Source organism: Sander vitreus, chromosome 9 (genome assembly GCF_031162955.1).
Source record: "Sander vitreus isolate 19-12246 chromosome 9, sanVit1, whole genome shotgun sequence".
NCBI lineage: Eukaryota > Metazoa > Chordata > Actinopteri > Perciformes > Percidae > Sander > Sander vitreus.
Window position 1 is genome coordinate 21,705,397 of NC_135863.1, and position 72,089 is coordinate 21,777,485.

At 43.4% G+C, this 72,089-nt stretch overlaps 2 protein-coding genes across 2 annotated transcripts in view; both read left to right on the forward strand.

Annotated features, from left to right (window-relative positions):
* atp5f1d (ATP synthase F1 subunit delta) overlaps window positions 1-652 on the forward strand; it is a 6,281-nt gene extending 5,629 nt beyond the window's left edge. The window contains exons 4-5 of the mRNA XM_078259274.1: window positions 189-318; window positions 519-652. Of these exons, the coding sequence (XP_078115400.1) occupies window positions 189-311 (123 nt within the window). The 3' untranslated portion in view covers window positions 312-318; window positions 519-652. The remainder of the gene's footprint in view (window positions 1-188; window positions 319-518) is intronic.
* A 19,198-nt stretch (window positions 653-19,850) lies between these two features.
* Window positions 19,851-42,722, forward strand: midn (midnolin). Its single transcript, XM_078259275.1, has 8 exons — window positions 19,851-20,225; window positions 22,337-22,565; window positions 24,255-24,342; window positions 24,495-24,557; window positions 33,288-33,836; window positions 35,106-35,229; window positions 35,511-35,831; window positions 42,059-42,722. Exons 1-8 carry the CDS (start codon window positions 20,150-20,152, stop codon window positions 42,319-42,321), a joined length of 1,713 nt encoding a protein of 570 aa, XP_078115401.1. The 5' UTR covers window positions 19,851-20,149; the 3' UTR covers window positions 42,322-42,722.
* The last annotated feature ends 29,367 nt before the right edge of the window (window positions 42,723-72,089 follow it).

The window sequence follows — 72,089 nt, forward strand, 5'->3', positions numbered from 1 at the left end:
CTGTTTTCCTGCCTATGATATTTGCTGAGTAACTGTATAATCGGCCTGGTTGAGGCTTCTCTAGTAGGTAACATGACGAGGATGTGGGTAATGTTGCAACAAAACTAACCTGAATTGTGGGCTTTTAGCATTTACTTTCCTGTTTTGCTTCTCATTGTTGCACGTTCTATTTTTCCGTCTATTTTTAGGCCGCCAAGGCCAACCTGGAGAAGGCTTATTCTGACTTGGCCGGCACATCTGACGAGGCGGCGAGAGCAGAAGTTCAGATCAGCATAGAGGCCAACGAGGCCATCGTCAAGGCTCTGGAGTAGACCTGTGGTACGACATCTCAGCTGCCACACCGTGATCTGATTGTTAGAGAGATGTCATTTAGATTAATCCAACAGGATAATGTATGCATGTATTCACAGTTAATAGAATTAGAAAATCTTAAGTATTGACAAGAAATAAGAAGCAATTTTCATTATGTATCACATTCCTGAAACTTGAGTTGCTGTGTTTCTTTCCTCTCCTCCTAGGTACTCTTTTGTGTTTCTTTGATGGAAATGAATGGTCAATCTGTGTTTCCAGCTCCGTCACGTCAGTGTCCAGAAGATTCCATGCTTGCTTTGTACAGTGGATAAAATTACAAAATAAATTTATTAGGAAATAAGCTGCTGGTGGAGGTTGTGGAGTTTTCTTTAAATCTTGCCCTCTCTCGCTCTCTCTCGCTCTCTCTCTCTGCTCTTCAATGATGACCATATGTGCAAAAAGACAACAAAGTCTAAACTCCCAGAGAGTTTTATAATCCACCTACTGTAAACGGAGGGAAAAAAGTGTGTTGCACAAAAGTAAAGCTAACTAGCATGACTTAAGAGCAGTCACACACTTTCTTGAGGAGGCTTTTCTCATTGAGCAGACTTGCCATGTCGGGTGGAAAAGACAACCCAAATGAGCCAGTTAGTTTCCTATGTAGTGGATGTTTCTGCCACATGGTGGCAGCAGATATCTGCAATGGTTTGTACAAGAGCGTTTTAGATATCAGATTTCTATTCTACTTCTTGTCAAACCCCAGTTTCAGTGAAACATATTTGTCATATAACCACTGATGAATGGGATTTCCTAAGGATCTTCTTAAAAGATCCTTTTTTTTTTTATATTACTATTACATTGCCGTGTATCAGCTTTTGTATCTGGTGGAATCTTAGTCACCCTTTACTGTTGCAAGCCTGAATTTGAGTTATTTGGAACCCTGAGTCACTGCCTTGATTTAAATGTGTTGGTTAGCAGTGCTGGTTTGTTATGATCTCAGGCTTCGGTGACAAAGCCAGGAAAAGTCCTTCGCTGCCCATCCTGTGGAAAGCGGGGCCGTTCTCTTGTTTCATAACCACAGGTTTTTAGCTGAGACGCACTCCAGGAGGCGCTGACCTCATTCACGTGCCGACTCGAGGCTTTCAGAGCAGAAACCGCAACCGGTTTATTTTGAATGTCAAAACTCTGGAGGGCCTTTTAAACAAATGTGAGTACAGCGGAGGTATCAGGGTTTACAAGGCAATGCTGTCACGACTGCTACTTGTTTTTTTAAAGCAGTATTGTCTGCATTAAGATGTGACTTCTCACTTCAAAACAGGACAATTCATAGAGTACAATTCCCAGTACAGAAAGCAAATGTTATCACTGAAGACTAATAACAGCGTGTTTTATAACTGTGTTGAAATCTCTTTCCACTGATTAAGGCACGTGCTGTGTAGACTTGCAGACTGTGACTTCTTAGGTCAGCATCCATTAATAAAAAAAAAACTACTCAACACCTCTCACACATCCTGCTCTCTGTTCTTCTTTTCAATCTGTCTCTTTCATCAAACCCTTCTTGTCCCGGCTGCACACACACACACACACAAGCAACACACAACACACACTCACTCATCAGTCAGCCCTCGAGGGGCCTGAAGACCTGTGAGTAACGCTTCAGACAGACGAGATGAAACGGTCATGTCAAAACCACCACTTCTTTAATCCAGATTTATGATAGGGGTTGTTGAAACCTAGCTCTATCCCATTCTCTTTTTCTGCACCCGCACTTTTAACGCAAGGCAATGAACCTGCTTTTCACGCTTGCACTCCGTTCTCCCAGCCGTTATCCCAGTCATGTAGCTAAAACAAGAGAATGCAAGGTCAGGATGCTCCAAACTTTCTGGAAAAGAAGATACTGTGAATAAGGAACAAGTCTGTTAGGCCTGTGGCACATCCACATTTAGTTTTTGGCAGACTTAAACTGTCATAGCAGGCATTTTTTGTGACAAGAAATGAGTCAGAGATGAATCACTAAATTCATTGGGATTTTGCATTTCCTCCCAGCTGTTTCCACCAGGAACTATCAAGCTGCCTAATGAAGTAAATGTCTCCAACGAACTGTCTGACCCGAGTGCTGAAGTGCTGTACAGTGATATAGAAGCGATGGAGTGCTGTACATTGATAAAGGACGGTGAGTATCCAGTGAGAGCCCTTACTCAAGAGCCACTCGTGGGTGTATCAGGGTAGATGAGGCCTGCGATAATAAGTCACCTGTCTATCTCCCATGGATGGCCATGTACTGTAATTAAAAGATTGCACCTGGGAGTGAATAACATGATGCACGCTATGACAATCCATGGTGTCATCTTTGAGTGGTACTCTAACACAAAGCGCCTCCCAGCTTTGTGAGAGCTTCATTGGGCTATATTTACGGAGTTGACCGTAGCAGCAATAAAGACCAGCCCATGTGAATCATCATTTAAGATGATGTCAGTTCTGAAATGATAGTGGGGCAATGTATTCTTCTGTCTTTAAAAGAGGCCACAACAATAAATGTATTTGGTGTCACCAGCAGCTGAACAATTTTATGTTTAAAACGTAGTGGTTTCGGTTGGAAACGGTTCATCGATCAACATCAAAGAGAATCTTCAACAATTACAATATTTGATTCACTATTCATGCCATTCATCAAGCTGCTTTTCACTGTTTCATCTCTGACTCTGTAAACTAATATCTGTGGGTTTTTGATCGTTGGTCACACAAAACTAGTGCTAGCAATACGATTGATGTCAATTCATCTCTCAACTATTTTAAAGATTGTGTTTTATGAGCAATTGCATGCAAAAAATAATGACGTTCCCAACAGCCTCAGCTGTACTTTATTTGTAGTGCTCATTAGCAAATGTTAGCAGGCACCCATGCTGCAGATGGTTATCGTGGTAAACCATGCCTGCTGTACATCGGCACGATAACATTGCCATTGTGAGCATGTTAGCATTTAGCACCGCTGTGCCAAAGTACAGCCTCGTATAGTTGCATCTAAGTTTCTTGATAAATGACTTCATCCACGACATTTGACTAATTGATTAATGGGCTTATCGTTTCAGCACTGGTCAAATAAGCTATAAGCTAGAGTATTGGTAATAGATTTGAGCTTGTTCCTTCATAAAGTCAGCAGGGGATAGTTAGGCTTGTGTCCAGGCATCTGTCGCTGTAACGGTAAGAGCTCACAGTCGAGCGGTGGGCAATAAAATGAATCATAAAGCCAATGGAAAGAATCCAGGCACAACATTTTCTTTATGTATTGGCAGAGGCTCCAACATGACACTGGCTGTGAGACAGCGTGATATTTTCCTGTATGCACGTCCTGCCTTCAGAGCGTCTCGATACAGGCTTAGTCACCGGCTGTATGGATCGGGATATGGAGTGACTTTAACCTCATCAGACTTGAAACACCCTGTGAGAGTCTCTCAGTAGATACTCAAACCAAAATCCTCTTCATCTCTTTTATATCAACGCGCTTGTTAGCCTCATGAAATCCTGGGACACTTCACGTGGACCCCCGTTGACATTTCACTCCTCATGTTAATGATAATTCATGCAGCTGACAGCATTGAGAGACCTGTTCATTTATCAGGCATGATTAACAGTGTAATAGGTGAATAATAAGGGAGTTATGCATGAAACGGGGACGTGACAGTTGACGCTCACATTTTTTAACGGGCGCCTGACTCGTCAAAAAACATCAAGATACTTTCGATTGAAACAAAAGGTTATCAGACCACACATTGGCTTACTCATTTACAGGAAGTAATGCCATGTTATGATTCAATCAGACAGCAGGAAAAACAACTCTTGCAGTGGTTTGAACATGTTATTTGTCCTGCTTTTTTAATTGTCTGTGCTGCTGTATTGACGCCTGCCTAGTCTTGTCATTTTAAATAATATTTCCCTGTGGCAGGTGATACTGTAGTGACTGATGAAGTGTGAAGGCAAATTAGAGACCTAAGACGGAACTAAGATGAAATTAAAGATCTGGAAAAATGTAAATGCGTAGAGCAATGAGCCAGCTATGACTTTGGGGGATGGCAATTTTCCACACACCAAAGTGCAGCAAAATTACATATATTATCCAGCGCGCATCATCATCTGCCTTGCAACTTTAATGTACTGTAGATGTCACATAGTACAAACATCATTTTGGGGCTGCTTTGTGTGTGAAAACTACATTTCCACCTGCGCGCTATGGTCAAGCACGGCTAAGTGTGCATCAAGGGGGCCGAATTGAGGCTCTGCAGCGGTAAGGGAAAAACAGAGGCATCCAGAGAATGGAGCTGATTGAAGTGCTGACCTTTTGGTGGGTTTGTGTAAAGAGGGGGCCTGCAGACTCTCAGTCAGCTGTCAGATACTGCATCCAGCCTGGTAGTAGGAGTAGGGCCCTGACACCAGCCTCCCACCACTCTGCCCTGTTTGTGTCATCCATTGCTCTATCCTTATAGCCTTCCATTCCACACAAACACCCACCCACCCGCCACAACACACACACACACACACACACACACACACACACACACACACACACACACACACACACACACACACACACACACACACAGAGCCAGGCACCGCCGCAAATACTCGCCCAGACACAAACATCCACACAAACACAAACATATTTCAGCTTGTGCAAGCTAGGTAACATTTCTACAAATAGCAGTGTGGGCATTTGGGAGAAAATCGCAAAGCCGCAAACACAGCCTGCTGTAGAGGTGAGATAATCTGCTTTGTGGTAACAGCAAATGGCCCCTGAGTGGCAAGGCAGGTAATCATTGCACCGAGTGTTTTTGTGGGAGAGGAGAAGAGTGCTTTTCCGTCCTCGTGTGTGTGCCTATGCATATTCACACAGAAATGAGCAGTTCATTTAAAAACATGCTGGTATAAAAAAACTACCACTATACTCAAAGGCTTAATTACCATGTGTATACATATGGATGGTGCGATTACTGCGTATCTACCACCTAAATTGTTTCTACACCAAAATAACAAACCAAAAAACAACTCAATATAAATATACATGTATGCAGCCATAAAACATGAAGCTGTTCTTGTTTGTGTCATTGACAGATATTGAAGACACATTCTTCTTCCATGTCCTAGATTTACATAAACAGTAAAAAATAAATTTAAAAAAATGCAGATTTGCTTAAATTATGCTTTGAGTTATTCTATATCCCCGGTCTGTTTCTAGTTTTGCAATGCTTTGATGATCTTTATTTAATTATACATCACCAAAGAAAAACATCAACTCCTCCTTTTTATTGTCAATTCAATCTCTAATTAGCAGATTTGATCAATGAAAACTAAACGAAGCGATAGCTGTCAACAAAAAGCACTGCTAGCAGAATGAAATCTTCCCTTAAAGAAAGATTGAATAAAGAGTGAAGGTGTCACATACTAGAGGGTTGGGAGGATTGCATTAGCAGGGTGGTGGTTTGTGTGAGGGTGCAAGCAATGTTTTTGAGACAAAGATGGTGCAGACAGAAACTGGAGATATTAAAGGAGTGTCATGGTCAAACCACACACACGCATAGTAGTGCTTTTCAAGGAAATGTGATGAGAGCAGCTTGGCCTTTCATGCCCCTGCTGACAGTGTGCATAGATCTATGTTTAGTCATGAGGCAGATGAAGAGGCTCACTTCAGTCTGGCTTTACATTTCTCAGAAGAAGTACTCTCAAAAAACATATCGGAAAATAGCACACGATGCTAAACTGCATGCTTTAAAGCAACATTGCATAATTATTTACCTTAAAATTACAGCTTCAAAATCATTTTGATGCTACACTGACTTGTAATAGGGAGAATGATGCCTCTGTCATTCTCACTCTGTGAGTTACAGCTTATGGACAGAAAGCTTTACTTGTTGCTAAAGTAAGGCTGACCGCTAACTGTAGCTGCCGTTAGCTAGTTAGCTCAGTTAGCCGTGCTGTCAGGACTAGGAGCTTGCAGCACCTGGGAAATGTTGGTGCTTACACTGCTATCACAGCAGCTTTGGACTGCTGGGAGGAGAAGGTTTTCAAGCCCGGGGCATATGGGATTACTGTTTGGGAGGGCCGGTGTTGTGCCAGAACCAGAGCCAGCCAAGCTGACAACGGAACTGGATTAGGCAGCTGCTACGGTCATCATGACAGAGACGAAGGACGTAAAATGATTGATCTTGCTGTTGGACTAGTAAGTAGTAGAAGTAAATAGCTGGCTTGTTATGTCTTGTGACTGCAACTTGCAACTGAAACAGTTGAAATTGTGGGCCACAGATATGTCACGCATCTAACAAAAAACCCATTGACTTTGAGACAAGGGAAAAGGAGGTTAAAAAATGTTAACTCATTTTGCGGGATTTAGTCATTCCTATAGCACTCTATAAAAGGGTAGAAGTTGACAGGGCTGCAAGGGTACATCTGACAAAAAAGGTTGTGAAACACTGCTGTACATAAAGGTCAACCTAATGATGATTGATCACCACCATGACAGACAGGTGGTACACTTGCCACCTGTGTTACAATTCATGTTAGAGTCGTGATACAGCCCTTGCAAGGCGGGGAGCTAACAGTAGCACCAAGTGAATGCCGCTAATCCTGGCGCAGACACTTGACTCTTCCCAAACATGGGACCAAACGCTGATCCCTCATTGCAGATGACGTCTGATTGCTCAGAGATGCTCACAAGTCTCTGAGCTAGAGTCCCCATCTCTGGCTCCGATGTCCTTTTGCGGGGTTAGTCATTTCCTGGATGATCGCAATTTTCCTGTCCTAGAGATCGCTAACTCTTTCCTCTCTCCTCCTCTGTTCAGATCACTCTGTGATATGTTCATCAGGCCCATGGTTTACTTTTCTGCCAGCTGGGACTCTTTCACACACATTTTCCTGTAGATTGCCTTTAGCTGGGTTAAGCTGCTCTGCCCTGTTTCCAAAACATCTCCTGGATCTGCCTGGGCATGTACGGACACATTCCCACATGAACACACACACACACACTCCTATCATGAAAGTTCAGTCAGTTATTTGTTGACCTTTTAATTGCATGGTTAGCACAGGTGAGGGCCCTGTCATACTGTGTGTGTGGATGAAGACCTTTTGTTTTCTTACAGCTCACACATGAGTGATGCCAGAGGGGGCATGAGGTAGGTAGTTGGGAGTGACTATGTGTGTGTGTGTGTGTGTGTGTGTGTATACATGCTTTACCATGTCAAACAACATGGTAAACATGTCAAAAGTGGAATTGAGACGGTGTAAAGGAGGAGCACTTCCGAGTTGCCTTTTCATTCTCTGAGCTGTGTTGCAACATTTGTGTCATCGTATCTGTTCTGCTACCTGTGCTGTTTTTGAAACTTCCCAACTGACAGAATTTCTTGAAATCCCAGTGATGTCACATTTCCAGAAAGCAGATGTAATGTAAACATAATTGTGTCCATTAGGATGTCACTACAGCAAAAGTGATAAAACTGTCTGATGGTAACTGGCTAGTGGCATTATGTAAAGAAAAAGCTCTGTTGAGTCATACACAAATTAGACTATAAAGGAGACACGGAATGGGTATACCTTGGTTTTTATAAGTTTGTTCTACTTGTCTTTGTGCCTATACAAATTTGTCTGGTGGCACACAGTGAGCGTAGTTGAATATTTACATCATGGATTGTTCAATGAGAAATTCACCATCACTCATTTCCACACAGCATATAAAACAACTTCCTCAGAAATATCCATTCTTGGTAATCCATCACAGTAAACGCAAAACCCACAACTTTTTTTCAAATCATATGTGACCAAAGTGCTTTGTTATCATTGTATATATTATACTTACTGTCACTCAAAAGAAGACATTTGGAAAGCAAAATATAACACCTTCGAAAACCATGTTGTCATGCTATATACTGTCTTATATGTATTTTTATTCATGTCAGGACATCGCAAACAGATCATGTCAAGGTTTGACACCGTAAACTTTACGATGGAAACAACAGGAAACAAAAACACAGAAATTAAATTACATGTGCCACACTTTGCAACATGACTGGTATTAATGTGCTCCTCTTTAACCTTCACCAGTCTAGCTAATCCTTCTGTGCTGGGTGACGCTCGCTTCTGTCCCCAGAGTGACTGACACCTAATCGTGGTTTCATAGTCACAAGCCTCTTTGCTGAGGCACTATAGGAAAATATGCCAACAAGCTAGTTTCCAACAAGGACACCCAAAGCAGACAGAAATAACTCCCTTAGCACGCACGGACCATCTCTGACAGACAGGGCCTGGATTCCAGCACCCATGGGTGGGGTAGGGTTCAACAAAAGAGCTTACAATGGTCATCGAGTCAATTTGGAGTACAAAAAATATATAGCTTTGCACGGCTCCTCTTATGAACTTTAATGATGAGGTCGTCACAGTGTCATATGTCATAATCATCCAATTTTCAACCAAGGACTTATTTTATCTTATAAAAGCACTATAATTTCCCTAAGAGCAACAGGACACATATGTCATTTTTGACAGATAATGCGCTGCATGCTGTTGCTGTCTTCTCTATCAAATGTGGAAATGCCCACGTAGATTCCCACTGGCCCCCTTCTGGATTCCTGTTTCTGCTCCATCTTCCTCACTCCGTCTCCCCCGTTGATCCCTCTATCTCTTCCACTTTGGATTTTCCAGTCTCACAGCATCTGCAACATTGACCACAAATCAAATGTCCACATTATAGCATTACACACTGGGTCCTTTACACTGCAGAAGTTCAACCCACGCAACCCTGCTTTTGACTGCTGCGTTGTAAAATGCAGTCCATGTAGCAAATAGCTCTTACTGCATGTGTATGTGTTTTGTGTGAGTTCAGCCCAGGTCAGACATCCTCTGAATGCAGCTCCTGACTGTTTCCACACGTGGAGGCTTGGGAGGTGGGGTTGTTCCATGACTCCAAATAGAAAGCCAAAGTACTTTTTGAATGGCTCTGAAAAGGTCAGATAGATGGATTCCAGTGTAGAACTAACACTATGTACAGTTGTACATGTACAACTATATGTACTGTATGTATGTATGTTTAATCAGAACGCAGCTTTCAAAGATCCAGCAAATTCTCTAAAATGACTTGCCTGAGGAAAAGTGCAATAAATGAGAAGATTCTATTTGATACCACAAATTTCGGGAAATATGCTATTTTGCTTTCTTGCTGAGAGGTAGATGAGAAGATTGATTCCACTCTAATGTTTGTACAATAAATACCTAGGTAGCGCCAGTAGCATAGTTTAGCATAAAAGATTGGAAACAGGGAAACGGCTAGGCTCTGTCCAAAGAAAAGAAATGTAAGTCCACCCACTGTTACAGATGTAATCCGTACGAACACTGAAGTGGGACATATCAAGTTGTGGTTCCACACAAAGAAACACAAATTCCCATAAAACCACAGAGTGTCGTTTTATTTACACTTCATTTTTTGTACAGATTAAACAAATTAGACAACTGGTGAGCTTTAGATGTGCTATTAGGTTAAATAACCATCAGGTTAGCTGTTTCCCTCTGTGTCCAGGCTTTATGCTAAACTAAGCTAACTCATTTATATTTACTCGACACACATACACATGGGATCAATCTTCTCATCTAACTCGGCAAGAATTAGTGGTACACATAGTTTACTATGCATTTTAAAGCTTTAACAAAACTATGCTACATGAACTCACAAACACCACGAAACTGCATTATTTTAATAAAGAAAAAAACACTGCTAACTGAGCAAATCTAGGCAGAATTGTCATAAAAATACACATTTTACTGCAACCAAATGCCCAGGAATTTAAACAACAAACATAACTGAATGTGTCATTCAGTATGTTGATATACACTAACCATCTAGTCAATTATTAGTATGCTGTCTGCTACCAATTCAGGGGTCGAGAATCACATAGATTTGTGTTGACATCATGGTAAACGTTAACAATAAAAGTGTAAGGGAGTTGGAAGGAAGCACTCAATGTGTTCGTATTGTTAGTGGCAAAGAGTCAAACTGTTGGGTAACGTGAATGCTCTTAGTCATGATTTAATCAAACAAAGGATCATAAAGGTCCTTTTCAAAGAGCCCATGATAATACTGAATACCTTTATCATCTGGATTGAAACAGACGGGATTTATAATTATTACCACCTTGATTAGCACACTGAACGGCTTAAGTGGAAAAATCTTGCAATACTGTATATGAGCTGTAACACATGACAGACATTTCCCATCAACAAAGGTCAAAGAATAAATTAACCTGATCTGCTGATGACATTGCCTGACAAAACATTTTATTTTATGATGGCACATTGAATTACTGCCTCCACCCCTATTTCTAGTCTCAAAATACCATTTAAAGCTTTAGTGCGTAACTTTTTTATATTAATGAACATCTGTTACATTCAAGCCATTGCCAAATCAGTTGCTACAAAGCTAATTAAGACTATCAGCTTCACACTCTCTCTGTATTTCTCAGTATGGCTATGTTCACAAGATTGTGGCGTCCGGCGACGACTTTCGAAAATCGAGTGAAGTGATGATTACCTCTTCTGAAGAGTCCGTCATGTTTTTTTAATCCTCCGTGTCCTCCTTGGCTACTAGCAACTGGTGAGGGTGGTTCGCGATCACGGAAGGCTTGCATCATGTGGATGCGCCGACAGTTTTGTTGTCATTACTTAGAATTCCTCATGGGGGAGACAGAAACTACGCACTATAGCTTTAAACTGCCGCAGACCTTGGCACATCACAGCCAACCCACCGAGAAACGTGTCTGATTATGTAACATTTTTATCCCCATTCTTGCTTTTGTGCGACAAACGCTAGTGAGTTCTCGATAAACACATCTTTATCAAGCAGTCAACACCTGACACGTCAGCTGGTACAGTGTAAATAGACACGACTGACTAATTAAGCGTGACCTCATAGTTGGCCAACTACCTGTATCAAGTAACATTAAACAGAAAGAATATATATGACTAAGGCCAAAGCCTGGTGGAGTGAGCAACAAATTGAAGTTAGTTATCATCTGGGTTATACTTCAGAGCTTCAGGCATGTTGAGGAAGGTTGAGGCCAGCTTGATAATGATAGACAGGAAGGGTATGGATGGATTATTACTCTGGGGGACTATGCATGTCTGTACAGCATGTCATGGCAATCCATTCAATAGTTATGGAGATATTGTCATCTGAGCCAAAGTGGTGGGCTTACTGGCCAACATCATATATAATTTATAAGCCACGCTGCAAATTTAAGAACAGTATAGGAAGCAGCAAAGTTAAAATACATGGTATGTGTGTTTGCAATATGTGTGTTCAAATACCAAAGATTTCACTGCTTGTTTACCATGTGTTTTGTACTGGCTTGCGTTAGCATCAAAAATATCTAATCATGTGGTTAAAAGGCATTGTTTATAATGCTGAAACATGGAATGTAGATGTCTGAATGAAACAGCCATGGGTTGTCACAGCTTTTAGAATCACTTACTGGTTTTATGCATTTATGAAAATGACTTCATAAAGTGATTCGTGGAGCAAACGATGCTTTGCTTGTGGACAGGGTTAATACTGAAGCTTCGCCTCAGATCGTTAGTCATATAGATACACAGGATCTGTGTGTGACTCACTTTGCTTCACAATATTAGTGAGTCAGTCCATACACAGTAAATATTTTTACTACATGTATTTGGTGTTTTTGGTATTTTGGTATTCAAATGCACCTCTTCTCCGAAATGGCGGTGGCATTTCAATGGTAATATTTTGTGCTGGGCAAATGGCAGGCCAGGGAAGGCCGCATACATTTGCATGTTTTTGTTATCATTATTCAGAAGAAAAACCCTGAATAATGGTGTCCTTTACCTATTATGGAACATGTTTTAAATTGCAGCCCTACGGTTAGAGATAGCCTACTGCTAGAGAGCAGTCAGCATTAAGTACAATGGACTCTCTCTTTTATGGAATTACTGCTGTTATGAAAAACAAACAGTGAGATGGCAAAGAGGAAAGGGAGCGGCTGAGCCAGAGGGAGCCAGGAATGGAGGATGTCATCAGTGGGGACGGAGGGCTATTTTCAGAATGTGATGAGGGGAAGGCCGCTGCGCACTCCTCTGGGGCCGACGTCACAGATGAGATCAACTCTCTGCACGTACATGTGACCCGTAATGACCTCCGCTATCAGTGATTATATTACTGCATATCTACTTCAGAGCAAAGACACATACACTGCTGCAGGAGGAAGGAGAAAGTAAAAGAAAGCAAAAATAGAAAGAGAACGAATCAACAAAGTGGAGAAGGATCTCTTAAGAAAAGAAGTGTGTGTGTGTGTGTGTGTGTGTGTTGTATGTGTGTGTGTGGGGGGGGGGCAGATTGAGAGATAGAAAAAAACTAATTAAGCAAGAGTGTGTGTGCAAAGACCAAGGGTGGAGGGCAGGAGGACAACAGGAGAGATTTAAAACAGAGGAGCACCAGCCAAGATTGAATTGGCCTGCAGCTTCGGCTACCCCTAAACCTTGGATGGAGGAGGATTAGTGGGCAGGGATTCTGGAGTGGGTGTGTGTGGATCTATTCAACCGTGTGGGAGGAGAGCAAGGCGACTTGGCAAGTTCTGAACTTGCTTGCACCAACAAAGGAAATGCCTGCATCTGGTATTCATCACTGTGTACTGTACACACACACACACACACACACACACACACACACACACACACACACACACACACACACACACATACACACATACACACACTAACTGCTATGATCTCCTATCTAATCTTTCAGTGTAAAAGTGCTGGGAATACTGGTGCACATCACAACACATTGCTAAACTGATTTGGTTTCCCCTCTACACACGCTGACCTTTTTTTTTTACAACTGATACTACTCGTTGAATGGGTAGAGCCATTGCAAAAAGCCATATCGTTGTTTTACCAGAAGTAATACGCAAGAAGTCCATTCTACATTGCCAAATCCACCTACCCAGCCACCCACACTTCCTGCCCTGAGTCTCTCTCTCCTCCACTCTCTCACTCCTATTTTCTCCAGCCTCTCTCTCTCTCCCTCATTCTGTTCTATTTTATACACTCCACGCTGACACCTAACCTTTGTCGGACCACCAGTCCCTCTGGCGCTACGCCGTGGGCTGTCAAACAGACAAATAAACAAACAGATAGAGCTTACACTCTCCCAGCTTGGCTGAGTTTCACAGCTATAAAGGTTCTTATCGTGCCCGGCTTGTGTCCTGTGGGTGGATTTCATTAGCTTATTTAGCACATTCAGCCAAGTTCCAGGCTGAGTCCTATTGTAGGCATTTTAGTGTGAGCAGACCGGCTCAGTAAAAGGCAGCAATTATCAGGTCCACTTTGTGGGGGTGTTGAATTTACACCATTTGGATTAAGTGCTTGACAGGCCTGGATCTGGGGTTTGGGAGTACAGTGCACCACCACTATGAGTCGTGCAGCGTCATGACACACGGGAGACTGTGAACAAGACAAATGGTTCGCCGCACATGGACTGAATATGGAGTGGAGTGTGAAGTATCCTGTTACAAACGTGATAGGCTAAGCCATAACAGTACATCGCATTCTCACAGGATCCATGTGGAGGCTCAGTTCACAGTGCTGATTCACATTGCGATGCTACTACAAGCCAAGGGTTGTGATTATAAATATTGCATTAAAATAACAGTTTGACATTCTGGGGAATACACTTATTTGCTTCTTGCCAAGGGTTAGATGAGAGGATTAATATCAATCTCATGCCGTTAAATATGAAGTAACAGCTACAGCTGTTTGATTAGTGTAGCGTACAGACTGGAAACAGGGAGAAACAGCTAACCTGGCTCTGTCCAAAACGTAAAAAAACTACTGCCAGCAAATCAAGCCGCCTACACATGATCAGAGGTAAAACCGCGAGTTGGGAGCAGAGCATATTGCAGGCACAGAGGCAAAGCGCAGCGCAGGTATATGTCATCACTGCATCATCGCAGCACTGCCTTTGGTTACACCTTGAATGGTCAGTGGCAACAAGGTCAAAGTTGAAATAATTAGAACTTTGAATGCAACCCTCGGCGACAATTTTGAGCGGTTCGCCACGGCAAGGGTAGCACTTGCTGCTCTTCCAATTGGAACAATGGCACAGCCAGCGCAAAGCGATTTTACTGCGGATCATGTGTAGGCGGCTTTAGGCTTCTTAACACAACTGCACCCGGCCAAGAAATAGTCCATACAATCACAACTTGTTGTTTTTACACTTTTTTTTAATATTTTTTAAACAAGCTATAATGTATTCATTAGTGAGCTTTAGAGGTGCTGGTAGGCATATTTTTGAACTATGGACAGAGCCAGGCTAGCTGTTTCCCTTTGCTTCCACTCTTTATGCTAAGCTAAGCTAGCCGTCTCCTGGCAATAGCTTCATATTTAATGGACATGAGTAAAAAGACTGACAAATATTACATAACTTAGTCCCTGTCTATGACCGGTGATAAAGTCACTGATCAACACACTACTAATATCAAAACATTCACAAGCCAAATATGAGAAATGGTATTCTGATTACACACTTACTTGGTACACAAAGTACAGTACATCTCATCAACTGTACTTGCAACTTTGGAATGTGTTGACTAGGGATAGAGTGACTAACTAACTAATGACTAATTGTCACTATGCGCACACACACACACACACACACACACACACATACAAACAAACTCAGCCATATGATGAATGTGTCAACTGTAGAGAATGAATACAGCGAACTTGATGAGTGAAATGTTTGGACAGTATCCAGTGCGCCTCTGGGTGCGGTTTAATCTACAGAGGTTGTTGTGTATCGTCATTACTCACTCGGCAGCAGCTGAAAATGTATAAACTTCACAGAACGTACCCTAGCTGATGTTGTGATTCATTTATCAGTCAGTGACCACTACATGTGGAAATCGTAAGATTCGCTTCCCGTAAAGTTTCCATAAAAAAGTTTTTTAGGAAAAAAGTCAGGGCGAATGTTGTGACTCGCTATACTGGATAGGGTGTCTGGTTGAAATGTCCCTGACTTGGACATTCAGAAGTTACTGTAAGCTGTGACTGTGACTAAATCATAGTCCGATGTGACACTTTCTTTTCTTGTCTTCTGTCATTGCACGTTTTGCACATTTTCTCTCTCTTTCTCTCTCAGGACGGGGATCTGACACTCTCTCTGGCACGATGTCTGCTTTGGTGTGTAAAGCCGCAGAGCTCGAGATGTGTCATCAATCATCTGTGCTGTGAGCCGGGAGGGCGAGCGAGCAAAACTTCAAACAGGGCTCCGTCTGCAGGTGTGGGATCAGAGGCCCTGTCCACATGGAAGCTCTTCCCACTCCCCCTCAACTCCTCACCCCTCTGCTCTCTGATGACTTTTTTTTCTCACCCTACGCTGAATCTTTGGTTCTTTTGAAGTCTATCCTAAAATGTAACAGTGATCCCACTCTACATTCGCCACTACCGTGAAAAGGTTTCTTCAAGCTATGGAGGTCAACGCTAAATTGTATCTGTAGCCAAATGTAAGCACAAACAGTACAATTCTGGCCCAGTTTAATATGTAACTTAATTTTATACAATATATGTAGTAGGGGGTCCCTGCTCCATCTCTCTTTCAGTTAAGGGGTCCCCTGATATAAGAGGTTCTGTGTCATTCAGGCCAAAGCAACAACCAATCACATAACTGTCTCTGCCCTGTTGATTTGCTGATTGGATGACTGGATTATGATCACAATTTCATAGTTATTTCTTTAATATTGAATATCTCCAGATGTAAATTCCACTGTACATGTGCAGAATTTTGCTAAAAAGAAGAAGTGAAGAAAAGTGTTGAAATTCTGTGAACTTTCTTAGCTGTATATTGACTAATACGTCCTCCCTAACACACACACACACACACACACACACACACACACACCTGTCAAATCTCTTTCCACTAAGGGTGCTCTGATCAGGATTTTTGGGGCCGATCCCCGATTGCTGGAAGCCATATCGGTCGATACCGATCACCGATTACCGGGTCTATTTGAAGCCTTCTATTTATCATGTCATATATTTTTCATATATTCATTTTAATATTCTTAACAACAATGTATAAGCATTAAAATTAACAGAAGATAATGTATTGTGAATTGTCAACTGTTTACTTTTATTGACAGGAAACATTCAACATTCCACTTCCTCTGTTAGAAATGCACCTTAAACAGCTTAGAGCTTAACATATAAAGCCTTATTTCGGAAAAAATTACAAAAAAATAGAGAAAATAGTACAACATTTTCTCACATCTGATCGGCCTTTATGGAGACCACCGATCAAACTATTTCAAGCCTCAGATCAATCGGAGCACCCTTACTTTCCACCTAACCTTTTATCCCCTTGTCGCTCACTACCAGTAACATGTTCCCTAAATTCTAGTTTAATGTATCTTAGTTTGAAATAGACTCTACAATCACAGTTCAATCTCATTCACCAGTCTGCCCGCACAGACCATTCAAATGTCGGAACATCGACATAATTCAGAAACTTTATCCACTAACAGTAACAGGCAATTAGGCTGTAGTCAATACCATCTCAAAGATAACATGTTAATCAAATTAGAGACACATAAAGATCGGGCCTTATTTAGTCAAAACCAGGAGTAAAGGCCGGGAAAGGAGCGGGCTAGTCCAAAATAAGACATGAAATGATGATGTACCTTACATCAGACAGGCGGTGCATTGACTAAACCTGTGCCTGTGTGTTTGGGTTATGTGTCCAATTCTCGCATCTCTCATGAAGAGAGACACTCCTTTTTTGATCAGATTTACAAATAGTATGAATTAACGCTGTTTGTATCAGCATGCCAGGTATGCAGGCCTATGTGTCAGCTTCCTGTGGTGGTGTTGTGAACGTAGCGTGGCGATGGCTCGATGAGGTGTGTCTGTCCCACTCACAGCCACTCAGGGTGAATCAGGGAGGAAATGGTGGCAGGAGAACAACAGCAGCAGGCTGAGTGTGTCGGGCATGGTACATTTTTCTCCCTAGACAGAGGGCGGCCCACTGGTGACTTTGATGGATAGGAATGCTGCTCACCCACACACACACACACGCCCACACATGTCCCACACACTCAGTCTCTCACACAACAACTTGCACACTGTTGCTCGCACATGGAAACACACAGACACACACGCAAACTCGGGTACGCACACAATCACACGCAGGCTGCTCTGTCCCACCAGATCTGATATCCAATGTGCAATGTTTACGACCCGCCCACACAGCCTTCCTCCCTTGTCAATAAACTCTTCCCAAAAGTATGTGTGATGCATTATCATGTAGCTGCATATGGAGGTTGCTCTTGCACCCTCCATCACGGGCTTACCCATGTGCATCTTATTGCACCATGCGGCGCACAGTGAGAAACATTTGGCTTTTATGCTTCCTGATGACAAATCTGTGCATTAACGCCATTCTTTTCCTTAATCACATTGTGATTCGTCACATTAGCACAGATAGAATGAGGGGACATACTGTACTAGCTACGCTGGATTAAGACAAATGACATACAGAAAGAAGGTCTCCACCCAAAATACTTAAAACATTATCTGGAGAATGAGAAGCTGCTAATTTACAAGAAAAGTCTCATGATCAATATTACACGTAGTGAGAATTGCACCTTTGTCGTAACACAAACCAGATTGTCAGCACAACTGCAAGGTCAAGTTCAGGCAAACAAGGTCAGAGTGTTTTACATGACCTGAGCTGTGTTGACAGCCAGCTGCTGACGAGCGCAGCCAAGCCGTCCCACGGCTGAAAGAAGAACTTGACTCTCAAGCGGTCAGATTGACAAATGTGTGCCAATGCACATTAGCCCATAATGTGCCATTAGAACCCTGCCAGCACAACGGCAAGCGTCAAAACAAGCTACGAAGCAAGCTAATTCAAAAGTTTGACTCAAAGGGTTGTGTTTCAAGTACAAGAGGGTGTTTAACCGACTCCTTTCACTTTGTTCCACTGAGTCAGCATCTCCCAGAGGGAAAGAAAGAGATGGAGATAGATAAAGCTGCTGGTGCTGGGCAAAGACAGGGACCTTTGTCCCGCTGTGGAGTCTCTGGGAGATGTTTCTTTTGAACACACTCTGCTTTCTCTATCTCACACGCATTTACACACAAACACACACACACACACACACACACACACACACACACACACACACACACACACACACACACACACACACACACAGGGATGATTCAGTTCTCATACGGTGTGATAATATGCTGGTGGGGCACAGCGTCCCCTGCACAATGGGGAGGAGAGTGTGTCTCTGTAATCAGACAGACAGTCTGTGCAGCCTGGTGCTGAGGCCGGAAGCAAGAACAGTTCTTTGCCTTCTGCATGTTAGCATGTTCTGAGGCAAAGTCAGGTGTTTTTTTTCTTCTCTTTAACACATTGCACAACATCTCTCTTGTCCTTGAGGTGAACCGTATTGTGATGATTATCATATATAGATGTAATCGCTGCACAAGCATTTTACAATAGCTTTTCCTATGACCTACAGTATGTGGAAAGTGCATTCACTCAAGTACTGTACATAAGTATACATTATTCAGGATACTATATGTTGTACTTTTACTCCACTAAATTTTAGAGGGAACTTTTGTAGCCTACTTTTAACGCCAAGCTACATTTATTTGACAGCTATTCAGTAGGTAGTCTACTTGATACTTTGTGGATTAAAATGACACAATATGATGATCTTCATTAAAATCAATATGATGCATAAACTCTGGGAAGGTGTAAAAAATGGGTTAGAATTAGCTCCTTGACCAGCTGCAACATTTAATTGCTGCTTACATGTTATGAGTATCAGTATTGAATAAACAATGATATTATATAGGCTACGGGGAAGTTCATACGTTAATTTACTTTTAAGTAGCCTGCATTTAAATGACAGTAGCCTACTTATTAAAACTTAGAATGCATACTTTGATTTGTAATAAAGTAGGCCTATACTTCTTCATGCTGTATAAAAAGTGGCAGTTGTGTGTGAAAATATAAGTTGCAAGACTGGCTTTGCTCCGCAAAATAATAGTGATTTTACTTATCTCATTGACAAATGTGCATACAATTACCAAACAACTTGTGTATTTCCTCAAACACAAAAACAAATCGTGCCAGAAAATATTTTGTTTATCGGTGTACGTGCCGTCGTATCCATGGAGCCTGTTTACCTGCTCTGTTGCCCGGTGACATTCTCTCTATGTCGTCATAGACTGGCAACACCCCTCATATCGCCTAAGCAATTAATTCATGAACTGACTATTAAGGTAGTAGACAACAGACTGGTGGTGTTTTGTTACTTTTTAAGTAATCTAGCACCAAAAGAGTGCTAGATTGTTAAAAGCCTTCGCTGCTACTTGGAGAGATCCGCGGCACTGATACTGTTGGGTATTTTTATCTGTTGCGGCTTTTGCGTAGGCACATTCTTTCCCACCGACGGAACACGTCGGACATTAGAGGCGGTTACAGCGAAGCGAGGCCACCTTAAATCACATGCTGACATAACAAGAACACTACTCTCCACCCATATCCGAGAAGAGTCTGTTAAGAGGTTCTCACCTTCCCGGCTGTGCTCTCATTACCAATAAAAGACGCCGGTGTACTAACAGCACGCCGAGGCATCTTAGGACACAACTGCAGCTCCTCCTTATTGGTCAGGAGTATCGAGGTCTAGTGCGTATAACGTCGCGCGCTGGACACACACGAGCCTGCCGAAGAATTCACTGAGGAAAACCTTGTGGATATTTCAGGTGTTTGGAGATTTATCACTGTTTGGGTTTATTTTACATGCCAAAGCTGGGGGAACAGACAGGAACACAACACACTTTTGAGCGAAGCTTGAAAGTTTTCGCCACAATAATTGGTAAGTAGTTTAATATCGAGTCCAGGTCTGTCATTTGAACATTTGAGCATGTTATCTGTGATGTTGCCGCCTTAGACGCGTTTGGCGTGGGCCGTATTGTGTTGGTGGGTTAAGAAATTGATTGGAGACAAGCAGTCAATCACGGATCGATAAAAGCATGCTGTCAAGTGATTGGATGAGCCACCTTCTGTTTAAATACTGTGGACATGATTAACTTAATAAGGCCGGTATCGACGACAGGAGAATGTCACTGATGCTCTAAATTATAATTAGTGTCTGACAGTAAGTCGTTGCTGTATTGTGTGTTTAGAAGCACAATAAGAACTTATTAAATACTGTAGTAGTGACAACCATGCTAAGAGTATTATAAGCGTAGGCTATTGCATGATCGAGCCTGAAGCTAAATCAAGTGAATTCATATTTCTGACAAGTAAATGCCTGCTGTAAAGTCCGAACTATCTACCATTGTTAGAGACACAAGTAAACTTATGAATCCCTTGGAAGTTTTAATTGTCAAAGTTCCTTCCTTGGCCACTGGGAGGCAACGGAGTATCTTCTTTATTATGTTAAAGCCCCTACTTGTGTTGGAATAATCTGTAGAGGTGAACTCACTCTATTTAGATAGGCCTACCTGTATGGTTAAATTCCCAGTCTGTCCCTATTGTGTGTAAGTTTCTCTGCTTAGTGTTGCCATCTGACCAGGCATCAATTGAAAAACATTAACTTGTTTCAGCGCCACTATGTCTACTGCGTAGGAAAATATCAAGTAATGTTACATAAAGCCTATTTGCTTTTACGCGCTGGCTTTATCTGTTACTGGCATGTGTACTGCGAGATAACCGGCATCCTTCTTCCTGAAGAGAATACCCTGTCCATGTTTAATTTGCATAGTAGCCTATACGCGATCCCTTTATTAGTTTCTGCATGTTGCTGTGGGTAGGGGAATGAGTATAGCGTCAGCACAATTCATGTTACAGCCCATCTGATAACTTGGATGTACCAGTGTCAGGTCTTTCAATACGCCTACACTACTGTCGATTACTTCTGTGTGCTGTTGTGTAGATGTTAAAGGATAAATGCATAGCTCCCACGCAAAGGACCCTCAAATTTGAAAAGCTGTGACCTAGCACAAATTAAAACGTTTGAGTGGAGAGATTCCAATCTTGGCTAAAATGGAAGAAATAGGCCATCTGGGTAGTTCGTTCTTATCGATATACTACGTAAAAAAAAAGTAGGCCTCATTAAGTTAGTGATAGCAAAAAAAAAGTATAATCAAACTCTCCAGTGGCTTCTAAAGCTCCACAGACCTCAGTTTAGGCACAGCCGCTGTATGCTACTGTGATATGGGCACATAAGTTTTTTTTTTTTCTATGCTGGAATTTATAATGAATGGCCTAAACTCGCCTGCCCTCCACGTGGGTGTGGATCTCTTCTTGCTATTGGCTGATATCAGAATGAGCTCTCCTGTGATTGGCTGGGCTGGCTATGGGCGTATTTTTATCGATGGTGGAAGTGCGATACTTTTGTGGCAATGTTCATTGTCGATATTTCACTAGAGGTGCTGTGGGTTTGAATGCGCAGAGCCTCTCACTGCTAACTGTATGAGGCTTTGCAGTTTACGGACCGTGTGCTTTCTCATCTAAAGCTTACAAAACACAGAGTGGAATTTGTATTCTTTCTTTTTTTAATTAAACCCCCCAGTTTTTGTTTTAAAGGTAACCGCCTGCGTAAATGAGCGTCCATGGTATGTTTCGCTGAAAACATAGCCTACTTGCGTTTCAGCCTGGCATTTACCCATCTATGTAGCACATAGGAAGACTTTTGCTGCACGCTGGAAAGGGTAACAAAGAAAAAGATCAAACAAAGAGAAAAGCGAGCCATATGTAGTTGACTTTCCTCTGGGAATATTCTCATGATATCGACTGGAGAGAAGACGGACTGGCTGGTTTTATTCTGACTCTCGGAGAGCGAGTAAAAAGAGAGAAAGCTCTCTGAATGCTGCCTTTGATCTGCAAGCAGCGGTAGCCGAAGCGACGGACCTGCTTCACCATCCTCCTCACCCGCTTCATCCCCGGCTCTGCTCGTCTTGTCTCCCCCTTCTCTGACCACAGGTTATCGGATGGACCAGCACCCCAGCGCCCGGAGCTGCACCAGTCGCGGGGCTTCGTCCTGCGAGGCCGTCCCGACTGAGCCCTCCATGAATCTGTACATCCACTCCACCACCGGCACACGCTTCGAGCTCTCCCTGCCCCAGGAGGAGACCGTGGACGGACTGAAGAGGAGGCTGTCGCAAAGACTCAAAGTACCAAGAGAGAGACTCGCTCTGCTGCACAAAGAAACGTGAGTAAACCCTGATATAAACATGATTGGAATTTGTTTAGCAGAAGTGTTGTAGCCTTTCTACGTGTGGTGAAGAATTGTATAAACAGTCATTTACCATTTGGTCCTAAACGGTCAGCCTGTATATCTGTACTAAACGCTGGCATCATGAGCCGTAATGGCTAGGCCTAAACCGAGTTTAGGTGCGTTCACTCTCCGGGGCTGATGTAATACGATTGAATCTATACTTTGGATTTATATGTGGTCGAGCTTTTGGGAGCTCCAGAGACAACCTTGGCTGCTTCGGTCATCAATACATTCAAGGAAACCACTGGCCATAAGGACGCACGGTATTGGATTTACGCATAGGGGACGCACCGGTCACTGGAACAGTATTGACGAGGCGATCTGCAGACTTGCATTGATTCATGCCTCCTTCGTTATAAATACTAAACTGACTGACTGAATTACTAATGCTGGGGGAATTAAACATTAATGGAAGTCACACAGACTGCTGCACAGGCCATCTGTATAATGGAAGGTGGGGGTATTTGTGTCCCTGGGTGTAAATGTAAGCATTACATGGTAATAACCAGTAGCTTTTGGAAGGAGGAATAAGGAATAACTCCTTAATGGTTTCAGTGAATTTTTTTTTTTGGTGAGCGATATGGACTGGCCAGCACTCAGATAATGGCACATCAGGGCAGCACTGCATGAGCAAGGGAGTTAAAAACCTTTTTGTTATTTAAAACTAACCCCAAAAACCTACAGTATTAGGCGGTTCCGAAAAGGAATCAGGTTAATTGAGCTAAACATAGTGCAGGTGGTGTTATGCAAAAAAAGAGAAGGGAGGCTTTAGTACATGCAAACAGTCAGCATTGTTTTTTAGGCCCCATCCCCTCCCACCCATTGTAATCACCCAATAAATCACATCATCCTTTAAAACCTGAAACCCCCTTTTTAATCCCTTCCTGCTCCTCCAACTGTAGCCCTACAGCAAGTCAGTTCTGAGGGCCTTTGTTCAGCTGCATGAGGTGATATTTGGGTCATGCCTGTACAGCAGGCTGTCCTAAAACATCCTTCACTAAACTAAAGGAGGCACAGAGTTAGAGTGGTTTTAGTGCGTCGTGACCTGCAAGAAAAGAGCATTTCCTCATCGTGGAGCAGACACTCCTGCTCTGCACCAAACATTAAATAGTAAAGCCCTGGGAATGTATTATGTATCAACTTTCTTCAGAATCACAGATGTAGCCATCTTAGTACAGTTCAACAATAGATTAAGAATAATACAAAACAATAGATTTTTAGGTGGGATGTCTTCTTCTAGATGTGCAATGTCATTAATAGCTGCGTGTCATGCTGTTTATCTTTTCTCATAACTATTAAAAGGATTGCGGTTTTGGTTTCGGAGTTTCAGCTCCTCATTTGTGCAACTCAAAATGGCAAAAGGAAATACTTACCTCCACTTAGTCAAGTGGCAGTAGTGCCAGAAATCCACTGCGAGCGGTTGTCAAGCTCCACTATACTCGAAATTGAAATATGACAGCCCAATCAATACTTCTCTTTCATGGAGCGTTTCACCCACAGCTCTTTTTCAAACTAGTTTTGGATTCTGTCTGCCCCCCCCTTTGGCTGAAGGCGGTTTGTGTGTCTGAAGAGAGAAGATATTGTCAGCACAGTCTAATTATCTTGTTCTCTCTAACCCTGCAGGCGACTAAGTTCAGGCAAACTCCAGGATCTAGGCATCTCTGATGGGAGCAAGTTAACACTTGTACCAACAGTTGAAGCAGGATTAATGGTAAGCCTCACTTGGCTGTTATTTATTTAGTTTGTTGTCCCAGTATCAATAACAAATGCAGCACATGAGCATTTCTTTCATATACTTTACATCATTAAAGCTCCTTTTTTAGCCCATTATTATTATTTGTAACACTCTTTTCCTCTTTGCAGTCTCAAGCATCAAGACCCGAACAGTCAGTAATGCAAGCCTTGGAGAGTCTAACTGAAACTCAGGTAAGAGACTGCTGTGTTGACACTGCACTAATGTAACAAATGGGGATATTGGAGGTTGTAGCTTTGGTTAAGTGCAGAGCAATACCCAGATATAGACAGAGACGGAGAGAAAGAGATGAGCAGGCTGCACAAGCCTCTTTGCTTGTCTAATCTCAGCCAAGCCAAGCTAGACATCCAGTGTGTGCTGCTAGGATATAATAAGCAGCAACACCCCTTGTATCCTAGTAACATCTGTGATAATATATATATATATATATATATATATATATATATATATATATATATATATATATATATATATATATATATATATATATATATATATATATATATATTAAAAAAAAATGTGTGTGTCTGTGCGTGCATGCCTCTGCAGGAAGCCATGGCGAACACCACACAAGAAAGGCTTATTTGTGAGCTGCTTAGAGGACCAGCACATAACACCCCCTTCCACCTTTCTGTTTAAAGCTGTATCTGTGAAATGTCTCTACTTCTCCTGTATTTCATGCTCTTAACACACACACTCACGCACAGGCAAGTTTCCAGGAAGTGGGGTGTAGCTGCATGGAGGTGAAGTCTACTCTCACTCACACATACACATAGTGCTGGGTCATCAGATGACAACTTTTTCACTCCGTATTAGCACAGGGTTCCTGGAAGCATAGCGTGCACGCATAGCCCGAGTGGGGCCTACTCCCTGTACTTACAGTGAAACGGCTCTGTAGGCCTGCTGAAATACAGTGTGCATTTGAGTCAATGTGGCATGACCCCTAAATGATCAATAGTGAGAGTAAAGCGAAAAAAGACAAGTTCTCAGTGCTGGCCGCAGAGAGAGAAGAGAGGCGATAAGGCTGAATGCACACAGGCAACAGTGTGACGTATGAAACACTCTGCAGCTGACTGACTGACTCAGACCTACTTCCTTTTGTAGCGTTGGGTAACACTGAGATGTACGTAAGCGCATCAGTGATGCGCTGCTGACTGATGTCAAAACAGTACAACATGGTGAAATGAATCATGCATTTGTCCAAAGAATAATAATGTACGTTAAGTCAAATTTTTATCAGAGGATGTGGGCAGATCGGAGCATTCGGAGTGTGGTTCAGTAATGGCTTCATTCCCTGCTGATAATTTTCTGGTGGGAATCCTGGCCTTGTGGTGTGTGTGAACTCAGCATGCGTCTCGTAGCACCGACAGCAGACGACTGCATGTGTGTAGGTGTGTGTAAGTAAACGTGTGTGTGTGTGTGTGTCAAAGTGTTAGTGGGCTACATCATGTGTTACGCCTTTGCTGGGCAGCCATGAGTAACCGTCATTTTCACCAGAGGCAGATATGATTTTTCAACAGCCGACCCAGAAGAGCAGATTTCTCAATTTGCCTTTCTTCCTGTGTCTTACTCTATTGTTTCATTATGAGTCTGATTTTTTTTTTTTTACATATTTTTTTTTCTTAAGAATTGTTTGCTTACGGTACATTACTGTTGCATTCTTATTTATGTGATATTCATTGTAATCCTGCAGTGGGGATAGAGAGAATAAAGGGCACAGTAGGGCAGGTAGCAGGGTAAAAGGTTATGAAAAAGGCATAAAGCTGCTTTTTTTTTTTTTATCCAGAGAAATTGATTCCTCTTTATAATTCATGAAGCGGAATGGAATGATATAGATTGCAGAGAGATTAAGGATCTGAGTAAGATTAGAAAACAGGAACACAGAAGCTTTCCCTCATTTCCTCCCCCCCCCCCCCCCCTAACTATGGGGCTATCAAAAATCAATCAATGCACTTAGCTCTTAAAAGTGTCTGACATGATAGCTGATATGCTCATACACCCAAAAATAGCTCAGAGGAGATGTGGGGTGGTTGTTAGCTGTGGTAACCGCTGGACCTCCTTATAACCCCTCCACCTATCTGCATTTTGATCATGTGAGGTCTCATTTCCAGATCGGGTGTTTTACCAGGAAGTAGCATGTATTCATGGAAGATGGGCCGAGCGGATCACCTTATGTCTTCTCCTTTATCCGGATTCTGGGGGAGTTCACAGCTAGCAGCTAGCTAACCAACCAAGCAGAACATGACAGCTTCCAGGGCTGTTTCAGACTTTTGTGGAGCGAGTCAGATAGATAGAAAATGTTTTATGGAAATGGAGCCCCGGCAATTATCAAAGTGGGATTTTTTTATTTCTCCTTCACTCCGTCTCCCCCTTTTCCTCCTTCACCCTCTCTTGTTTCTGCTTAACAGCTCTCCCAGGGCCCTATAATTTAAATGTGCTGTGGTTTGCAAGTCCGGCTAGCTGCCTTGGTTTGACCGTGATGGCTGACTTCTTTGGCAAGGACAATCCTGGGCTTCCTTAATTCCTCCTCTGGCATCTCACTATACTTTTTGCATGACATCTAAGCTGTATTAAGCCACTGCCTCCTGACAGCCCATCAAAATACAGTTGCCTGCACTACTCTCTTCTCATTCTGTCTGCTAAATAGAGGTTGTGTGTTCAGCTTATATATGCAGTGATGTACACACACACACACACACACACACACACACACCAGAATTGAAAGGATATATTTAAGAGGATTGAGATCAGAGAATGTGAAAATGTCTGATCCTAGTTGTAAAAATGAATGTATACTTGTAGGACAAGCAGTGAAAGGGAAATTAAAGCAATATTCACGATTTCTGGGCATATGTAGACGGTGGCATCAGCTCTTCATCTATTGATCTTGGTATTTGACATAAAGGGAAGGGTTATGTGTCCCTCTCAGCACACAGGGACTATTTGCTCATTGATGTTGGAATAAAAGCCAACCAGGCAGGCAGGCATCACCCTTACCATCCCCCCCATTTGCCCTTCCCCCATGCAGCCACCTCTTTGTTCCTGTCTTAAAGCATGAGCACCAAACCTGCCCAGCTGACAAACCCTCAAACACACAACAATGATTGAGGGTCACTCTTTAAGTTTGGCTCTCCCCCTCGATCCCCTTTCATCCTCCATACATCCATAGACGTCAGCTATATCCAACCATAGCCAACTGAGTGCAGCTACAGTGCTGCATACTGGTTTTCAAAATCAATCTCCAGCTGGAATGAGGCTCAGCGGGCTGCAGATTGACAAATTTTGCCTTGAACACTAACACAGATTGCTTTGGGAGGAGGCTGTGTGTTGCCATTCCAAATGTCCCCACGGAATACGCTGTTACATATCTGCTCTACTTTTCTTGCTCCCGCCGACAAGCACCTCCTGTCCTCCTCCACTCCCCTCCTCGTCTTCCTCGAGCAACGATATGGCACCGTTTTGTCATTGTGTCTAGAAGCGGGCAGATGCAAACTAGTAGGATCTAACAATGTGTGGGGAGTCACCCCTTTGGTCACCCTCACCTCATTTCCTCCACTGTGCCTCCCTGAGGGGGTGCCACGGTGGACCAGACAGGTGGTTAGGGATAGGTTTTGTGTGTGTCTTTGTGCCCACACCAGCCTGTGTGTAAAACAGCTCAATGCAGATGGTCAATATGTTTCTTTTTCCAGTCCTGCACCCTGTAGACCATCTTATCTAGATGCTAGTTTATCAGCAGGATTAACACTACTGGAAATCATTGGAGAATAATTGTATTGAAAATTTTGGAGTGCAAGGGATTGAAAAATGACTTGAGTGGACCCTCCCCTTTTTATAGCAGGCAGCTTTCGCTGTCCTACCTGCTGCCATTGAAATACAGGCTTTTTATATGCATGCAGTATAACAGAGGGAGACTTTGCTCTTTAGAATTGTAATTTGTTTTTTTTGTTACCTAAATGAAAGCTACAGAAAATAATTTGTTGCTGGATGTGTAAATCAAATAGTGTATAGAATACAAGACAATGCTGATCTGAAGGCCTTTTCAGTCCATGCTCATGTAAATCCTGGCCTTGAAAATTGCATTAATAAGCTGATCACGCAGTATTTTTGCACCTGTGTAATCCCCTTTGTGGTGCTTAAACGCTGAGTGGGAGGGGGGTGGAGGGAATCAAGGTGTGTTGTGTGGGGCAATCGCGGGATAGATGGATTTCGCAGGGGATTTCATTGTCCTATTGTGCATATGCATCTGCTCGCATATGTCTATGTGGCAACATCCATTTTTAATGTCCTTGTCTTTGTGTGTTCCCTCGTTCAGCAGCCAGGGGAGTCTTAATATCTCCATATTTGAGTCGTGACCATCGGTTCTTTTTATTCTCTGGCGACACTGAGCTTTTGTGATTCAAGTAGCAGGCATCGTGACTAGTGGGGCTACTGTGGGGGAGGATGAAGGCCAGGAATGTCACGTCTGATAGCCACCACCAAGTCAATTAGGCATTTGCTGCTGGGGAAACGGAGAGGTCATACAAAAACATACTGAAGAAAAGGGAAGTGTTCCGAAGAAAGACAGCATTCCATACACCTTCACAGTAGCCATGTTTTACTGCCACTGTGCTTGTCATCTTTCCTCCCTCACTTCTCTCCTGCCTCTCTTCCATGTGCCTGTACTCACTCACTTCATCTCAAATGCCATTTCCTTCCTCTTTTGTTGGCGTTGATGATGCTGTTTTTACAAGTATCCACAAATTTGTCTCGCTCGGTACAGAAAGTGCTCATCTTTGAGCAATCCTCTTCTCCAGCAACACAGGATCCCCATAAAATTGTATTAATCTGCAGGTATAAAAGGCATTCAGTGGAGTGAGAGGAGTGTGAGCAGCAGGCAAACTGGTCAAAATGAGGATTTCTTTGCGGTCACTTGCCTTGGCTTGTATGTGCATGTGAATCGGCTCAGTGTAGCTGATCAGTTGTTGGCACAGGTGGAGTGTGAGGAGCTTGGAACCTGATCATCCTGATCTTTGCCGTTCTGATCTCTTTTTCTATTTTTTATTTTTTTACAATCGGCTGATCAAATTTAGTGATGGCCAGCTGGTCCTCGCTTGCTCCTTCCAGTACCCTGTGACGGGTAGAAAGACGGCTATCTTTCTAATAGGGCCTTTGAAGGGCCCCTCGGCTGCTTTTAGGATTTTGGGGCATGATGCAAGTGATTTTTTTTTTTTTTTTTTTTTTTTTTTACTTTCTCTCTTTTGAGAGGCTGTTATTGCATCTTAAGCCGGTGTGCGTCTGCACAGAGACTACCAATAGTGTCCTGGTGCGATCAAAACATCTTGGTTGATGGGCGGGGTAGTGAGCAAGTTTTTGACCAGTACCCTTCACCTGGCGGTTTTGACAGGTGAGCTGCTGTGTTGGAACCAGACAGGCTTCATCCTCTCAAGGCTTCCCTACTCTCCACCTTCCTGTCCCGCCCTCCAATCCTCTATCCTCTTTTCTTTGGCGCAAAGCTGCTCAGTTGTTCATGAATGTCAGCTCAGTGCTGCGAGCACTCTCTATCTTTCCCTCCCTCTCCCTCTCACCCTCCCTCAGCCTCTCTCTTCCTCCCTCATGCCTTATCTCCCTCCCTTAGTTCGCTTGGTGTGCAAAGGAAGAACGACTGCAAATGAGTTCCTTGAACCACAGGGACCCCAATAAATAAAACTGTCAGCCAGAGATGTCGAAAGAGAGAGGGAAGGAGCCAGAGGCACACTCTCACTGAATATTTCATCACCCACCACAACTCTGACACCCTACCCCCATTGCCCGCATCCCCCCCCCCCCCCCCTCACCATCCGTTCTCCCTTCCTCTGTCATGCCACCCCCCACCCCCACCACCATCACCACCCTTTTCCTCCATCTTTTCGCCACCCCTCCTCCCCCTTATCATATTCTCCCCCATTACTGCATAGCAACCAATGTCTCCTGCTAAACAAAATACCACCTCCTGGACCCCGACTACTAAAACAAAATGGTTGATGGCGCGCTGGCTCTGGGGTCATTTGTTAAAGAGAAGCAATTAAGTTGAACAGCTCTATTATCCACACCTGTATGTCAGTGAGTAGACTGTCATGGCACCACCCATCACATTTCTGTTGAGTATGATCACCCTATGCGTGTTGTTTTCAGCAAACACACGCACACCTTGTTTTTCAGGCATGAGCTCCTCTTCTCTTTGCATACCACTGCTGCTGCATCAGGAAGGGAACAATGAATGGCTGGTTTCTCTCTGCCTGCCTTAACACAACAAAAGTGGGGCCCCTCCACTCTCCCTGTCTCTCATAACAAGCCACCACAGACGGACATAAGAGAGCTTGCTTCTCTCGCAGGCTAATTTGTAGCCTGCCATGTGGTGTCGGGGGCTCAGTAGGAGTACATGAATTTCATCTCAGTGGTTTTGAATAATCCATACTAGTCATTTTAAGGGTAATCAAGCCTCCTCTCCATTTCTCCTGCTGTCACTCACTTTCGGCCTTTTTCTCTCACACACATGCACAGAAACGGAGTGGTGAAGCAAAGGCCCTGTTCAGACTTGACATTAAATGGCGTTGTGGATGATTTCTGCACAGGGGGGAAAAAAAATGCGTTCTCCTTCGGTTTCAACATACTGTATGTACGACAGTGTGAACACAAATGTGTTCTTGACCATATTTAGCAAGACATTTCTTCTACACTTGCCGGTGGGTTTGCCTCTTCAAATAACTGACAAAGTCTAGATGTAGACAAAGAAGACTGTAGTGGCTATCAGTCTTCTTTTCTAGCTAGTGTGACTGAGCACAAATACTTCTGTTGAGCAGCAGTTGCCGGTTCTTCACAGATAAAATCAAATGTGAGCAGGGAAGTGAAATCCGATCACAAGCAGTCACTCGAGGCAGATTCTGCTGCCAGGTACTAACCTGTCTCTACTGGACGTGTCTCTACTGAACAGTACCATAGACAAACGTATACACTCATTTCCCAGGGGGTGTTGTCCCCCCATCTTCCTCCCCCCCCCCTCCTTAACTAAACACTGGGTTGATGTTTGTGTTCATTTGTGTGTGTGTGTGTTGTGGGTTGGCAAACTGTTGACTCATTCTCTTGACAGCTGTCAGTCACAGACGCAGTCAGCACAGTCCTCCTCCCCCTCCTTTTGTCTTTCTTTGCCCCCCACCCACCCACTTTTGGGATTCTGCCTCTCCCCAAGGTCTCAAACTGACACACCCACACACTCTAGCAGGTGACCTTTTGTACACTGAGTTTCCGCCATCTCAGGTAGCACCCTGCCCTGCTGAGTTTATTTTCTTACCAAGACAGGGTAACCATGGGTGTGGACTATACTGTCAACAAGCCATTATTGGCTGAGTTTACTCTCTGAAAAGGCTGAGTTTCTGTTTATCCTGCAGCATCATTTCTGCTGATTTCTGCTGCTTTAGCGGTTGATTATTGACATGTTGAAATGCAGCCATCAGATCATCCCAACCCCCTTATCCTTTCACCTGCCTCTCCTCTGCCTCCGTCCTCTTTTCCACGCCATGTCAATACCAATGTGCAAAGGTCACCCTGGCAACAGAGGGGCAGCGGTCGATAGAGAAAGAAATGAATAAAAAAAGCAGAAGAAAAGGGAGAGAAGTGATGGAGGGCAGAGCCTGGTGATTCACAGGGTTAAATACAGGCCAAATCACAAGCACACTCCAAAGGCTGTAGGGTCTGGGGGGGTGGGGGGAGGGAGTGAGGCCCTCTGCTCTCTTTTGCCGTCTTTGTATGTATGTCTATTTTCCTAGTTTTCTCTGCTTTGTCATTATTCTTTCTCTCCATCTCCAGTCCTCTTTGTGGTCTCTCCTTCCCCTGTTTCCCCCTCCCTCCGTACCACCCTGGGGACTGAAAACACACAGGCAGTAGGGGTTGTTGAAACTTTTTTTGGACAGAGGCGTCACTTTGTATTTGCCAGTGCTAGTTGTTTCTGTTTGCTTCTATTTGGGGACAACCTGAGATGTCATTACTGCTGAGTCTGAGAACCAAAGAAGCTTTCTGACCCCTGAATGACTCTCACTAGAAAATAAACACACTTGCACGCACCTACAAACATGCTGAGACTTCAGCAGTGAGTGGTAATACACAGCAACAGAGCCGCAGGCATGCAGGAGGGGGACAAGAGAACTTTTGTTGTTTAGTGTGAATCCTCCAGCCAAGTCGTGACAACTTCGCTATCCTGTGTGTGTGTGTGTGTGTGTGTGTGTGTGTGTGTCCATCCGGGCCACGAGTGGGACAGTGAAGGCCTCCACACTTGGCTCCTATTAGTCGTTGCCAGAGCTCCAAAAATGGGCAGCCCTTCCAGATCCGCCGTGGACAATCGGCCATTCTGTGTTTGAGAGGCAGGCGGGGTGTATTTCCTGGACGTGGGACTGATTTTTCAGGCCCCGGGCCAGACAGAAGGGTGGCCTCTGTCTCTGAGCTGAATGACACTGCTGACTAAGAACGGACTTTGGGGCAGTGGGAGGCAAGCGAGAGTGGGCTCTGTTTGTGTGTGTTTTCCAATAGGTCTCCTCATCCACTGCTCCCCAGCAGATGTAAATAGGCCAGTGTTACAGAATAGTGATTGATTGCATGATGTGCTAATATGGTGTGTCTGTCTCAAAGCACTGTTGTGTGGATTTTTTAACCGCCAACCATGGTTCATTTACAAAGGAGGAAGTCGATATGCGTGTGGGAGCTTTTCTCTTTTTTGAAAGGCTTTGGCCTTCAGTACATAATCTGAATGCAGACTTCAGTTTGAAAATACCTCTGTCTGCACCAATAAATCATGTCTGTATTGCTTATTTTGTAATTTGGCAAAGCTGTGTTGGTGGCTTTTCTGTAAAAGTACATGAACTTAATTACTCAAATTCTCTTTTGTCTATCTGCAGGTCAGTGACTTCCTGTCCGGCCGCTCCCCCCTCACCCTGGCACTGCGTGTCGGTGATCACATGATGTTCGTCCAGCTGCAGTTGGCGGCGCAGCAGTCTGGCGGTCCCCAGCTCCAGCACAGACACCTCATCACCCGGGGCAACGCAGAGACCCCATTGGGACAGCCAACGGGGCAGCCCCGTGTTCCCCACCCTCACCCGCACTCCCACCACCACCCCCATCATCCACACAGTCACCCCAGCCACCACTTGTCCCAGCCTCACCTGGTCCCTTCCTCCCCCTCTCCCCCAGGCTCCCCTTCCTTCCCCCTGCCAACCACTCACCACCAGCCGCTCCCTCCCATGTACCACCAGTCGCCCTCCTCCGCTCACTGTAGCCCCCCTACTCCTCCACCCCACTCCCCTCGCCCGTCCCACATCCCTGGAGGGCTTTTCCGCTCTCCAGCCCATCACCACCATCACCACCACCACTACCACCAGCCTTCTTCAAGCCAACCCAGCCACGACATCGGCCAGGCCAGCCCTGTAGCCCCGGTCCTCTGCCCTGAAGTAAGTCTCAAACATATTGTTAGTAATCCATTTTGTCTATGGTTTTGTGCCATCTTTGTCATTAGCCTCTGCTTAGTGAGGAGACATGCATGCAATATGTCTGGAATATTATCTGATTGTAATATAAGGTGTGACAAGGAAAGTGGTAAAATAGCTTAACTTTTACATAACTGATGTCATCATAGGCACTTAGCTCTCTCATGAATGAACAATAGAGGGGAGGGGATGGGTTATAACTGTTTGACCCGAGTGCATTGCACACAGCTAAATCATCCTCCATTAAATTGATTAGATTAGTGTGATATCCCAGGTGTGTGTGTGTGTTCATCACTTGAGTGCAGTCTGCTTCCCAAATACATGTACAAACAGGCCAACACACGCATAAGCTAAAACGGGCACAGCATCAATATAACCTCATCCTGCCCAATGAGACGGGGGGCAGATTTAATGAATCGGAGTTGGTTTTTCTTGTGAGGACTGATCATTAACCTCGGTGTTGTCGGCCATTTATCATTAACCTTTACACCCGTTAATTTTTATTTGGATAACTCTAAGAACAGCTGCGCACGCTTTTCGTCAACAACCAAACTTGGTGTTTATACTTTCTCTACCTCCCCGCGCTACAGCCTATGGAAAGCCAATAAGAACCAGATGTCAGTGGACTATGTGACAGAGATGGTTCACAACAAGAAAAACAAAAAAAGACCAGTTTAGCAGTGAGAAAACGGATATGGCTATTCCTCATTAGGCTTTCACATGCGTAACACACATAAACACAGAGTCGCACACAAACACAAGAGACCTTTGCCTGGGTTTCAATTTCACTTTCAGAAGTCATTTGAGTTATCCAAGTTAAACTATGGTGAAGTAACAGGGCTGCTAAGTTCTCGGGTTTGAGGTCACAAGATATCCTGGCTGCTTTGGGGCTATAGCATCGCAGAAGCTCAGGTTTCCTGCTTTTTGGGATTTCTAATAACCCTTCGCCTTCACTGCATAGGTTACTTACATAGTGCAAAAAGTATTTACAGCCCTTTTGAAGTAAAGGTCACAAAACTCATGGAGCTAACCTCAGGACAGAGCTATACTGTAGCTAAGGGGTATAAGTCAGCCAACGATTTCAACATTTCACAGCTGTTGCTGAATGCATGAATGTCATTTGCTGTACGTTAACACAGTATGTGATGTGATCGTGTACAGATGTGTTCTTGTCACACCGCTTTTCCATCCTCTGAAGCCTCACTAAATGCTATTTTAATATTTTTCCTCCAGGCTAACTGCAGCCCCAACAGCCCCAACAGTGGCAGCGGTCCCTCAACACGCTCCCGCAAACCTGGCGCCATCATTGAGAGCTTTGTCAACCACGCTCCCGGAGTCTTCTCAGGGACCTTTTCAGGTGAGGGGACACTGAGCTGCCATTAACATTTATTGCTGCTCTAAGCAATAACCTTGCACACAGTGAGATCCAGCTGAAAGCCTCTTTTTATGAGAACTTGCATGCTTCACAAAAAATACCCAGACCCTTCAACACATTCTCCTCTTGTCTGGTGTCAGGGTCTGTTGTGGGCATGGTGTATGTAAGAATGACCTTAAATGTTTTGTCTTTTCTGCTTTTTATTAAAACTCAGTAGACCTCTCTTGTAACACTTTCTCCGTCTTTCTTGCTCCCTCTCTCAGGCACTTTGCACCCTAACTGCCAGGACAGCACTGGGCGTCCCAGACGAGATATCGGTACCATCCTGCAGATCCTCAACGACCTCTTGAGCGCCACACGCCACTACCAGGGCATGCCCCCCTCCCTCACCCAGCTCCGCTACCAGACCCAGTGTGGTTCACCCACCTCCCCGTCCCCCTCGCCGCCTCCTTCGCCCCAGGTTGCTGGCATTGGCCTCTCTGCCAAAGCTACCTCTGTGCCCGCCAGCAGCCCTAGCAGCCCTCCGCCGACTCTTCATCCACTGGTGCAGTGCCAGAGTCAGATCCGCATGTGCAAACCCCCTGGTGAGTGACTCCACACCGCACTGCCTCTGCTCATGCAAGCATTTCAGAAACGCAGGGCCTACACTAAACACTGGGTCTCCTTAGTAATGCAATACAAGCTTCTCCAAACCTGTTCAGTCAGGCTTTACGTGTCAGGCAGCGGAGTTGGCTTTGTTTTTTTCTTTTGTTTCTGCTCCAAGGAGATAGGTTTACCCCTTCAAGCCTGGGCTTGGCTATGTTTAGATTAGATTTTGGGTGATTTAGCGTGCCTCTTAAAGAAGGGCTGCAGCTGGGGCATGTATGGGCTGGGGCTGGACAAACCATGACATACCCATGCCTAAGGGCTGTGCCGGGGGCTGGAGTACAGATGACGCTGTTTAGGGTCTGGGTTTGAGTGTTTTTTTAAAACCTCCTTTTCTTGCAGAGACACAGGATGTTGAGTGTCAGACAGATGTCCAGAACCGATAACATTCAGTCAATGTTGTAAGGTTAGACTGGCTGTGCTGAGAGAAACAGCATTGTCCTCTGCTGCCTCCTTATCTCTTGTTGAGGAAATTGAGCTAGCCTTTGGTGAGCTGCTGGTCAATTTTGTTGAAGAGTCTGGTAGGGAGGATCCTGGAGTACAGTGGTTTATGTTTAATGTTTTCTTTTGTTTGAAAAAGCAAAAGCATAGATTTCTATTGTCCTACGCTGGCTTTGTCCCTTGTTTTATCACCTTTTTAGTTGCAAAAAGAATGGAGTGTTTTAGTTTCAGCAACTGAATACAGATTGACCGGGGATGTCCAGTATTCCTTTGCGTCACCCCTACAAGTGCTCAGTGAACAGTTGGAATAAGACAGGCTTATTATCCTAAATCAGGGAAGACCTTTCCTTCACTGCCCCCACCTACATACCCCCCCCCCCTTCTCCCACTCATGTCATCTCTCTTTGTCTACACTCCACAGCCCACGCCGCTGTTTCCCCCATTTGCTGTTCAAAAACAGCCTTGTCTGTAAAATCCATCTCTCCATGTCCTTCCTCCAACTCTTTCCATGTCTGTGTTGTGCATCAAAACACTGTCTGTGTTCATTTGGCCTTTTAATAGATAGATTTATTCCAAAATGCAGCTCTGAAAAGAATTTGCTTTGTGAAGTAGAGGGCAGGAGGAGGAGGACGCGGAAGAGGGGGGAGTTGTTAAAACCACAACACTAAGCCTCCATTCATCATATGGGTGTTTATATCCTGTCCATCAGTCTACCAACTGCCCACTAATTAACCAAGGGCAAAGTTAAAAAAGAAAAGAAAAAGAAGACTGGGTGAAAGAATAGCCTGTCTAATGTCCTTCAACTTTACTGTCTCCGTCCAACTTCCTGCTCACAGTGTCAACTTGCAGAAAATGATGTGAATGGGTAAGCCGCCCAACCAAGCACAGTTTAGCTCACTGAGACAATGAATGTGCCGGTTTGTTTGTGTGGACAGAGGCTGCATGCCCACTTGTTATCCCGTTCCACATGGTGTCCTAAGGAAGCCGATGACTAAGCGCTCTTATCAGCCGACCCCTGATGGTAGACTTACTGGACTTAACACTGCAGCTTAACTCTGCTTCACAGAAACCAGCCTTCGTTCAGCTACAGGAATAACCTGCACCGTGTGTGTGTGTGTGTGTGTGTGTGTGTAGTCAAACTCTAGTGGAAACAGCGTCTTGAAAATGTCACATAGCTAGGCTGTCTCCTGAGAGCCTTTAACCTTTCCGCTGCAAGTTCATGTGCGAGGGGGAGAAGACGAGCGTAAATAAAAAGCTTGAACATCACTCACATGCACACTCACTTCACCACAAATGCCTGGTTAAAGTCTTTGGTGACTTGCTTGGTTTTATGGCTTTGCTGTATAGTGTTGCTGAGAGTGGGGATTTGTCAACCCAGGACTCTTGTTGGATTTGAACAGGAGGGCTTTAGCATGGCCTGGCAGGCTGATTGTTAGTTAAATTCCTTTACTGAGTAGGGTGGACCTCCCCAGCACCCCCCTCCAGCTCTTCAGCCCCCTGCCCAGCCAAACCCATTGTGCAGGGGCCAGGGACAGGGGCTGCATACAGGGCACCAGGCTGAGCCATTGTGGGGCAGAGATGGGGAGGGCTATGGGATTATAGGGCTGCCTTTTAGTCCCACTCCCACTGCAGCTGCCTTAGTTCAACATAGGCACACAGAGAGGGGCAAAACAGGGGCAAAGTGAGCTCTGAAAGCTTCTCCAGCAAACCCCTGTGTCCCTTCCACATCCCTCCACCCCCTCCTGTCCCCCTTACGGTTTGTCAGGTCACGTTAGCTTCGTGCTGGCTGGGACTGGGCAAGCCGAAGGAGGAGGGAGGGGAAACGGAAGAATGAGCGAGACACAGAGAAAGATCCTACGGCCTTGTCCTCATTGAGTCCTGTATATAAGCCCTGAAATGCTCGGCCGAGGCCATGTTATCCACTGGTAGGCTTTACTCCTCTCTCGTCACACACACGGGGGTTTGGTGTGACACGTGCACCGGTAACTCAACGAACGCTCCGGCGTCGCAGCACAGAGCTATCTAGCAAAGCCAGCCAAGCACATCAGGTGCCCTTTCATTGTCGACAAGGAGAGAGCGAGCGAGAGAGAGAGATGGAGAATGCAAATTAAGTCTAAAAGTCATTGAAGAGCTTGTGTATCTGCAGGGCTGTCAATGCCCTTTCAGTGGCTGTCAGAATGCTCATATTAGCTCCGAATTGATTGGCTGTTTCAGTTTGTCTCTGTTTAGTTGGTTCAAAAGATGTTTGGTGTTGAACGTGATTGCTTGTTTTCCCCCCCCCCCTAGATAGGTCTGTTTCTTACGGATGAATGTGCTCAAGAGGGGTTTCTCATGGAGCTGTTTACCTGTTGACGTTGAGCTATTGGTACTTTAACGCTTGACTTTGGTGATGGTCAGAGAGATCTGGATTGTTTGGTCTGATTTGATGGTGTTCCATCTATTTTTGCCTTTACCCCAACTCCTGCTGTGCATATAAAACAGGCACTACTACTTACTAAAACACTCTTGCCACTGGACTCAAGGCCACAAAATTGAGATTTTATCACATTATTTTGAATACTACTGTAGCTATTGTCACATACCCATATCAAGGTAATACTATAATAATTATCATGATGTGAATTGTGCCCATACCATTAACCCATGGCTGACTTTGCTGAAATGTGATTTTCTATCGTCTTCTTCCTCTCTCACTTTCTCTTCCTCTCTGGTCACCCCTCCCTCTTTCCCCTGGTTCCCTGGATGCTGAGCAAACACAATGTTCTCTCTGCAAGATCACAAGACTTATCAAGGCAAACAAACAAAAAACAGCACTAAGAAAACTGCAAATGAAGGCCAATCTTTATACAATCAATAAAAGGAGAAGCTCCTTTAATCTCCCGGTGCGTCCCGCACACTGCAGCCCTCCTCCCTTTTTCTCAACCTCCACCCTCCTCCACCCATGCACTCCTCCTCCCGCCCTCCCGTGTGCTCCCTATATCAGTCCTTGCTGTGTTGCTGGGCTCAAAGGCAAAGAAAACTCACTGACGCATCGATTATTCATAGATCACCCCTTCTTTCTCTCTCTGTCTGTTTTTCTCTGGCTTTCTCTGCAGCGCTCGGTGTATTTACAGGGCCTGTGTCAAATTTTTCAGAGAGGGGAGCTTGGGGATGGAAAAATGTTCTGCTCGGGATTGAGTTTTGGTGTAACTGGCAGGAAGGGGAGTGGTAAAAACAGAGAGAGGGGAAAAGTAGACCGGTGTTTCCTTCCTCTCTGTGCCCTTGACCGGTCTTGTGTTGGATATCTTCCACTGTGCGTTTCTAGGAAAAGATCGGTTGTCTTTTCTGTGTCACACAGGGTTGTAGATGAACAGGGTCCCTCTTTCTAGGGAATCTATGTCTCTTACCCACCTCTCTCTGGGTCCTCCAAGGTTACTGTGCTCACGTCGAACCAAGTCTCCGCATCCAGGCTTTGTGTGTGTGTGTGTGTGTGTGTGTGTGTAGTCTGTCCTTCTTAGCCAGCCCTAATAATAGCCCTACTGTCATAAACATAGTCTGGAGATCCTTGCAGCCAGCTGTGTCCGGCCCAGCCGCCGAGGGCTTCGGTAGTGACGCTGATGAATGGCCACACACACATGCGTGCACACACACACACCAAGTTTTGGGTAGCTTCAAATTCTCGGAGATCTTGCCAAGCCAAAGGCAAAGATTTACAGCACCACCAAGGTGTGTGTGTGTGTGTGTGTGTGTGTGTGTGTGTGTGTAGCAGGACCCAAATTGAGTGGACTACCCTGGTGAAATAAATAAAGAATTTAAAGTGAGACACTCAAAAGGCAAACTGTACCAGACGAACAGATTTCTTATGTAGGCATGTGTTGGCTTTGTGCCGTTTCATTGTGTACGGCCATATTTCGACACAGCCGAGGGGCGGTTTTTGCTTGTAGCTAGTGAGAGCAGGGGAATAAGGGGAAGAGAGAGGACCGGAGGGGGAACAAAGCCTTGCAGCAGTGTATGTGGATGTCGCATGGAGCTGAGGCAGCAGAACAATGGCTCTAATGTAGGAGAACCCACCTTTTTGGTATACCCCTGTTTCCACTTCTCTAAAGATGACACGCTGCCTTCGCCCACAGTGCACATGACATTTGGATGCACACACATGCGTTTTGTATCAGGATAGAACACATTGGCAGGAAGTGGAAAAACCCCAGTCTGTCTATGTGGCTGCATGTAATCTGAAGAAGTATTCTTTTCTGTTAACTCTGTTACTATTCACACCCTTTCTGCTCTCGAAAAGCAGCATTAAGGCTGCTTGATGGCAGTTTAGTTATTTAGTATGCACTGCCAGACAATGGTGAATATTTATAACTGGAGTAAAGGCTCTGCACTGCTCGATCTGATAAGCAAATGAGGAAAAGAAGTAAATTAAGCCCACACAGAGTCCGGAATTCATTCCGACGGGGGGGAGAGCAGAGGAGCGCACAGTCGATTCGGGAAACTGCCACCTACGGCTGATCCTTTACCCTCCACCCTTTTCCTCCTTTTTTTTTTCTATCCCCCTCGCCCCTGAGGGAGGAATTCCTTAACCCACATTGCACGCCCGTCTGCCCCCCTCTCTCCTGCTGCTTCCCCTTCTTCACACTGCCCCACCTAGCTGTCTCTGGGGAGACACTGGGCAAGAGCTAGGGGAAGGAGGAGGGCCGTGTGTGTGTGGAAAGAGAGAAGCGGGGTGTTGGGTCAATGAGCTGAGAGTGGGAAGCTACAGCCTTAATAAAGAAAAATAAAATGGCAGAAAAAACTCTCTCTCTCGCCCCGCTTACAATTTCCATTTGCTTGCTTCTATTGAAAGCCAATAGCGTTGTCCTGGGCCCGAGATGGATGGCTGCACTAGAGCTAAGGTTTAATCAATAGGTCTTTTTAATTTGCCATCGATCCACGTTAAAAGCTACTGCGGCTGTTGCTGCTGCTGCTGAGTGTGTGTGCACTGGGGAGCGTGTGTTTGTGTGTGTGTGTGTGTATATATACATGCACAAGTATACACCTAACCGTGTGTGTGTTCTGCTGTGCAGCAGAGGCAGAGATGGCCGCTGTGCTTCGGTTTATTGACATTCTAGCCCCGTTATTTAATTATTTAATTTCCAGACAGATACTAATGGAGCTGGCTAATAGATTGCGGTTGCCTTCCCTTCCTTCCAAGCCCCTGAATATATGTATAAATGGAATTGGGCTTGACTTGGCCACGGTAGGAAAGCATTCACGGTGCGATACAAGGCCTCTCCCTCGAGGCCCGATTCTCCTATAGGCACATCAACAGCTAGAAATGCACTTAGCAGCACATCCAGCCACTGATGCATGTCATCTGCAATTATGTGCACAGATATCCTAGGCGGCTATCCGTATGTGTCGTCTCTGGCTTGTGTTTGTATGTTTTTGGCCTTGCCATTGGTTCTCAAGGAGATTCAGTTCTAAGAAGGTCTCCCCACTCAGCGATAAGGGGATGAAATGGCACTGAGGGGGCTAATGAGGCTGTGTGTGTGTGCGTGCGCACCAAGGGAATGTCAAGGCTGTGTTGCATTATCCCTCTTAACGCACACACTAAAGCACAAAGGCATATATTGACATACATTCTCAATCCTATCTTTTTTTTTTTTTTAGTTGGCGTTACTGCTGTTCAGTGTAAACAAACCAGTCAGCGTGCAAAGAGAAATACCTGACTCACCATGTTTCCCCTCTGTTTTCCTCTGTCCAGGTGACCGTGTTCGTCAGACCGAGAACCGTGCAACTCGCTGCAAGGTGGAGCGCCTGCAGCTGTTGATGCAGCAGAAGCGTCTGCGCAGGAAGGCCAGACGGGACCAGCGCGCTCCCTATCAGTGGCTGCCCAACCGGAAAGCCGGGCGCAGCAACAGCAACAGCAGCATGTCCAGCGAGGGCTCCCTGGACCTGGACTTTGACGACTCGGTGTGGAAGCCCGACGTTAAGGCAGACTTGAAGTCTGAGTTCGTCATGGCCTGAAGCGTCTGATCCCACACGCTGGGGAATAGATTCAAAGATGTGCAAAGCATCGCTCGGGATTTACTTAGAGATATATATTTGTGGGAGTGGATTGGCAGGAGGTGACACAGAACTGTGCAAAGAGGAAATCAAAGTTGTCCATGTGGCTGGCATCTGTCACATGAAAACATAAAGCTCCCTGCAGACTTTAATCCCATCCGGTCTTTCACAGTTGACCTTGTGAAAAATAGCAACAATAGCAAGAGGACTTTCTTTTGATGCTTGGATTTGGACAGGCAACAACTGGACTTAACCGTGTACAAGACTTTTTAACGGTGCGGTTACAGAGACCGTACCTGAACTTGAGCATAGCAGAATTAAATTGGTGGTGGTGGCGGCGGTGTTGGTGGTGGTATTTTCAGATATTTTTCTAAGATTCTTTTTAAAGGGCACTCTGGACAGCAATGAAGAGATCCACACTGGACTTATTAACAGGACAGGAGCACCGGAGGCCTCAGTGTTTCCTATTCACAAGAATGGCACAACTGCCGAACTATGGATTATTCCAACGGGCATTCTTATCGATCTCAAAACTCACCAACCAGAGTCTAGTTTTTACCTGTTGCGGGGTGGTTAAACTTTTTTTTTCATTTTGAAACATATTATATTTTCTAAACAAAAAAATATGTAGCATTGTTCACAAAGCATTCAGGTTTTCATATAACAGTTCAAAGTAGTTGTTGATTTGCACATTTTCTTGATTTGTAACAGCTGGTCAAAGTGTGCAAGAAGGAGGAGGTGGGGCCTGAAATGGAATAGGAAATGAATATGGAAGTATTGATATCAACCTCAGTGACATAGGGTATCGATAGGAATGATTAATGAGTAAACAAAATGAATTAATATGAACAGAAAGTGCTTTAGAGGATTTTAAAATCTTTAAAATGTATATGGGGAAAAAAAACAAATCTATTTTTTATCTCTCTTCCTATCTGCTGTTTTCAAAAAACGGCAGCCCCCTGCGGCTTCATTCAAGTCGTTGACTACCAACAAATGTGTACATCCATTCACAATCATTCATTAGCTCATTCATGAATTCTAGTCGTCTAGCCACAACAAATGATACAGAAAGATAACATTTCATCCAGCCCACCTCATGTCTTTCAGACCTGAATGGACTTGTGGAGGGTTTGTATTCGTTTGTGTACATAAATGTGACAATTGGCAAAGGTTTATAAGGGTGTGTGTGTATGTTTGACTTAAAGCGTAAATTGATTTAGAATACCCCATGTTTTTGTCAGTAGTTTTCTCCCAAATAACCCCATCGTTTCTTAAAAATCATGAAGATCAGCTGCAGTGAATGCATGGGTCACTACTTCATATCCCAACAGGATAAAACATAGAAATTCTAAGTTGGTACTTTACCACAAGTCCTCATAATAATTACGTTATTTTTTATTGGCAAAAGAGTGGGATCTGTATCCAGCATCATTATCTAGTGCCTCCACCTGTACATCCGTTGACATATCAGGTTAGGCCTTTCACAGTTTTGCTGCTACACATGGGCACTTCAAATGGGGGGAAATAAAAAATAAAAAAAAATAACGGGAGGGAAAAAGTGACTTTTTCTTTGCATGCAGAAGTGTGAATTACACTGATCTTTTTTTCTATCGATGGAAGAAAAAATAAATAAGAAACTGGTGCTGTGGGAATGAAGGTTACCAACATGCATGAATTTGTGAAGAAAATAAACAATGCTGCTTTTGTTGGTTAGGTTTTTGTCATTTTGAATTTTTCAATGTTAGAACAACGGTGTCCTGCTAAAGTATTACGACGCAGAACCAAAACAGATGAAGTTAAGTGTGGACTCGCGTCTTGCTCAGCACTGAACATTCCTGTTGTGTGACAATGAAGATGATGATGGGCAAAGAGCAACTGACTCTCTCTCACTCTCTGCTCCCCGTGCGCTGGTTTTACCCACCCCCCTCCCCCCGTGACTCTGAAGGACCCAGACAGCCCTCCTTTAGCCACCTTCCCTCCTCCCAGCCTGAATGCCAACCCAGGCTCGTGTGGACAAACTCTGGCAGGGAACTAACAGACCAGCGGATTACAGTACTGTCCGTCAAGCGTCTGGTGTGTCTCTTTATGTCTGTCTGACCGATCGACCACCCTACCACAATTGCACTCCCAGAGATTGCAGTGAGAGATTACCTTTTTTGGTGAACCTCATTATTTTATTTTTTTTTAAATTTTTTTTTAAGTGGCCTTACCTTTCACTAAAAAAAAAAAAAAAAATGAGACACTTGGGGACAGACTGTTTTTTCTTTTTGGATTTTTGAAACTTTCTGTGTGCATCGTTGTCGGACTTGTTGTCATCAAGGCACCATTTTTTGTCACTGAGGACACTGGGCATCTGTTGTTTAGTGCTTTTAGCTGGTGGAGTCTCTATTATGTCAAGGCTTCTGTGCCTTAAAAATGTTGCCCTTGCTGTGTCAGTGTAAGATTTAAGCTTGTTTTCATTTGGTTGATACACAGGACTGTAGTATTCGCAGCCATGAGAGTCGTAGATTTTAGGGGTGAAGCTTGTTTGAGTGAATCCGATACTATTCAAAAGTTAGTGTTGTGCCTCAAACACTCTTTGTCCCATTTCTTCATTGTGTTGCCATGCTTGTTGGTCTCCGTTGTCCGCACCTCACGTCCCTTTTTTACACAGTCCTCCCACCAACAAGCTGCAAAAAGCTACTAATCTGTGTTAACTTATGTTAACTGAGGAAGTTTAAATCGCAGTACTTAGATGGCAAGAAACAGCCTGAATAAGAGAGGTCCTCTGAGGACTCCAGACTACATGCACTTCCTGTTTCCTTGGATACAACATTATTAAAGGACAATTTATCCCCTGCCCCTCCCAAATTTTTATTTAATTTTGCTTTGTATATGTATGAACTATACTCTGTGTGTGCCTCACTTCTGTGTGAAACTCAAAAAGATGAAACAAAACAAAAAAGATGACAAAGCATTACAGAGAAGAGGATATGTTGGTGGAATTCTGATCACGTCATTTACGTTGCCTGTTTTTTCTTGTAGCCAACTATTGAAAATAACAGGATTCAAGAATACAATTTACAATGTTCTAGCTCTAGACCGGTGTAGCACATGTGTGACTGTATTAATTTATGAAACCAAAATGGTAACTGTGAATTATGTATTTCTTTGTGCTTTTTAAAGCGGGGGAGAAGGTTGTCGGGACATAGCAGCAGCTGATGCTCATGTTCGAACTTTTTGGTGGAATATAATGGAAACGAAACGTTTCCGAAAAAAAAGGAAAAAAAAATCTTTTTTTTTTAAATGAAAAAATATATGAATATATTTTTTTTTTTCTTAAGCAATACATTTCAGTGTGACTTGTGATAGAACATTTTCTTTTTTTAGGTAATAAATAAATAAAAAACAAAATGAGTACGTCAGGTTGTCTCCATGAGTATTCATTACTAGCCCATTCAATAGTCAATCATTGAGTGAAAGCTGCTATTCATTCTAATATTTCATGTGAGAATCTATTTCCTGAAGTAACATTATATGAAAAACTAGAGAAGCTTGGAATTGCATTGATAAAATATTGCCTTACTCTACAAAAACTAATGTAATTGATGATTGGACTGAACCATCTCGGCTGGATGAGGGGTGGACACGGCCTATAAATGGATTACTATGGGCCTTCAGGGTAGAGGCCCAGAGGGTCTGGGGGCTCAATGGACAAAGGAAAGTCAAAGAGCTCAGTCAATGTTGAGTCCAATCACATATTTCTGTACGTGTTTTCCTACACAATACATCTGCACAGAAAACTGAAGTTCAGGTGCAGTTTTCAACCAACAAAAGTAGTTCAGACTTTTAGTCAACCTGCAAAATGAAAAAGAATGAGGGACCAAGGGTGTGTGTGTGTGCGCAGCCCGGCTCAAGATGAGACAGGATATGGAAGTTGAGTGACAGATTGGAGAAGGAGAAAGAGCTGTGCCTCATGTGTAGCCTCACTTCCTGACACAATGTACTTACAGCAAAAGGTGTTTTTGAAGCAGCACTTGTAGCTCCCCACTTTTGTAAAGCAGCGAGGCTGAGAACAGAGCTTGATTGGAGCATCAATGACTATTTGAAGGATTAAACATCAATGAGCAAAGCAACTGTATGTCAAAGCATGGCTGAGGCAGGGCCCCAATCACAGGGCGCACACACACACACACACACACACACACTGTGAGACGCTGCAACATAGCAAGACGACAGACAGACAAACCCTCCTGCACTTCATAGTCCATATAGATAGGCTGACCTATTACACGTCTCTCAACAAGCATCCATGCTTTTGTTTTACAAGGATTTGTTCAAATTGCTGGTAATTCTACATGTTTTCCAGCCAGACAGGCCGGATAACTGGTCTTGTTTACACCTCCGTTCTGATAATGGCCAAGGACTAGAAATGTCTCTTGGCCTTTTTTTTATAAGCCTGGCCTCCTTTCCTCTTTCTGCAGAGATGATTCTGGTAATGAAAGCTTCCCACACAGTGGCCTTCTGTTCATAAGCAAACACACCTCCTCTCCCTCCATGGCCTGTGGTGAACGCAAGGCCGGCAAAGTTTCATAAGGGAAGCTAGAGATCTAAGGGGAATATCAACGATAGCTCATTGATTTGCTCACCAATAGCCAATGGTCATGCATTTCCCTGAAACCACAGTGATAAGATATGAGGAACATGCTAAATATGGAACAAAGTACGCTATGTTATCAGCTTCCATCCCCGTGAGGTAAACCCAAGCAATCTCAGATTCACATCTATCACTTCGTTATTCAACCCGGTATAATGTTGGGTAGCAGTTTCTGTCCACTGTCAAGTTTATTTTGTACATTTAAATCTTTTTTGGCATTGAGCTACACCCAAGCATATCTGAAGTGGAATCTTAACAGAGATGTGGATGAAATGTAAAGCTTAAATGTGACTGATCTGGGCGCCTGGGTAGCTCACCTGGGAGAGCAGGCGCCCACACATAGAGCTTTACTCCTCGACGCAGCGGCCGCAGGTTCGACTCTGTCTCAGCTGTCCTATACAAATAAAGGCCTAAAATGCCCCAAAAAGAATCTTTAAATGTAAATAATCTAAAGAGACAAACACAGATCGGGATTTAGAAAATTGTTTTATTATACTCATTTAGTTGACAGTTGATCTTTCTGACATGAAAAGTGTTTGGATGTTCTGTGGCTTTCCCTTGAATATCTGGTGGAAACTTGAACTCATCTTGAGATACTGTATTTAAAAAATTTACATCTTTCATTTGTTTATGTTTTTATTGGGGACCACCCACCCCAAATTTTAAAAGGACAAAGCTGTATCAATTTCTTATTGTCAACAAACCCAAAAACCTAATGCATTAGTCCGTCTCTCGCCTCTTTCGGATGTTCCTGCCCTGTCTGTTGCTCTCAGCCCCAACCTCATTTACTGAAGGCATACATCTTTAAAAGTAACAAGTATACAGTTCATTTTTAGTTTTTTAAAGTCTCTTAAGACACCTGGACACTGTAGTTTTCAGCAAACAATACTCAAACAGGAATAAGTAGTTCATTTGTTGGGGACTAGTTTCAGCTGTGGTTTAATACACATTTGGTGCTCTAATGAGTTTTTACGGCAGCAGGATATGTGGGATTGAGTCAAATTATACCATTACCAAAATATTAATTCTGATTGGCTGGAAGGTGTATATTAGTAACTTTTAGTAACTGGACAGTATAATCTGTCACATATGACATACGTATATGTTTGTTGCATTTCTAGATTAATGTGCCAGTATTACACTCTAGCTAAGGACAACAACAGTGAGACTTAGCTTGGGGCTGAGGTTATGTTAAATTATGTGGAATCACCAACAACAACCAAAAACAAAAATAAATAAATAGAGATGGGTGGTTTCAGCCCCTGTGTCATCCATTACAATGATGGAACACACAAGTTGTCAGGTATTATCCCTGATATAAACTACACTGCCCATGTTCATGGCAATAAAGGAACATGTGCAACATGTGTGACTCTTTTGGTACGACTAGTTAATCGTATCAATGAATAGTTGGTTTTGGTCTTTTCATAGAATTTGTGCACAATACGAAAAGTATAGAATACCAAAAACCTTTTCTTTTAAGTGTGGATGTGTTGTTGTTTTTTTAAACTTATCTTTTCATTTATGAATTTGTCAACCTGCAAACAAAATATAGGAACAAGAAAAAACAATTATAATGCTCCCTTGGTGGGAAGGTTTCTCCTTCACTTGCCAGTTTGGTGAGACTCCAACAAATCAAACCACAAGACTGTTGACACACATTTACAATGAATATTAGTGTACCTGCTCTTAAACTGAATCTGTGTCTTTTGACTGTTTGCCATTTACATATTTACATTTTACTGGATATAACATGAGCAAGAATTGCGGCTGATGCATTCACATGGCTTCCAGTCATAATGCAACTATCAAGAGCCTCTTCTGAGAAGTCACTGCCTATTTCTGACTGCATCTGACTATCTCAGTCTCAGCCTCCACACTATCTGCTGCTTTCTGCAAGCTTGCCGTCTGTGGATGTAACTGCCTTTAGAGACAGAAAAGAACAGAGAGAGACTGAGAGAGAGAGAGAGAGAAAGAGGCTCAGCTGCCACCGCAAACTGAAACCCTGTGGCTCTGGGATCGGGAGGAGTTCCGCAGAGTTGGGGTTTCACACGCCGTTGTGTGATCTAAGATAAGACACGCTCAGCTGTATCCTTCCTTCACTTAAAAATACACACATGCACACACAAGCATAACGGAAAATATTCCAGGATGTCTCACTGCACGGACGCGAGTATACTGTAATAATGAAAGTTTATGGCATATATGTGTACTTATTTGCGTTTGTGTGTATGTGGGGGCTGTATGTCTTATGTGTACTCTCATACGTTGGTTCAAAAACCACTGACAGTATTTCTTGAAAAAAGTAGAAAACATAGATAGATGTATTCAACGCAATGTTCTCCCTGAACATCTCAATCCCAGTTCCACCACAGAGAGCAAGGACAAATGCTAATCACTAAAACACGTAATGATGTTAAAGAAATAGTTTAACATTTTAGGAAATACTTGTATACGCTTTCTTGCTGAGAGTTAGATGAGAATATTATTATCATTATTATTTAATTATTATTATAATATTAGCTTAGTTTAGCGCACAGACTAGAAACAGTAGGAAAACGCTAGCCTGGCTCAGCTGCTCAAAAGTCACCAATTAACACGTTTTAGCTCATTTGTTTGAGCCCTACAAAAACCGAAGAATAAAAATGAAGCTAACTAGCTTCATATTTACCATGTGTCACTCTTATTATCTAACTACATTTCCAAACTGTTAGACTGTTCCTTCAAGAAATGTTCTTTTAACAATCTTTCAACTTTTCTGAATCGTATAATCATCCATGATGCACATTTTTTGGGTGCTTTAGCTACTTTAGTTTATTTGCCTCACAATGTGTGTAACACAGATTCAGACTGAACAAATCACTAAGTGTCTAACAGGAGACACTAGCCATAATGGGGATACATTTTAAGGCTAAAATAAATGACGTTCTTTTTCAGATGTTTTTCAAAACTCTCCCTTTCCACTCTTCCTACATTTTGTTATCATGCATGTTGGTCTCTTATTTAAGTGCATGCTTTTATCATTTTACTTAAGGACAACAAACAACCTCTTTGCTCTCATGAAAGCCCCATCTGCACCAGAGAGTAATGAAGCGAACACACTGAAGATGCATTTTCTTCAGGTCAGGGCATAAACATCAGAGCTCGGCCTCACAGTCTCCTCCTCTGTAAGACCCAGGGCTGTTTGCACGGTCAGCAGGGACCTTGTTGTCTTTTGTCTATTTGTGTTTATTCCCTGCACAGTTGAAAGAGAAGAATGGCTGTCTGTTTGAAACATTACCTGATGGATATTTATGCAGCTGTGAGGCTGTGAAGAGAAGCTTTGATATGACACACACACACACACACACACACACACACACACACACACGCACACACACGCACACACGCGCACACACATGCACACACGCACACACGCACACACACACACACACACCATACTATAGGGACTATAGGACTTTCTGGAGTCACTCACTCCGGTTATCTGACCTGTAAGCCTGTGCATGCGCGAAAGCGTCACACGCAGCATGCTGTTGTACGAATGTTTATGAACGAGCACTGCACTAGTACACACAATTCCTCTGTGAAACCCTGAAAAAGCCATTCGTGGGCCACTGCAGGACAAGTGAACACACATGCACACATTACACTCAAAGGTGCTCAGCTGTCTATCCCCATTGGTGTGGAGCTGACCTTTTAAACTTGACCCTGTGACCACAGAGACCATGGTTAAAAAAAAACCTGGAAACTGGGTAAACAGGATGTGTACACCCACCCGGACATATGGCACTCACTAATCAAACACTACTGAGCCGGGAGAAAAAAGAAGTGGAAATCATCTATGTGGAAGCAACGAGTGCACAGCATTATTACAAACCTACGGAACTGTAACATAAATGGATCAAGCTGCTTAGCAACAAAACCAGCTCCTGGAGCTCAGAGAGAGAGAGTTCTCTCATCAAATGTACTGTCATTTATTTTAAGACTAAGACAACTACTTCTAAGAGGGGGTTGCAAATGTCAAAGTATTACATACAGCGAGTGGAGTTCCCTGTCACCAATCATCTATACCTACAGTATACTATTTTGTCAGAAGCTGTTGATGTTGATGAGGCGTCATTGTCAGTTGACATGAAAGCTGTGGAAAGGCTGCTACGATCAGTTAACCTTTTTCACGATTAAAAAAAAAACATAACTCATTACTGTAACTCCGATCAACATGTACAGCTGCAGCAATCTCATCCACCCTTGTCGTCATATCTGTCCCAATGTTACTGTCCCTATTTTAGCTATTTATGCAGGAAGATGACATCCTTTCTTCAACGTAGGGAAACAGCCACAACAGCAGACAACAGGAAAAGTAAATATCAGGTTTGCCCTCCACACCTGTCTGTGTCCAAATAGATCTTTGCTAACCCCTTTTTTGTTGGTATGGGGCACCAAATTTCCCTCTATTTATTTTTTACTATTATTTCAAACAGCTTGAGCTTTAAAGTTCATTCTTGACTTTGGAAACAACAGGTGACAAATCAATGTCATCTCAAGGTCCATTTATTAGCTGTTCTGGAGCTTTTGACCATATTGCATGATCTTCATCAGCAAATGGCCCAGCTGTCATTGGTATTGTCGATTGAAGCATTTAAGAAAATATATTCAACTGCATATTAAACTGAGTAAACTTCATCTGCTGAAGAGGATCATGCAAAATGATCAAAAGCTCCAAAACAGCTAGTAAATGGACCTTGAGATTTATTTTGTAACTTTTAATCTTTTGTTGTTAAAAAAAAAAAAGTAGAAATGTATTTTGGTCCTTAAATAATTTGGGATAAAAGACTACTTTCTGCTGTCCCTGTGTGCTGGGCGTCCACACACAGGTCTCTGCCCTTTGAGTGTTGCTGTGACTCACAGATTTGGCACTTGGGAGGCTTCTGGCAACTGTCATATGTCAAATGTTCTTTTTGTTGGTGTCCTCCACCTCTCGCTTTCTCGCTCTCTCTCTCTCCTCTGAGAAGAAGATCAGGCACCTTTCAGCAGTTGCTCTAGTGACCTTTAGCAGCTGTGGGGGTGAAATTGGCTGCGCTTCCTTCACCTCATCCTTGTTCTCTCTCGCTCTTTCTGCATCTCTCCCCGTCTCATGTAGGCCTATGAAAACATGCCCCTGGTCTACAGAGCTGCCGTATCACAAAGTCGGCATTGCGCTGTGTTTTACAACCTCAGGGCTTTGCATGAAAACGATTGTTGCCTGAATGACGTTGAAGGAACACAGTAGAAAGTGACCTATGCTATTTTCTGTTAATCTTCCCTTGACAGCCTGTGTAGCACATGGCACTTGGCACAAAAGAGTGCTGACATTCACCCTGCCCCAATATATCTAAACTACCGGTCAAAAGTTTGGGGTCACTTAGTAATTTCCATTCCACTCCATTACAGACACAATACCAGCTGAGATCAGTTGCATTGTTTTTTAATCAGGGCAGCAGTTTTCAGATTACATTATGTGTTTACATAATTCCAAAAGGGTTCTTGACTGTTGTAGAAAGACGGCGCTGATCTTTAATGCAATATCTACATTGCCAATTATCAGCAACCATTCATCCAATGTTCCAAAGGCACATTCTGTTTACTAATCTGATATCATTTTAAAAGGCTAACTGAGAAAACATTGGAGAACCCTTTTGCAATTATGTAAGCACATAATGTAATCTGAAAACTGCTGCCCTGGTTAAAAAAACAATGCAACTGATCTCAGCTGGTATTCTGTCTATAATGGAGTGGAATGGAAATTTCTAAGTGACCCCAAACTTTTGACCGGTAGTGTATGTACACAGTACAGCCTGGTATGGCAGCACACAGTAACCCAGGGCTGTTAATGCGGAACTGGCCTGGAAATTCCAACATTAACAAAGTACAAACACTGGTCTCATCTATAACGTGGCACAGTTTGGGTCTCCAGAGTCTTACCCATAGTAGATACTCGGGCATGTTGCATAATTAGGCCTGTGTCGGAGTTAAATGTGAGAGGTGTAGTGTTGCTGCTCTGTGCTGACCATGCTTCTTGTACAAACGATGTGATTCCTTGTGCTAAGCACTCAATGAAAAGGGCAGGCCAGCGGTTTGGATGCCCTCCAACAGGTATTCACGGCAGCCGGGAGTGAGGGCAAGAGGGAGGGGAGAGATGGAATGAAAGAAGGAGTGCAAGGCAGATAAATGTACTAGGGCTGTCAAACGATTACATTTTTTTAATCGCGATTAATCGTTGAATTTCTATAGTTAATCGCAATTAATTGCATGTTTTATCACATGATAAAAATTCTATTATTTTGCATTTCAGAACAGTTTTTAAGTACATATTAACAATGGAAAGCAATTATTACCAGTGTATCTTTATTGGGAATCAAATGAATGCAAAGAAAATGACTTTATTTGTTTATTATATATTTAATCTAGTCACACATTTGAATCTAGAGTCAATATTAGGGTTGGGTATTGTTTGGTTTGGATACCATTGCTAAAGCGGTACTTTTGAAACGGTACCGGTGCCTTAACGGTGCCTGAAGCGATACTTTTTAAGAAAGTAAAAAAAAAAAAGAAAGAAGGGTACTAAACAGTTGGCGACATTAAAGAACGGCTTGTTTATTGCTAAGGCCATATCGTCAAAATTAAATGTTTAATAATAATGTAATCACTATAACAATAACTTATTTCACTAGTAAATAGCTGTTGAATGACAAAAACAACCACTAGATGGGAAAAGGGCATTTAACAACAACTTTGAATGCACCACGAGGCTGTAAATTACTAGTTTCATTGAACGCATCGTCTGTGTTTTTCCGACAACAGCAGCTGCAGGTTGTTACATCCCGGTGTCGGAATCCTCTACAGTGAAATACAGACAAACTTTACACCGTTTAGCGTTAGCTGTCAGCATTTTAACCGTGTTTAATCCAGCTACTAGCTAGCGGTAGGCTAACGTTAGCTGCTGTCGAGTACAGTGTTGACTAGCGTCACGTGCAGCGATGTTTCTGTTGCCTGTATCGTCTGTTTCAGAGCATCAGAAAGAAGTGCAGACATATCAGTGGCACCAGAATGAGGCACCGAAATCCGCGTTGCTATTCCTGCAGCAGCAGGATGTGTTACGAGGAAGTATGGCAAAATAGTAGCCTGTTAGGCACGACGCAAAGCCGAGTGAAGTGAAAAATCAATTAATAAATGGCGGCATGTGATTAATACAATTAAAAAAAATTAACGCATTATGCTCGATCCTTAATCGCATCGCGATTAACGCGTTAATGCTGACAGCCCTAAAATGTACATTTCTGCATTTTCCTCCCTGCCATCCCTGCTCGCCTCCGCCATCCCTCTCGCTCCACTTATTCAGCTACCTTCCCATCCACCCTTGACCCCGCAATAAGTGAATGTTGCGCTGTGAGTTATGGAATAGCTTTACAGTGTGCTGAAACAGCTAAGGTCATGGATACAGACAGAGTGCACACAGCCTTGTGTGTGCTGAATGTAAATGACTTGGACTTTCTCCAGCCCGGAGCTGTGGCAAGCCGAGCTGTGCAGGATCTTGTTTGCCCCTCCCTCTGAGACGCCATGCAGGGCAGGGATTCTGCTAATCAGCTCCAAAGTATGTAGGACAGTAGTCTGTGTTTAGAAAAGGACAGAGGTCCTTTTTAGGGAGCCAAAGTCCCAGCTCCCAAACACAAAACAACACTTTTTTGACAGCCATATATATATATATATCTATATCTCCCCCCCCCCTCTCTCTCTCTCTCTCTCTCTCTCTCTCTCTCTCTCTCTCTCTCTCCTCTCTTTGGGCTCTCTGAGTCTTTCCCCCTCTTTCTTGTTAAGCAACGAGGAAACACCGGTTGTATGCGTGGGTTTAACACAGTTTCCACTGAGAAAAAGTGCATTTGAAACCTCCAACTCAACTGCAAGACTGGCAGAAAAACGGCTCTGATAGTGGTTCTCTGTTGGATACTATCTTGTTAGCGATAGAAATATAGTATAGTAACAACAGACTCCAACCTAACCTGCTTTATGCTTTATCCTTTTTTCACAGTCCCTTGAAATCCCATGTCAAGTATCACACACATTTACATTCCATTTAACTGTATATGGTGATAATTGTGTGCAAATTTAAGTTCTGAATGCTGATAAGGAGCGTGGCATAGGCTGTGTGTGTGTGTGTGTGTGTGTGTGTGTGTGTGTGTGTGTGTGTGTGTGTGTGTGTGTGTACCGACTGTGTGTGGATACTGTTAATGGTGTTTATTTTACTTTAGGGGAAGCCCTGTGCCCATTGTTCATAAAACCCCATATATGGTAATGTAAACACAGCCCTTCGTAACTCGTAACTCGTGCACACAAAAATGAATGAACACAGGAAGACCCACTCTGGCAGGAAGTGGCAGCTGCTGCCATGGCAACAAACTGAAACCCGAAACAGCAAGGGAGAGAGACTTTCATTACTCGCTGTCTTGACGTCATTTCTAGTATGCTACGACTAAAATACAGCAGCTGCAGAGCACACGCAGAGCAAACAAAGATACAGGGAAGTTTCGGGTGCTTACAGAAAAATAACGAAGTATTTTGCCAGTGTTGTCCTTTCAAGAAAAACATTGCACTGCATCTGCTTACCACTGTCAAGGGCAATGATTTAAAAGCAGCAATGACAGCATTAGCAATAATAACAATAATAATAATAGCATATGATAAAGAGTGTGTTAATGCCAAATTAGCAATATGGTCGCGACACATTTTTAAACTCTAGCAATGACGCTTTAATAGCTCAGTGGTGTGTATGATATGAGTACAGTTTTATTGTTTACAACCACTGGGTTAGTAAATCTGTGCTTCTCAGTTCTAGCTGAGAATGCAAACCAGTTGGATGCCAACAGGACTTTACCAAAATGAAAGAGAGAGTGCAGGAGCAATAAGATCATTGGTTAAAATTATGTTGTGTGGCTTCAGAGGACGAAATACGATGGAACAAAGCAAGTATCACCACCAGCTGGAAGATTGATGCAAACTGGGAAATGGAGGAGGACTGTGGGCATGCATGCACGCATTAAGGACGAAGCAAAAAAAAACGAAAAAACCCGCCAGAAGCATGCATCTCATGCTGTCAAATGTTTTAGGTCATGGCTCAAGAGCTAGAGTATGTCATAGGCCTTGATGTCTTCAGGACTGAAGCAGTCAACTTATTTCTTTAACTATCTCTGCAGAAAAGCTTTTCCCAAATGATTTATAGCTGGTATAGCTTTTCTTCCCTTGACTAAATATGTTTTGCTTCTATTAGTCACTCTGCTGACCCATTTAGGCTGATCAGTCCTTGTTGCTACAAACCTAAAACAACATAGAATTTAATAAAGAAAGTAATATAACATAATGGGGAAATTTCAGCCACTACCCAAGCAGGTGATTTGTTGTCAGTCAGAGTAAAGTGTCCTAGGCCAAAAAAAAAACCTGACTCCCTCGTGGCCTGGCTCATCTTTTCTTTGCCTTTCACCCCCTTGCCGCCTAATTAAAAACTCTGCATCCATACAAATTTATCCAGCTCCATCTCCACAACAGTCCCTCAGTCATTAGCCGCGGCCTTATCCTTTGTAATTAGCTGTTGCTTCTTAATGCCGCTGCTGTATAATATAATTGAGGTTTAAAGAAAGGGGGTCAGATTTCGTTTGGCCCTCAAGGCTAAATCCATAGACAACAAACCTCTTTTAAATGGGGGTAGGGGAGGGGAAACAAGTGGGCGTCTGTGTGTTGGTGGTGGTGGTGGTGGGGAGGGGGAAGGGGGGGTGCTTACAGTGAATGAGGCACGTGCAAGAGGATAGGTGGCTTAAGAGGAGGTGTGTATGCATGCAGATAGGGGAGGGTTGGGGTAAACCCTGAGCCCACAACCACCCACACTGACCCCATGTGCTTTGCAAGATGGGAGGCTTGGCTCCAGTTACACACACACCTACGGTGGCCCTATAATCATCCAGACAGATTTGTCTCCCCCCTGCCCCCCCTTCTCTACACACACCCCCGCTTCCCCCCCCATCATCCCTCTTTTCCTACAATACTCTGAAAGGCAAGGGACAGGTGCTGGTGCCTCGTGGGTTTTAAGCTCCTCAAAAATGGTCTTCCACTTATTAGCCCTTTGCACACACACACACACACACACACACACACACACACACACACACACACACACACACACACACACACACACACACACACACACACACACACACACACTGATAGGAACTCAGCATTGTTATTCCATGTCTGTCAGTGGTTATGATTTATGATTGTAAATCTCTCAGAGGAGCCATACGTTGAAACATCTGTGTCTGTGACAGTAAGTAGGATTCTGGGGTGTCAGCAGTTGTGTTGCCAAATTCTGCTTTTGTTGGAACCATTTTACTCAGTCTGTTAGGTCAGTGGCAGTCAAAAGACAGTACTATGTAGGTTTGGAACATTTGTGTTTGTGTTGTATGTACAAATGTAATAACAGTAAACCAAACACAAGCGAGAGTCAGCCGCACTGAGGTCATCGTCCTCAGTGTTGTTTAGGGGAATTTGGGGGATTTTAACAACCTTAAAAGTTCCTGTTTAACCATTGCATACATGTGTGGTGTTTTTGACTTGGGTCCAACATCTTTAAATGTGTGTAGGCAGACCATTTTAAATAAAAGTAAAATGATGGGATTTATTTCCCCACCAGAGTTAAACTCCTGGCACAGCCGTTAATGGGCTTACACGCCCTATTCAATTCAATTCAATTCAATTTTATTTATAGTATCAAATCATAACAACAGTTATCTCAAGACACTTTACAGAGAGTAGGTCTAGACCACACTCTATAATATAATTTACAAAGACCCAACAATTCTAGTAATTCCCCCAAGAGCAAGCATTTAGTGCGACAGTGGCGAGGGAAAACTCCCTTTTAGGGAGAAACCTTGGACAGACCCAGTCTATTGGTAGGCGGTGTCTGACGGTGCCGGTTGGGGGTGTGATGAACAGTAGCAATAATAGTCACGATAGTAGTTGTAGTAGTTCATGGTGTAGCAGGGCACTGCAGGGCGTTACAGGGTGTAGCAGGGCAGAGCAGGGTGTAGCAGGGTGTAGCAGGGTGTAGCAGGGCATAGCAGGGTGTAGCAGGGCAGAGCAGGACCACGGCGACAGCTGCAACCATGATTTAGGTGACACTCTAATCCAGGGAAAACTGCTGGGCGAAAAAAACATAAGGACTCCGGGGAATAAGCTCCCCAGAGCTAGGTTAGTAACAAGCATTTCTGGGACATGGATGCACACAGATGGAAAGAGAGAGGAGAGCGGAGCTCAGTGTGTCAAAGGAGGGAAGTCCCCCGGCAGTCTAACACTGAAACAGCATAATTAAGAGCTGGTGCAAGGCAAACCTGAGCCAGTTCTATAAGGGTTGGTAGATGAATCTGACGACTATAGTGAACACATACATACAACAACAAATTCATGTTGATTATTCAGCTGGTCAAATGCAGTGTATCAGCAGCCATGTCTCCTACAAAATATGATTATGTATTGCTCATTTCCTTTGACAGAATATGCTTTGGAGGAAATGTAATTGCTGTCTAGATTACCGGTACATTCAATGGCATTGTTAGACAGTATTTTATACTGAGGTCATAAGGAGCAAAGTGGTGTGGATGGTTACACATACAAAGCTTTTTCATTTTAATAATAAATGGTTATAAACATGTCAGTGATTACTATTTTTCAATATTTAGCAATTATTACCATCGTTTCCAACCCAAGCGTTTTTGTAGCTTAAGCCTAATAACGTGTACCGAGATTACACAAACCCCAGTCTCCGGTTGCTATGTAATGGGCAGATATTTAAAAAAAAGTCTTACTTTTTTAGTATTTAATCATAATCATGAGATTTATATAACCTTGACCAATACCTTTGAGTTACTTAAATATCGGCATATAATCAGTAATCATGAGTTTTAAAAATGAATGGAAATTATAGTCAATGCCATTTTTATTTCTCCATTAATGATGTATTTTATGTGTCAGGGTTGCCCAGTAACAAAGGAGCCGTGAGTGACACATCACCGGCCCTCCAGTAGATACCACTGAGTGTGATCCAATTGTCCATGGTGGGATCAGTGGATCATCTGGGACCCTCCAGCTAGGCTGCCTTCCCTCCTTGCCTCCCCCAAAACAATGTGGGGGCTCTGGTACAACAGGGGGGCGATGATCAATATGGATTGTGTGTGTTTGATTGTCTGTGTGTATATGTATGTCTGGGGCGGTTTGTTTTCCAGTCTATGTGTGTGTGTGTGTGTGTGTGTGTGTGTGTGTGTGTGTGTTTTCCATCTCTGTGTGTGTGTGTTTAAGTGAGGTGAGGAGGGGGGTGAGGTGTCTTTTAGTTCAGTGGTATGGTTGTGACTGATAGGGTGGCGGGCCCCAGCGTGTGGGGGCCCAGGGGACCGGCTCTGTATTGGCGGATGCTGTAAAGAGGCTTTCTGTTCCCCCATCGATCCAAACATGTCAATTAGACAGATTCAAATAAATGTGCCCTCAACCTCAGCAGGCCGGCTGTATGCAGAGCCTCCCATGTAAATGACACCCACGCATCAGCCCCCGTGTCACCGGAGCCGTGGGATACCAAAGGGCCTTCTGGGTTAGAATTGACCGAGTGCTTTTTCCGCTGCACAGATAGTTTTTCACCTTGACCCCAGCCTTCAGTGTCTGGCGGCAGACAATGTGTGTGACACTGCAGAGATCATGTAGGTGAATTACCTTTTATGGCTCAGCCTCTGACTTTCCCTTTGGTTTCTCTGTAAAACCAACTGCCGTTTGCAAAAATGAAAGTGGGGAAACTGTGCCAGAGCTTGTTTTTGTTTTGAGAAAAAAAAGATAATTTTCTGAATAATAGCGTGAAACCCAGGTTGGTTGCGCTTATAAAAAATGACTTTCAATAATGTTTTAGAAAAAGTGAGGTGTTTTTGCTGCAAAGGTTTTTTTTTAACCATTATATGTACAAATTGCACATTACTGCAAAAGGAGAAAAATAAACTTTTGTTAGAATAGTTCTTATGCTTGATTAGTTTATCTTTTTAGAACACAAACATGTAAAAAAGTTCAAATTCATAGCCTGTATATGAATATATACTAATATTGGAAAAATAAATCACACACATGGACATTGTACTGTTTACATAGCAATTGCTCAACATTTTGGGAATTGGGCTTATTCACTTTTTGGTGGAGAGTTAGTTAGTTAGAGAAGATTGATACTACTCTCATGCCTGTAGGTTGATATGTAGCTGGAGCCAGCAGCCGGTTAGCTTAATTTAGCTTAGCTTAGCACAAAGACTGGAGATGGGGAAACGACTAGCCTGGCTCTGTCTGAAGGTAATCCACCTACTGGCATCTCTAAAGCTCACTAATTAGCATGTTATATCTTGTTTGTCCAATCCATATGATTCTATCCAAAGTGTAAACACTACAATTTGACGTGTTACAGGGGCAGTGAATGAGCTTTAGAGGTGCAGTTAGGCCAAATTTGTTACCTTTGTTTCCCCTGGTCTTTATGCTAAGCTAACCACCTGCTGGCAGACATGAGAGGGCTACCAAAATGATGAACTTTTGCTTTGAATTAAAATACAAACATATTGCTCCATTGTGTCTGAACACACACACAAACACACACACACACACACACACACACACACACACACACACACACACACACACACACACACACACACACACACACACACACACACAAATAGACATTGAAGAGCCCAGATGAGACTATAAAATTGACTGAGTCCAAACAAGCCCACCATTATAGAGACAGGTTGGGGGTGAAGCCTCTTGAAGATAATGACAGGGAGAAGTGAGAGAACCCCTGACTGGATGTGATAAAGTGATACTACCTCCATCTTGTACTCTCGCTCCATAACCCCTCCTGCTCCATATTCCCTCCTCTCCATCAGCCCTCTCAACCCAACTCTTCACGCCTCCTTCCCCTGAGCAGACACCCCTGTGAGAGGACGCTCCACCCCCTCCTCTGTACCCTCCGTACGGATCAGTAGGATTTACTGTGCACTCGTCCACAGTGCTCAGCCAGCCACACACGCCCTCTGGGTCGATCCAGGTCGAATTCAATTTGTAAGATATTATGTATTGATCCCCTGTGCTCCGTCCTGGCCCACTCCCCACCCTCTGCACAGCCCTGGCAGGCACTCATTGACCCACATTCATGATTTCTTGGATCATCATCATCACAGAAGTGTGGCAATCTGAGCCAGTATTAGGGTTGGTGGCCTTAGGCCTTTTGTGGCGAGCCTCCGTTACATCTACAGCCTGAGATCTTCTAAACAACACCTAACAGTGCTGATCCATTTTTGCGAATTGACTGAAGCGTGGTGTCGCGACGTCATACATCCATGGTTGATGCTCCACGCAGCTGATTGGATGACGTGGGTCTGGCTTCTCGAGAATTTCAACCAAGTGTCATGGCGGCGTCAGTGTCATGAGAATACGATCTCGTATTTTACGAAAATAGTTCACCGAAACGTGTTTCTGAAAACATTTTAAGCGAGAAATAGGCCATACAGTTGCTGAATCTGTCTTCATTTCAGATCGACAAAGTTTAGTTTGAAAGATTTTCGTCTACTCCTACTGGATAGTCGTGTCGCGTTCAGCGGATTAATTTGCATAACGATGGGCATCAGTCAGCTTTTGGACGCGCAGCATTTTTTCAATTGCAGTGCCGCCTTCCCGGAATGCTTTGCGTGCACGTTGAAGTCGCTTGACATCACCCATAGGAATAGAGTGGAGCGCGGCGCGACAGAAGCATCGCACGGACAAATGGATCACTAGCGTAATAGTGTAAAGTAGGAGCAAGCTTCTGTTGAAGGTGCTGCTTGGGTTGAAAAGATGCATCATAAAATGTGTTGTGACAGCTCGGTCAATGCTCAAGAGACCTCTTTTATGAACATTTGTCAGCGTGAAATGTTTGGTTGAATTAGTCTTTGGTAAAAGCATATTTCGAGAAATTACTTAAACGGAAGACAGATGGATTTAGCCTCTGTTTTACCTATTTCTATAACTCTTATGAAGAAGAGATAACCAGACCTCCCATTGCTTCCACTTATCGCAGGCTGCTATTTAGCTTAGCCAACAGGCTCTAAATCTTTCAGATCAATAGTTGCTCCCCAGTCCCTCCATTAAACCCACAAGTAAATAATTCAAATGAGATAGTTAAGCCCCTTGGAATATAAATTGTCGAAGGAAAAAAAAAGTCCTCATTATGATTTGGACGTGCGATTTACGGGCATAACATTCACTGTGGTGAGCTGGGGGAGGAACATGAAGGGGCCCATCTATAAATTTGCAGGTTAAATCAATGACTTTGACTGGATAAATTGAGATATGAAAAGCTTTTATGACTTTTCTATTACATTAACATCAAATATTCAGGAGGCTCCGGATCACTTTCCCATTAGGCGGATCGCGGTATTACACTGTTGTCAAAACAAAACACATGTTCAACCCAGTGCCTGAACACACACACACACACACACACACACACACACACACACACACACACACACACACACACACACACACACACACACACACACACAAGTCAGCACTGCAAAGCCTCAGACCCAGATTTGACCTAACATATTTTGGTGCAGCACAAATGACAAATGAAAAAACACATGAACAGATGAGCGCAGGTCCTGCATGGCTGCTGCAGATAAGAGAAATAAGGTCACATGCTAACAGGGGAGAAAGCGCTACGCCAAGGTGAGCAATGGCTATGCCATTTCACAAACTAGGCTAATTCCTCTGAAAATTAAGAAAGGGCACGTTGCACGTTATTGCATCACAGTGGTGACCATGTTCAAAGCATATAGTCACTCTTTTTTCCTCCTTGCAGCTCTTTTTCTTCCCTGTGCCCAGTGATGCTTCTTGTCAAGGAGACATTAGCCATCCCAACAAGCACACACATACATTACCATGCTTCATGCTGTGCATTCTAAAACAAAGCACGAAAAGTGGATACCCGCAGAAATGACTGAATGGAACAAAGCGAAAATCTTAAAGAACAAATGCGATTTAAATTCTAATCTCTGCCAGACACGGCATAGAACTCCATTGTCCCAAACTGAGGACATGAGGGACCCTATGCATGCATATGTGGACTTAAGTGGGTAGCAAGGCATCCATGCATGTGTGTGTGTGTGTGTGTGTGTGTGTGTGTCTGTGTGTGTATGTGTGTGTGTGTGTGTGTGTGTGTGTGTGTGTGTGTGTGTGTGTGTGTGGGAGGGAGAGAGAGAGAGTCCCTGCGGTGTGATTGTAGGACGGCACTGTAGAGTTTCCTCGTCAGCATGTGGGATTCCCTCTGTTTACTCCTCCACTTCCTGTCCCAGCAAGGAAGCATGAAACACTCTCCGACCGGCTCCCCTGGCAGGAAACACGAGATCGCTCTGCTTTGTGACTCACATCATGACCTTCAGCCAAACCCTCTTCACATGACAGTTTTAGAAGTGCCCAGGGGAAATTTAAATGCTCTAAGAATACAAACGTGCATGCTGACAGTGTATTTATATGTCCCTTTCAGTGTGCAGTATGTCTTTTGCCAAGGCCCTTTAACAAAAACAGCATTACTCTGGGGTAAATTTAGCTGCTGCAGTAAAGACACTGGTTCCTTTCAAATGACAAAAATCATAGTCAGGAAATGTGGGTAAACAGTTGAAAGAGTTTCCACTTAGTTGATCTACAGCAGGGGTCTTCAACGTTTTTTAAGCCAAGGACCCCTTAACTGAAAGAGAGACAGAGCAGGGACCCCCTACTACATATATTACTACAACAGACTAACATCTTGATACACACCTTTTTTTTGCATAGAATACTAAGCTATTCAAATAATAATTATTGGCATGATTTTATAAATCATGTTTTAATGTTAAAACATATATGTGGCACAGTGAATCCTTATTGAATCCTGTATCTGTGGATGGCCGTAGTGACTACCTTACCTATAGGCCAGTAAGCCTATCATCAGTGGGGATTTATATTTGCTAATAATATGTCAGATTCATGTTAAGACTTTTTAATTTTTGAAAAAAATCAACAAATAAGACTAATTTGGAGCTTGGTGGTGTCTTATGCCTCCAACGTCGATTTCAAGGCAGCGCTGCGACCGTCGACTTCAAGTCACCTAACCCTAACCCTATCCCTAACCCTAACCCTAACCATTGCCTAATCCTAGTGCCTTCCAGGCAGCGCTGCCTGGAAGACGACGTTGTGGGCTTAAAACACCAAACACCCAATTTGGAGGCCCCCATGAATGGACTCTGATGACCCCTTAGGGGTCCCGGACCCCCTGTTGAATATCCCTGATCTACAGTGTTACACTTTATCATATTCTATCTGTCTCATAGCTCTTCTATCCAATAGCTCAGCAACACACCTGCATCGTCAACTTATCATCCTGCTGCTGCGTCTGTTTAAATAGGATTCTGTCTCTGTCTTTAGTACATTCATGCTGCTGTTATAGGTATGTTATAGGTATGTTCACGGCTGTTATGGTAGTTCTTCTCTCTGTTACTGTCCACTGTCATTTCCGGGCAAATCGTCGCAAATGACAAAGCGTCCTCCACCGCCCCATCGCCGCCAGTCTTCACAGATTCATCATCCTCATCAGTCTTAGCATAATCATCAGCCAGTTATGTATGTTTTCTATGTAAACCTATATGTAAAGTACTTAAAAACTGTACTTAAGTAGCTATAGTACTTGAGTAAATGTACCTAATGACTTTCCATCACTGCTATATCAACCTAGCAAGGTGTAAACCAGTGGTTCCCAACCTTTTTTCCTTGGCGACCCCCTACTTATGTCTAAGAAAAGCTGTTAAGAGGTCCCAGAGGTTTGGCCTACTAAGTAGCCTGCCTACAATTTTAAGCCAGAACAAAAATATATATATTATATATTAATATATAATATATATTATAGTTTTTATATAGACTTTTGTATACATTATATATACTAGTGTATTATCATAATTTGTTTAACGTGCAAACATTTTATTTTTACCTCAACCTCAAACCAGATAAAGACTTGCGCCCCCCCCTGTAATCTTTGCGCCCCGGACCCCAGGTTGGGAACCACTGGTGTAAACCATCTCATTCTCATCAGTAGTTGTGTGATTTTATTTATGTGAGATTTATTTATTTTTTTTGTGTGAATTTTGCCAACAATCTCAGCAGATATGACAGGAAGATGTTCAAATGTATTCCCATTTTGCTTTCCTGCCGAGAGTTAGATGATAAGATTGATACCATTCTCATGTTTACAGTAATATGAAGCTGCAGCCAGCAGCTGGTTAGCTTAGCCGAGCATAACGACGATTGTCAAACCTTTGGCAAGAATTAAAATATAATTTGATCCTGATATCCTGTTATTCACTTCAAAACTATATTATTATTCCTAGGGAGTGGTACTGTAAACCCATATTAGTTATAATTAAAGTTTTTAGTGTTCACTACTTATTCTTTCATGTTTTGTTAAAACCATATCAATTACTAAATCACATTAGTTGTTTGTAATAATCAGCTTAAGTATGCAGTGCACAGATCATATAAAGCAGAGATCACTAAGGATGTTACGTTTCTGTACGGGAGGGGCGGGATATTGTTGATTTAGTGTTCATGTTTATCTACATTTATTGTTGCAGCATGACCGGGACACGGGTGGGGACTGATGGGCTCTGGGCAGTGAGAAAGTATTCAGCAATATATACACATACTGGAAACTAGTAACCTTTTTCCCTGAGTGAAATTGTCCATGCAGTACAGCACATTGGATATTTGCAATGTTGAATGTGTATTGTCTCTCTGTTTTCATTAGAAGCAATGTATTGAATACATTCAATCTAAAGCCATGCTGTCAAAGGAAAATATACACATTTATGTGAACTAATTATTTATTTAGTTGTGATAAGTAGCCTATTTTTTTATTTGTTATGTTTCTTTGCATGTTTAAAGCTATAGTGCATAGTTTCTGTCTCCCTCATGAGGAATTGTAAAAAAGAAACTGAGAAAAGTAATGAGAACAAAACTGTCGGCACATCCACATGATACAAGCCTTCCGTGACCGTGCACCACAAAATAATTTATGTTTACTAATGATTTTCAGTAATGACTACTAATGTAAACTTGATTTGTCTACTGCATCAACTTACCGCTCTGTGTTAATACAACTTGACCTGTTAAATTTCACCTTGTTTAAACACTTAGATGGTTTAAGGCAACAGGTTTCCACGCACATTTTTAGTAAAGTCAACTAATTTGGGCTAACAGTGTGGTCATTTGTTACACTTCTTGCAAGCATGCCAATGCGAAGGTATAATATTTACCATGTTCACCATGTTGTTTAGTGTGTTAACATGCTAACATTTGGTAATTAGCACAAAGGGCAGTCGAAGTTGATGGGAATGACAAGTTTTACATAATTCTTTTTTACCTGATGATTGTGCCATATACATGAACAGTCAGGGGATCACCAAAGTTATTACAATTTATCCTAAGGGGACCATGAATGTCTGTACCAAATTCATTTCATACGTCTTATAGTTCAGACATTTCACTCAAAAACACAAACATCAACCTCATGGTGGCGCAGGAGGAAAACTAAAGTCGTTAGGATTCATCCTCTGGGCACTATGAATGGCTGTATCAAATTTCATGCCAATCCATATAAAATGTTGAGATAATTAACAGGAGAAGTGAAACATTTGACCCGCCGATGGCACTAAAGGTTAAGAGAAGCAGTTCATTGTCTGTGAATATCTGTACCACATTTCAAGGCAATCCATCTGATACTTATTAAGCTGTTTCAGCCTGGATCAAAGTTTTGGGCCATCCCGCCACTCCCATCTCTAGAGCTATGCCGCTAGCATGGCTAATAAGCGAGAATTTAGAAAACTGTGTTTTTCAGTGAATAGGAGGAATCATTTATATTTTTGGAAACGGTTTAAAGCATTACATTTGTTTCCATTTCATAATCATTCTACTTTTCTTCTTTCAACTGAAAACAACCCAGCAAAACCCTTGCACGATGTCACAATGTATAAGCACTGACTGAGTGATGACTGGCTGTTGTTTTTTTTTCTGAGTTGACTGTCTTGGAAGTGTGCTTCCTTCCTTCCTGCCCTCCAGATTTCAGCTCTGTCTGAGTTTGGTGTCATGGGCCAACAGTCAGAGATGGGGCCGGCGGTGAGCCTGGACTACATCAACCGCACACCAGACGCTGCAGCCGGAAGACAGGCAGGAACCGTGAAGCTCTGCTTGGCTCTGTCACTGTCTATCATCAGAAAACTGACCTAGAACGGAGCAGTGCTGCATAGGTGGTGGTGGGGGGGCAGGTGGGGAGGGACGTGAAAGCCAACATTCAGTCTGTTTTTTGTCTTCTCTTCAGCCTTGTCTGAACTTTGTGTTCATGGGGGAGAGAAAATGAGAATATCAGAGCTGATGTCAAGTGGCAACTGTATCCTCATTCATCTGCGCTCCTATTCTCTTGGTGCAGGGCACTTACAAAAAATGCAGTACATGCCAATTTTTCTGAGCAAAAAGGTTATTTTCAGAGGATGAAGATAGACTTTCCACTTGACCTGTGCATAATCAAAGAGCATAACAATGAAACCAGGTTCCCTTTGTGGTTTCCCCCCTGCAGCTTTCTGACATTTAGCAGAGCTGTCTTCTGACTTAATGAAGAGAGAGAAAAGGTAACATGTGCGATTGTTGTTGCATTCATCTGATCCAGGCAGCCATCTATCATGTTGTTGCTGAATTCTATGTTTGGAACAGACACATGTAGAATAAATTAATGGGTTTTGTCCAAAAAGTGAAGGAAAAACTACTAGCAATGAAGAAAAGCATATATCATTTTTAATGTTTATGTACAAGAAATTATGTTTCTGTGTGGCTTCAAAAGTCACTTCTTTATTAAAAAATGGATTGATGAATTGGAAACTGCAAACGTTATAACATTTCAAACTGTAATCCTAACATGTCAGACCTGAACAAGACCAGACAGGAATTAAACCAAACCAAGCTAAACTAAGCCGATCCATGACCAGAGGAAGCCTAGACTGGACCGGATCAGAGCCGTCAGATGCCCGTCAGTCTGCACAGATCGTCTCAGCCAGTCTGGAAGTATTGATCTCTCTGATTGATCTAAGGCTCTGTCCATCTGCCTGATCCAGACCTTTAATGCCGAAGAGTACACAGGACGAAGAGGTGGGCAGGGTGGAAAAGGATAGGAAAGATAAACAGATACAGATAGGATGGTAAGGAACTGTAGGTGGAGGGGGGGGAGAGAGTCTAGCTGTCTCGTCTGGACAGCTGGTGTTGATAACCAATCTGCCTATTGCTGGCGCTTTTTGTAAAACATGAAACCCGGCAACCTGATAGCATGAATTAATAAATGAACAATTTCTTCTACAATGGGGCCCCCTGTTCCAAAGGGCTTTCTTTATACAGACACAATGGATGCTTAGAGGGGCCCACAGGGGTGTTCATTCCCTCAAGTACTAACTACACAGACCACTGCATGACCACTTGATCAAATAATGACGCCGAGCGCTGATATCCTCGCCTATGTAGCCCTCGGAGTAATACTCAGTGTGGGATCTGTGAATAGCATTTGGGAGCGAACCGACTGCCGCTTCTCTGTTTCTTTTTTTGGTTATTTAGAGCAGGCCTAATAAGCAGTGTGGGTGGTGAATGAGGAACCATTAACTCAATAGCTGAATGAAGCAAAGCTCTGCCTCCTCTTTGCTTTTCACCCCTGGCAATGGGAACACCTGCAGTGAGACACACGGGCACAGTGGGAGGGGCAGTGGAAAAAGAGCAGGGTTAGGAGATGAAAAGACTTAGGTGAGGGGAAGAAAGAAAGAAAGAAAGAAAGAAAGATGTTTTTTTGCTTTTTTGCAGAGAGTTAGATAAGAATATCAATATCACTCTCATATTTGTCTCTTACATATCAGGCTACAGTCAGCAGCTGGTTAGCTTAGCTTAGCATAAAGACTGGAAACTGTAGAAAACAGCAAGCCTGGCTGTATCTAGAGGTAACAAAATACATTATATCTTGTTCAGTATTGTATTATTTTTATTTGCCTCTGGACAGTGCTAAAGCCAGGCTACCTGGGTTATTCCCCAAAATGTCAAACTGTAACTTAAAATGTACTTTTGTTTGTTCTCACTTCCTGGAAAGAACACCCATACTAGATGTCTGTTTTGCAATTGACAGCTGCAATTGATGAAACTGATGACGAAAGGTGAAAAGAATGAGGCCGAGGCATTGTGGGTGCTGAGTGAGCCTGTCAGAAGGCTGATGTATGGCAGGGCAGATGCAGCCAGGGGGGAGGGTGCAGGGGGATGTGAGGGGGGGTGGGGGTGGTTATAGGCTTGGCTGAGGTAAGCTGGCAGGCGGGGCACAGAGGAGAGGAGAAAGAACACAGAGAGAGAGAAAAAGAGAGGGAGAAAAGGAGCAGGCATGCAAGCTATGTGATGATTATCAGAAAACACAGGGGCCGTCTGTTCTCCACCCTGCCGGCTGGGAGGAACAGGGATGGGTCCCCGAGCAGGTGTGCAGGGCGGGGAAACGTAGGGAAGGAAGGAGGAGGGGCAGAGAGACAGCCAGGGCAATGGAAACTATAGTAAGAGTAAGAAGGAAAAGAAAAAAACTAATTGGAGAAAGACAGAGGTGAGTATTGATGAAAAAGACAGACAAGAGGTCTCGATGACATCGTGGGCCTCAAGCGATCATACGTGAGATGAGAACAGAGGTTCAAATAGGTGGAGGAGAAGCGCACGGGGCTCGCTGAGAGCTATTCTGGTCATTAGCGTCTCTCGCACGGCTCAATAAAGGGCTCAGACACTGGAAGACTGTATGCCTTCCAGCATTCGTCTGTATGGTTAGATGTCAATATAGAAACAGCAGTGTATCAGAGGAATCAGGAGGGATCAATGGAGAGAAAAGGGGAGTGTAACTGGATCACTGTGACCCTCCGCTGACCCTTCATCACCAGGACACACACACTATGTCACCTGTCCCCCAGACACACACTTACTCCTCTCTCTCAAATGCATGTGCACACACACACAATTGACCTCTCACCTCATTGGTTTATTGTCACACACCAGCTTTTCTTTCATATTTCTTTCTTTCAGTCAAGGCATATTTAGTCTTGCATTGCCAGACCTTCCTCCACAGCGCTGCATATTCGACTGATGTGGATACAGCAGAAGAGAGAGAGAGAAGTTTATTCCTTTACCCTTGTTTTCAAATCCTAAATTGTAAGGGTAGACAGTAGAAGTTGGTATTTTAGCAGAAGTGACTTGTTGTGAGGGTTGTTCTACTTTTGCACCTGTTCTAAAATCAGAACTATGAATGAAACTTGTACACTTGTGGTGCATCTGTGTACCCGTGACAGCACATCTACATATGTACTTTAGCTATACCAAAGATATGCCTCTCTTGTACTTCTCTTTACGAGTATGTTCTAAAGTTTTGAAAAGGCAAATAATTGGCTTGTGACTCCACAGCGCAACATAATTAAGCACAGATAAATCAGCAGATACCAGCGTAGGCCCTGCCTGTGTACATACACACACATACATACACAGCCACTGTTGCCTTGTCAGCTGCTGCTGCTTCTGGTAAAGAGGGCAGGCTGTGGGAGTGCAGGGACATTTCTCGCTAAGGGAAGTGGTGGGTATTTGTGGCCCTGCGTGTTGAGAAATGGCCGAACGCTGCTTTCATTTTGAGACGAGATGCTAGCAATTACACTCTGCCAGGCACGTGAGGAAGATGCATGGCTTTTTACTGCACCACGAGGCCCTCCAAGGCTGATATGCCAAAAATGAAAAATTAAGAGTCGACCCCTCCCCCTAACCCCCTCACCCCTAACCCCCTCAACCCCTCCACCACTCTGATACTCCCTTTGCACACACTAAATAAACAGACACATGCACACCGGTCTCTTGTCCTCTGAATGGCTTCCAGGCCCATATGTGCATGCAGCTCATCTTTGCATTTATCAGTCTCACAGTAAAATTAATACCTCGCGCTGGAATGAATGGATTCGCCAATAACACTCCAAATGTTCTTGAGCTAACACGGCCACGGGCATGGCCAGTAATACTTTTGTTCTTCTCTGTTGTATTTGCTCCATTGAAATAAAGATCAATATCCAGAGACAATAGATGACCAGCAGCCCCAGATGAAAACAGCAAACTCCTCCTTTAATTGGTGGAGAGCTGTCATTAATCTAGACCAGTGTGTGTGCCTCTCATTGTCTGTGCACTCTCTTACTTTGTTTCAAAGCTAGATTTTTTTTTTCTTCTTCTCCCAACGCATCTTTTGCTGGTCAAGGAGGACGTTGATGAATTGCTGTGAGAGGCACAATTAAGATTCCATCAGGATAAAGGTAAAGGTAAATTATTTACATTAACAAGAAGGCTCAGCTCAGCCAAACATTCCTCCACAAATGGAGGAAAGGAGAGAAAGAAAAAAAAAGCCTCTACCTCTGGAAGCTGGAGGAGCTGTCTTCTGTAAATTGTTCGTGCTTTTAATTAATGAGCCGGGCAAATGTTTGTGTGTGTGTTATGGTGTGTTTGGATGGGGTGAGAGTACTGAAAGGAGGTAAAGAGGAATTACGTGGTGGGTGGTAGAAGAATGAGTCTGCTCATTAAAATAGCCACTGAGGCACAGACTGTCCTCTCTTCTTTAGTCTCTTCTAACTTGTCATTCAGAATCAACAAAATAATAATTTCCAAAAAACTGTGTTAGCTTTAAAAATTACAAGTTCACTAATCTTAACTTTAAGGTAAACATTTTTATTTTTTTTATTTCCCGAAGAAGCTTTGGTACACAAACATTCCATAAAAAAATTCTGTTTTTCTGTCTGCAGCTATTTTGTAAGAATAACACTATTTTAGGCAGGATTGGAACTGTACATTAGCCACATTTCCATTCAATTGTCAAGTGAATTGTAAGCAAACTTTTGAAAGTCACAAAAAAGAAATG

What these genes read in the sequence shown, in the direction of transcription:
- midn (XM_078259275.1), top strand. Translation starts at nt 20,150, where the DNA reads ATGCCAAAGCTGGGGGAACAGACAGGAACACAACACACTTTTGAGCGA. An exon ending in AGAGTCTAACTGAAACTCAG is followed by an intron (nt 24,558 to 33,287) that starts GTAAGAGACTGC and finishes GTCTATCTGCAG; the next exon opens with GTCAGTGACTTCCTGTCCGG. An exon ending in CCGCATGTGCAAACCCCCTG is followed by an intron (nt 35,832 to 42,058) that starts GTGAGTGACTCC and finishes TCCTCTGTCCAG; the next exon opens with GTGACCGTGTTCGTCAGACC.